This window comes from Psittacula echo, assembly GCF_963264785.1.
Source record: "Psittacula echo genome assembly, chromosome: 3".
In the NCBI taxonomy this organism is placed as follows: domain Eukaryota; kingdom Metazoa; phylum Chordata; class Aves; order Psittaciformes; family Psittacidae; genus Psittacula; species Psittacula echo.
In genome coordinates this window covers 99,944,847-100,016,935 of record NC_137736.1, presented here as the reverse complement: position 1 = coordinate 100,016,935, position 72,089 = coordinate 99,944,847, and the positions used below count along the sequence as shown (strand labels likewise).

Sequence of the window (72,089 nt, the reverse complement as noted above, 5' to 3'; positions counted from 1 at the left end):
AATTTCTGCATTACAGGCCAGCTCAAGGGACAGGGGAGGAAGGCGTTCTGAGATGTCCCAGCTGGCCCAGTAGGACAGTTTGCTCATTTGTTTGGATTCTTCATGGCTACTCAGTGTTATCACAGCTCATGAGCATCCTCTTGAAAGGAACAGCAAATGGGACCAGGTGTGGTTGGATGGCCACATCCATATGGTGAATAAACAGCCAGTGATAGGAAATGGGCTCTGAGCTTTAGGAAGGAGATGTTCAGCTCTAGCAGCCTAGAACTTCTAGCTCTTTTTTAGGTTTTATGCCTGGTTGTGTCATTTCACATAAGTGTTAAAAGAAACAGAAGCATTAATGTCTTCTGGCATCTAGTGTTAAGAGTACAGTATCTTTGAAGGATAGTCCGAGGAAGTTCTCCAAGCTGTTCCATGATCTAGAAAAAATTGCTAGGCCTCTGTCCTTGGAGGAATGTTGTCTGTGTCCAAATGACACAAAGGGAGAAGATGGGTATTTCATAGATGTGGGATTTCCCTGCTCAGTAAATGAGACATGGTATACATGTACCCAGCAAATGCACTCTTGACCCTTCTGTGATGCTCTTAAACCAGGACCTGTATGGAGGCAAGGGACTACAAATTTGAGCAGAATGGAGCTGCCTGAATGCCTTGAGATGTCCTCTCCTCAAGACAGCAGAACCACCTCCTTCCAGCCATCTCCCTCCTCCATCTTAGACCACGTCTGATCTCAAGAGGCCTGGTAATGAGTATGCTTTGATTAGGGCCACTGAGAATTATTGATTTTCCATTTAGGGAGGAGACTATGCATTGAACTGAAACAGAAAGGGAAAAAAAAATCCCTATATTCAGCAGAATGAAACAATTAATTCTGTCTGACTGAAGCATTTGAAGTGATCCCAAACAAATGCTTTCCTTCCATTACCTTGGGGCTTTAAAAAAGGCAAAGAGGCAAAGACAGTTTGAGGGGGAGGCTAGGTGTCCTAGCCAAAGCTGTTGAAAGAAATGCTATCTTTCTCCTCACTTTGTTGATGAAGGTCTTAAGCAATAACGAGGCTCATGCCTGGGATGTGTACAAATGGGCTTCAAATGTTTGGTCTGCTCAGTTCATACTAACTTGCATTGACATCTTATACAAAGGTGTGAAGATGGACATACGCTTTGGGTGTTGATGTTGTTCTACTTTCTAGAAATGGTAACTGCAGGCAAGAGGAAGTGAATGTGTGATGAGGAGAACTTGAGGCTGAAGCTGAAGGAAGTGAGATCCAGCTGCAGGCAGTGAACACCCATCTACTTGCGCCTGACACTGGGAATGACTGAAAACCACAAATGAGTCAGAACAGCTTCAACCAGGATGCTCAGGAGAACATCCTGATGGTGGGGAGATTCTGTTGTGGAGCCACAATGCAGAGCTGTCAATAAGTCAGCATGGGTATTTGAACTCAGCTCAGAAGTATTTGAACCTAATGCTTGTGTACTAGATTCTTAGGGACAGCTCCGAAAAAAACCTCTCTTTGCAAAAGGGGCCCAAGTCTCCCTGAGAAATCAGCCCCTCCAGATGCAAATGGTTTGTATCAGAAATGTCAGCACAGAGCATAAATAATGCTGGTGGTCACCCACTGTTGGCTTTTGGCAAATTAAAGGTGTGCCCAGCCCCTCATCCCTGAGCACATTCCTTTTATCAGTATTGCTACAGATACAAAATGAAGGGCAAGCATAACATGAACCTTTGAATACACAGTATGATGGCACATTTGTTACCTAGACTCACTGGCTGCTAACCGTGTCATTTACTTGGGTTGCTTGTTCTGCCAAGTCCGCATAAGTCATCAGGAGAAATGCAAACACATTTCCAATTTTTTACATGAATTAGAGTCACAGCACAGGCTTTATTATATCCTGCTTCTATGGAAAATACTTTACTTTTTTTTTTCTTTTGTTTTCTTTTATTTTGTACCTGTCAGTTTTCCTCCTACACATCATGCAGACAAATAAACAGCCCCACAATCTAGCCAGGGAGGTTAGCAGGCTTGATACTGTGCTATGTCGAACTGAGCCAGTCTTTTACATATGTTATATATTCACCTTTTCTCTGGCATCTGCATTGCACTTGGGAAAACACTCGCACGCAAAGGGATGGGCTCTGGGGAATGGAGAAACATTATCTAGCACGGGAATACTCAATTAATTTTCAGCAAGCAGCTTTTATAATACATAACATACACTTAATATAATACACTTTGGTCTTGCGCCAGAGATTCTAAATGATTAGGCTGTATCAATTTACTCTTGAAACACTGATTAAAATCTCAAAACTTTCATAGCAAATGATGCATGAACCAGAATCTGAAATGTGATGATTGAAATATTGCAATGTCACAGATTCATCACACAGCCTTTCCAAATCCACTCTCAGTTTCAGCTGGCCCCTTAAATGTTCTACTCACACGTCCTAGTGATCAGCTTTTTTCTCCCACTCCATCTCCCCCTCCCCAACCCTCTGCCTCTTGGAAAGATAATAGCCAGGCCTTAATTGAAGCAAACAGGTCATTAAAATAGTAATTTTGTAGACATACGCAATGACAGACATTCATTCACTGCCAAAGACAAGCAAAGAATCAAGGACTGGATATTCCATGCACATTAATTCTGCCATAGGCCAAATCAAAGTTAAACATCCTCCTCCCTTCGTACTGTGAGAAATTTCCATTGAGCACAGAATTTAAACAAAGAAAACCGAAAAATAACTATTCAGCTCTTGCCCTGTGAATTGTGCCTCAGCCTCGAAACAGGTCTTGACAAATCGTGTCACACCTTCTCTGAGAAGGAGGACTCTCATCTCCTGTTTCTGGGGGCACAGTCACATCTCAACATTTGTTACAGATAAGAGAGATCAAATCACTCCAATTACTTTTAAAACTTCTCTATAGGATGACTTTCGTCACAGTGCCACTAAAATGCACTTAATTCTCACTGGAATCCACAAACTCCAAGCCAAACTCCAAGCCTGTGGTGTGAAGCATGTTGTCCAAAAAAGATGCCTAACCTAGTGACCATTGTACAAGAGGGGGTTTTTAAATGATATTTTAGCAGCAAGCCATTGCTATAAATCTAGTACTGGGTCTCAAAAGTCTGTAAAGATAAGCACACTTGGTCTTCTTCAAACTGTCAGTTCCAGGTTCCTTACTTAGCTATCAAACTGCAGTGTCTCCAGGGCGAAGTGATATGTGATTCAGATAGTCTGATGGTGAGGACATCCTGGCCTGCTCCTGCCAAGGAGAGCAGTCATCGCCCTGAAGGTAGGCCTGGACGCATCCCATTTAACTTCAGGCCAAGTTGCGAGTCTTATTACATTAGGATTTTTTCTCACAATCTGTAGAGAGAGGCACCACCAGACCCTTTGTCAACACTCAAATAAAGACACATTTCTGTCTCCAGTGACTCTGGAGGAAACTGTTTCTGACAAAGTGTTCAGTTAAATGCCTAAAATGAGGTTAAGCAATCTGGACCAGGCAGGAGCCCAGTGTAGCTGCCTCCACATGAGCAGCCTATGTGCTTCATTGCCAAGTTCATTGGCAGGTGAGGATCAATATGTCTGGCCATGACTGGCGTTGCATTAGCATCTAAGGATACTAGGGGAGATGACCTCTGCTCCAAACATTTTTGGGGCTACACAAGGGAGGGAGAAGCCAGAGGAAAAAGCACATCACCATCTCAAGGTGCAGGGTAGATGCCTGGCTAGAACCAGCATCAGTCCCTGGAGGGCTCCCCTCCTCCCAGCTGGCAGTGCTCTCCACTATGCTTTCTGCATGCTTGAACCCATGTCCGTGAGCTCTCCTGGTCTGTCACACACCACCGTAAGGGGACAACTTCTGTGTTCTTTTCAGAGCTTTTACTCTGCTTCAGCTCAAGCTGTATGCATGCATGAAGGGAAAAAAAAAAAAAAACACAGCTGAATGAGATCATTTTTCTCTTCTCATCTCAGACATTCAGCCTGCTAGCCAGGGTTACTGGAATAAAGCAGGGAAGCTCTTTTTCCATAGCAAGCCATCTGGTTGACATAGACTCACACTGATGCTAATCTGTTGGTTTCTTTCTTTTTATTATTTTTTTTTTTTCCTGAGGAACACTTCATCTGCAGCTGTAAATTCAGACCTGCTCCCTCTGTGTGCAGAGCATTCATTTTGCACACATATTTATTACCGCATTATGCGCCATTGTAGGTGTCAGGAAATCATTGTTATCCTTGGTGTGTCTACGTTGTTCTAATGTCAGGGATGTACTTTCAAATGGAAATTAAGCAATTATGTTTCACATGGGGAAACCTGACAGACGCATAGATTTTTACACCACTGGCAATGTCGCTGTCACAAAAGCAGACATTGTTCTCGGTGGACTGTCAAAGAAATATAATGTATTTCAAGAGCAAAGCGGGAGGGGGAGGGGAGCAAGGAGGGGGGAACGTGGGGTAATTAACTGTGTGATTGGAGTTCATAGATCATGGAGCTGTTTAACTTCAAAATGCAGTAACGACATGACAATGAGGCTACTTAACTCATCCTTGAAAAGGAGGTTTCCAGTAGCCTTTTAAAGCACAAATAGAAGCTTTCCACCCTATCTTCACCTACAGCCTGGTTAAACCAGAATGCTACTGCGTGTTTACTGTTTCCACTGATTATTTAGGAATTGGTTTAAGTCGCCACCAGGACAAGTGCTGTAGGAGTGAAGAGCCATGCTGGTTCTCAGTTTATTCAGCATCAGCCCTCTCACCGAGATGACCAGGTGGTGCCCTTGGGTCAGGGACCTGGGGGATCCTTTGCCTGGTGAGAACCGTGTGCTGCAGGTTGGTGCCACGCATGAAATAGGGATGGGGACTTTCTGCTTAGCCCCTGTGGCTCCGTTGTTGTAATGCAGCACAGCACCGGTCTAGCGCCTCGTGCAGCACAACCCGCCTTCTCTCCTCCTTGCCTCCCCCCAGTGATTTCTGGTTTGTTATAGGCTTTATTCAGCAGCCTTTTGTGTAACTCTCCTCTGCCCTTGGTCATTAGCTTCATACTACTCCCCTGGGTGTAGTAGACCAACAGCAGTACAAAGCCGGCAGCCAGCGAGAACAGGCAAAGGGCTGTACTCGTGCCCAGTTGAAATCAACAGGAATCTGGGGCCCAAGGAAGAGAATGTCTTAAAAAATGAAATCTTTCAAAAATGTTTCAATCAAATGCTCACCAGTAAACACACACGTTTTACAGCAATGGCTGTAAAGAACTACAATGCAGTACATCAAAAACTAAGCATCCAGTTAAATGGATTTCTAGACAAGATCAAAAAGCATGCTCAGGAAGATTTATTTGTTTAATGTATATTTTAGATGGGTAAACCCTGTAGTCTTCACTATGGCAAAATTCTTCTGATTGAGATTACAGAGGGATAACTGAAGATCAGGACTCTTGTAAGCCAAGTGCTGCATGAGGAAACGGGCCTCACCTCAAGGAGCTCACATTAAAAATACAAGGCATCACAAAACCACTGACAGGAAGGCAGAAGCAGAGATTTCTATTCTTCCTCCCCTCTATGAGGCAAAAAAGGTAATATCTCACTCCAGGTCTCAGTGGAGTTTTGAAGCAAGAATTGAACCCAGATGCCAGTCTGGGCTTTTAGGGTCCTCCTCCGGTCAGTCAGGTCACCTTTATTTGTGTGAATGGGGAATAAAACCCACAGCTGTTGGTTTGGGTCCACCCGGGTGCATGTGCCCAGGGTCTGCTGCTCCACAAGATGCAGAGCAGAAACACTTGTTGGTACCAGGACACATCTGTTGAATGTGAGGAGACCCTGTCCCATCGCCACAGCCCAAGGAGCCTTGCTGGGAAACTGCCTACTGCCACCCACAGTTTTGGGAACCACTGTTGATGCTGTTGGCTCCAGAACATGAACACTTCTGTCCCTATGTTCTGCAGCTTCCCAGTCACTTTTCCTACCCACTCATCAACCCTGGTCACATGCTCCAGTTTTAAATCTTTTTCTGGTCCTCCAGGGAAGGCAACACTTGTTCATTAAGACACCCCCCTCCCGTCCTTTCTCCAGTCTCATTTATTTCATTCTCAGCCCCTTGAAGAAGATTAACCACATGAAACTTGAAAGCAGTCCTTGAGGAGATTAAAGATCACTGGACAAAAAAGTGTTGCTGTAACACCAGTAGATTATCACTTTAGTAGATTAGATGTGGCCTCTTCAATAAGAAACAAAAATAGAGGCCTCACAGGTTGGGTGGGAAAAATGAACAAACAAGCCCAATGGTAAAGATCCCTGTAAGTGCAGAAGGTGCATCAGTATCATCATCAGCTGGGTTTCTGACAAGCAAGGCTGGGATAGGGGGAGATGACCTTTTTTGGCCCTCTGCAAATACATGTTTTGCAACAACTTGGCAAAATCCACAGAATTTTTCCTAGGAGTATTTGCAGCTGGTTGGGTGCTACAGCAGAAAAACAAGTTAATGTCACTGTAAGGACAGCTAATACTGTGATGCCTAGGGATAAAGAGCACAGGCCACACCAGGAGGCAATGAATTTGAGAAAAAAGCATGGTGTGGGCCCAGTGTACTACTGATGAACCACCCACACCATGTGCAGCATTGCGCTCGAAAGGGGGAATGAGATCCTTGGATATCAAATTGCAAAATCTCAAGTAGGATCCAGATTTCAAAAAATTCAGACTTGAACCAGGAGAACAGGAAAGTAAGCCTTATAGCAAAGACTCCAATCTATTGATCTTCCCCTCAAAAAGCTGAACAGCTCAGGGTACAGAGCGTGGTTATGTTCTCCACCCCACAAAGAAGGAAGAAATCCAGTGGCTAGAATCATAGAATGATTTGGGTTGGAAGGGATCTTCAAGATCATCTAGTTCCAACCCACCTGCCATAGGCATGGACACCTCTCTTCATCTTCCCTGCCTCTTTCCAGAGCTTATATGAGTCAATAATAGCTCTTCACTTGGGCAAACTGTCCCACTATGTCTGTTATACCAATGGTGCTGCACTGTTGCATGCAGAACTCTAGTTCCTTCTGCTTGTTTTTCAGACTGACTGCATCTGTGTAATTATATTTGAGGCAAAGGTCCCTTTGCCCTGCTTTATCATTTATGAAGTCTTTCTTTTATCCAACATACTGCAGTCTCTGCTTTTGACCTTGTACACTGCTACCTCACTTAACTCATGATAGTTCATCATCACCACCTCCCTCCCTTGTTCTTCCTAGTCAGGCTCCCTTTACCAGGTTGGTCATCCTATTGGCAAAGATGCTTTTGCTTCACCTTGTCAGGCAGATCTCATCTCTTCCTATAAGGCCTCAATCCTCAGAGTGGGTCCCATGGTCATAAATGCCAAATTCCTGTTGACACCAGGTGTGCAAACAGGTATTGACTCACCAGAGCTATCTGTTCCTCCGCAAGCCCTCTCTTTCACTCATGGAGACCAGGTATTGTGAGCATAATGGCTTAGGCTCTGCCAACCTATAAACATAACTACATTAATACACACTTGATATAAACTCAATGCTTCCAAACCCCAGGACAGAATTTAGCTACACAACTCCCATTCTCCTCAATAGGATCTGTGTGATTACACTTTGGCAGAGTTAAAGATACACACACATAGAACAGAACACATGGACGTAAGTATGAGGACATTTCAGAATGTCACTGTTTGTAGTCATTCTTAAGTCCTCTGGGACAGATATCTCCTCTCTCAGTGGTCTTCAAAGCCAAGCAGGACTTTTTTGTATCCTGTAATAATAAACAGTCTTCCATACAGAACTGCTGAAAAAGGCCCTGGAAAACTCTTGACCCAGAATCTCTCTGATCCTTGCAAGTGCTTCTGACAAACTCATTTCTGTGGTGGTTTTCTCTTAAAAAGGTCCAGTAACTTTTTCTCCTTGCCATGGAGCAGTATGACTATTCTAATGAGTTACTGCTTTTTAGTAGTTGCCTGCTACCTCGTGGTTTTCACATACCACTGGCACAAGTAAAGAAGAACATTTACTGCACAACTCCTAGACAAAATGAGATGATGGAAAAGTGCTGAACCCCAGTTCTCTTTGCTCCCCTGTGCTGTCCAACCTCTCTCTCTTCTCTCTACTCCTCTTACATCTGCTCCTTTATTTCCCATCTTGAACCTTCCCTCCCCCAATTTCCTGCAAAAAATTACTCTGATTCCCGTAGAAGGTCATTTGGCCCATGCTGATGGTCACTAAGCAGTAGCCCTGGAAGGGAAATGACAGTCTCTTTGAGCCCAACATATGCACACAGGGACAACTTGCCACAGAAATAAAAGACACAGCCGACAATTTTCCCTGAAGGCCTGCTCTCTGCCAAAGCTGCACTCTAACCAACTGGCTGGGAAAAAAGGACATAACGCACTTGCTGCAGTTATGTGGCAGCACATCCATTATAGTTTTCACACAACTATAGAACACCCCAGGCTGGAAGAGACCACGAAATAGCATCTGGTCCTGCCTTTTGTGGGAAAGGGAGCCTAGATTATCTAGCACCCTGTCCAATCACATCTTGAAAACCTCCAGCAATGGGCACTCTACCACATCCCTGGAGAGGCTGTTCCAGTGAAAGATGGTTCCCACTGTAAAAAAATTCTTTCTTATGTCAAGGTAAGTGTAACTTATACCTGTTGCCCCTTGTCTTCTCCATGTGACTCCTCATGAAAAGAGAGCCTTCTTTCTCTTTGTAGCTACCCTTTAACTACTGGAACACTATGATGAGCTTCCCTCCTGAAGCTTCACAGTATCACAGTATCACAGTATGTTAGAGATTGGAAGGGACCTCAAAAGATCATCTAGTCCAATCCCCCTGCCAGAGCAGGAACACCTAGATGAGGTTACACAGGAATGTGTCCAGGCGGGTTTTGAATGTCTCCAGAGAAGGAGACTCCACAACCTCCCTGGGCAGCCTGTTCCAGTGTTCCGTCACCCTCACTGAGAAGAAGTTTCTTCTCAAGTTTAAGTGGAACCTCTTGTGTTCCAGTTTGTACCCATTACCCCTTGTCCTATCATTGTTTGCCACTGAGAAGAGCCTGGCTCCATCCTCATGACACTCCCCCTTTATATATTTATATACACTAATAAGGTCCCCCCGCAGTCTCCTCTTCTCCAAACTATAGAGACCCAGCTCCCTCAGCCTTTCCTCATAAGGGAGATGCTCCACTCCCTTAATCATCTTAGTTGCCCTGCGCTGGACTCTCTCCAGCAGGTCCCTGTCCTTCTTGAACTGAGGGGCCCAGAACTGGACACAATATTCCAGATGCGGTCTCACCAGGGCAGAGCAGAGGGGAAGGAGGACCTCTCTCGACCTACTGACCACCCCCCTTCTAATACACCCCAGGATGCCATTGGCCTTCTTGGCCACAAGGGCACAGTGTTGGCTCATGGTCATCCTGCCATCCACTAGGACCCCCAGGTCCCTCTCCCCTACACTACTCTCTAACAGGTCGTTCCCCAACCTATATTGGAACCTGGGGTTGTTCCTGCCCAGATGCAGGACTCTACACTTTCCCTTGTTATATTTGATCAAGTTACTCCCTGCCCAACTCTCCAGCCTGTCCAGGTCACGCTGGATGGCAGCACAGCCTTCTGGCGTGTCAGCCACTCCTCCCAGCTTAGTGTCATCAGCAAACTTGCTGACAGTACACTCAATTCCCTCATCTAAATCGTTGATGAATATATTAAATAATACTGGTCCCAGTACTGACCCTTGAGGCACTCCACTAGATACAGGCCTCCAACTAGACTCCGCTCCATAGACTACAACTCTCTGGCTTCTGTCCTTCAGCCAGTTTGCAGTTCACCTCACCACCTGATCATTCAGACCACACTTCCTCAATTTAGCTATGAGGATGCTGTGGGAGACTGTGTCAAATGCTTTGCTGAAGTCAAGGTAGACCACATCCACCGCTCTGCCATCATCCATCCACCGTGTTATTTCCTCATAAAAGGCTATGAGGTTGGTCAAGCATGACTTCCCCTTGGTAAAGCCATGTTGACTGCCCCTCATAACCCTCTTATCCTTGATATGCCTTACGCTTCTTTTCTCCAAGGAGGAAGACCTAACTCCTTCAGTCTTTCCTCATACAGCAGGTTCTCCAGCCTTTTGATCATTTTTGTGGCCCTCCTTTCAACCCTCTCCAGTCTGCCCACAACTTTCTTGAATTGTGGGGACCAGAACTGGACACAGTTCTCCAGGTGCATTCTAATACTAAGCAGAATGGGTCAATCATGTCTCTACCTCTGCTAGATTTCTCCACTACATGAAAATTTATTTCTTCATTTCAACCTCACTCCAGTTCTGCCACTGCTCCATTTGCTTAGAGTTGGAGCAGCACATATGCTGCTAATGCAGCACAGCATGCCCAGCACATATTGCCTGTGCTGGGTGAGGAACTCTTGTGAAGGTTAAAATCCTGTCCTGCCTGGGAGGAGTGTGCATGCGGAATCTCTCCTTGTCTTCACAGATCTTGCAAGTTGCTCAAATAACCTGCCATTCAATAAACTATTCTGAGAGCAACTATCCTGCTGAAACTCCATGAACATGTTTTTTTGTTTGGTTTTTGCTAGGTTTATGGTATAACCATACTCCAGCAAGGACAGCAATTACAATTTGTGCTTACTAAGGGCAAATCATACCCAAGCAGCTCAAAAAGTGTAGAGGCTTTTGTCTGTGGCAACAAATGGCAGCATTAAATCCTCCATAAAGCCTCTATTCTGCAAAGCCCAGCCTAAACCAACAAATCATCACCTGGATCTATAGAAAAACTTCCCTCCATGAAGATTTGGGAGCCTGGGTCAGGGCTCAGTTACTCTGCAGCAGGTTGTCTGCCTCACACAGTGTTACAAACCAAGTGGTAATCTCACATTGCTTTACCCAAAATCAGAGCAAATCAGTGTTTCTATGTAACTTTACTCTCCAGAGAGGTATTCCTGCTTGTGATAGGCATATGGGAATTCAAAGAAGTTCAGGTTGAGTTCACCGGATTCAGTTTTAAATGTATTTTTATTTAAACTGTAATCCTGTGAGCTAGTAACTGTCACAACTTACTGTGATGAGGTAGGGAGACATAATTCACAGTTTATAGATTGAAGGCTGAGGGACAGAGAGTTGAAGCATGCTTGGATATACTCTTTCAGTTGAGCCTTAACAGCTTAAACAGTTACGACCCTCTGGCTGTTGGTTGCTGTTTTAATTCACACTGAAAGGCTGACTGTGCCTCGCACAATAAGTCACAGCATCGCAGCCAAAGGGGCAGGGGGCAGTTAACAGCTGAGAAACAATAACTGGAAATTAAGGGCTAAAACTCCTTAAAATCACTCACTAGAGCACATCTGGAAAGGGGAGAAGAGGCCCAGATCAACTTACCTACCTTTATTTCTTGCAGACAGAGCAGATAGTCCTTCCCTGTGGGCTGATGGGAATCCTTCAGGCACCAGAGAGTGGGCTGCAAAATTATTACAAACAAATTTTACCCTCTCAAACACAGAACAGTCATTTGGGGTGGTAGTAATAGGGCAAAACTTCAATGACTGTTTTAGTACCTTTAGGGAAAGCAGTATGGCAACAGTGCAGAACACAATCTGTAAGGTGGAGAGGGGAGCTTTGCCCTTCCAGGAGAACAGGTTAAAAATTAAGTTTATTATGTATTTATAAAATTAGGAGGGAGAAGAGAGAGAGGAACAACACTTACTGGAAAGCTAAAGAGATCTTGAGAGCCTGAGTTATCTTGTTGAGCCTGGAGGCTAAATTCAATTCCTCAAATACAGGACTGTCTCCAATTCTTGAAGGCACAGCAGTTGTGCTGAAGACAACCATCTACTGATTTGTGGGCAGGCACACACAGTGTCTAGGCTTATCTCAATGTTTATGAGAAAACCCCCACAGCTCCAGTAGGCCATTCCGCTGGAATACAGAATCCACCTTTTCAGGATGCTCTCTATTAATAGCAGAGAAGCTATGTAGACATCTAAATTTCAGGTGGTTAAAACGAGGTGGAATGATTCGTTCATGACTTCCTTCAAGGTAGCTTCACTGCTAATCTTCATAACCATTCTGATTAATTACATCTTTTACTTTCACTCTTTTCAATTAAGTTTGAGCGGCTTATGAAGAACTCCTAGTAATGCCGGCTACACAGAGAATTCAAGAGGAATTCAAGAGGAAGCTGATGGTGGTTCCATTCACACCAGGACCAGCTTCACTCATCTGTAGGGTTGCAGAAAATTTTGATTTTGGCTATCTTCATGAGTGCAGGTGCCCATTATGAAACAGTATGCTTGCTTGGCCTGAAGTCAAGGAGAGGTAGGGCTTTACCAAGTGAGTAACTTTTGAAATACATCTTTTGAAGAGTGAAGAGACAACAGGTGAATGCAACGATGAACACAACCCCAAATTAGAATCATGGAATCATAGAATAGTTAGTCCCTGATGAATAGTCCATCCCCCGCATCCTTGTAGGCCCCCTTCAGATACTGGAAGGCTGAACAGCCTGGAGAAGGGGAAAATGGATGACCTGGGGAATTACAGACCAGTCAGTCTCACCTCTGTGCCTGGCAGAAGCTTGGAGCAGATTGTCCTGGAAGGCATGCTAAGGCACATGAAAAACAAGGAGGTGGTTGGTGACAGCCAGCATGGCTTCACTAAGGGGAAATCCTGCCTGACCAATTTGGTGGCCTTCTAGGATGGGGCTATGGAACTGATGGACAGGGACAGAGCAGTTGACGTCATCTACATGGATTTGTGCAAAGCATTCGACACTGTCCCACACGACATCCTTGTCTCTAAATTGGAGAGACATCAATTTGATGGGTGGACCACTTGGTGGGTAAAGAACTGGCTGGATGGCCACACGCAAAGAGTTGTGGTCAATGGCTCAATGTCCAGCTGGAGAACAGTAACAAGTGGTGTCCCTCAGGGATCGGTGTTGGGACCGGTCTTGTTCAACATCTTTGTCGGTGACATGGACAGTGGGATTGAGTGCGCCCTCAGCAAGTTTGCTGATAACACCAAGCTGTGTGGTTTGGTTGATACGCTGGAGGGAAGGGATGCCATCCAAAGGGACCTCGACATGCTTGTGAGGTGGGCTGATGTCAACTTTATGAAGTTTAACCATGCCAAGTGCAAGGTCCTACACCTGGGTCGGAGCAATCCCAGGCACAGCTACAGGTTGGGCAGAGAAGAGATTCAGAGCAGCCCTGCAGAGAAGGACTTGGGGGTGTTGGTTGAGGAGAAAATGAACATGAGCCGGCTTCAGTGTGCGCTCGCAGCCCAGAAAGCCAACCGTATCCTGGGCTGCATCAAGAGGAGCATGACCAGCAGGTCGAAGGAGGTGATCCTGCCCCTCTACTCTGCTCTCATGAGACCTCACTTGGAGTATTGTGTGCAGTTCTGGTGTCCTCAACATAAAAAGGACATGGAACTGTTGGAACAAGTCCAGAGGAGGGCCACGAGGATGATCAGGGGACTGGAGCACCTCCCATATGAAGATAGGCTGAGAAAGTTGGGGCTGTTCAGCCTGGAGAAGAGAAGGCTGCGTGGAGACCTCAGAGCAGCCTTCCAGTATCTGAAGGGCGCCTACAAGGATGCTGGGGATGGACTATTCATCAGGGACTGTAGTGACAGGACAAGGGGTAACGGGTTCAAACTTAAACAGGGGAAGTTTAGATTGGATCTAAGGAAGAAATTCTTTACTGAGAGGGTGGTGAGGCACTGGAATGGGTTGTCCAGGGAGGTTGTGAATGCTCCATCCCTGGCGGTGTTCAAGGCCAGGTTGGATGAGGCCTTGGGTGACATGGTTTAGTGTGGGGTGTCCCTGCCCATGGCAGGGGGGTTTGAACTAGATAATCTTAAGGTCCTTCCCAACCCTAACTATTCTATAATTGTATGTTTCTACTTACGCCAACAACTATATGTACACATAAATGAGTTGTCATTACAACATCTGTACAGTAAAGTTCTCAAGGATTAGCCTAATTGCTTCAATGAATCTGTCTTAATGAAATTTCACGTTTGTATCTGTCTCAGGATTCATTATTTCCTTCAATTCAGTCTATGAATAACTACCTTGTGCAGGCTAACAGCATTAGTAGTCTGATTGCACTCCATTTTGATTTCTATTTTTCTGAGAAATTAACAAAGTAATAATCAACAGATTATTCCAAAGGTCTTTATTTCTTTCTTGTACACAAATTAAAGATCTTACAAAAATAGAACCACTTTTTACTGAAATATCTTATACATCAAGGATTTTTTAAAATGTAAGCTAGAAAAATAGAAATTTCACCATGGACCCATATAATATTCCTACAGTACTGTCTAGACAACTGTTACATATTTTTTCCTTGAAAAGGGATAGTGCACATTGCTTAATCAGACAAGCATAAAATTAGCAAAAAGAATTCAGTGCAAATGTCTAAAATAAGCATTCAGATTATATTTCCCTTCATACATGATTTCTGAAGGGTTAACAGTTCAGGTTTTTCCTATTCTGAAACTGAGTTGATCAGAATCAGTTGAAAGAAAGCTGAATAAGCTATCGCCTCTTTGTCTTGGAATTTAGTTGTCAGCAATGCTCTTCTTGGAGCTCGTTTGACTTGAAGTTAGGCAGAAGAGTGGAAGTATTTTTTTCTTCTTATCTAGAATGCTTCAAATATATTCAAGCTTTACAGAACATTGTGACAATTTGCTGTAGGTGCCTGCAAACTGGGGTCATAGTTAAAACTTACAGAATTAAACATTCATTATGTTAAAAATCCTGCCAATTACTAGTTTTTAAAAGTATTGCAGCAAAGAGATAATATTAATGGTAGTTTGATAAACAGGTATCTAACTTAAAAGCATCAGACTGCATCTGATACAGATCACATGAGGGCTCATTAGCATAATTTTCTGTACTTCAGCTCAGGTTGACAATTTGGTTGAAATCGCTCCACAGGAAGTGTCTCTTACATGAGTAGAGAAAATAATAATTAGGTCTATTTTTGTTTTTCACCTAGAGGATTACACAGGTTTAGGCTTAGTTCTTAACACAAGACATAAACGTTATTTTACACATGGTTTTAAGGTTTCAATCTCTTAGAACAAAAGAAGTAAAATAAGAATGCAGCTTCTCCATCTGTACTTCTGAACACACATGCTGCCTCAAGCTTTGTAAGAGTCAGACTGTCCACTCAACCAGAGCTAGGTAGCATCTTTTGGATAGTAAGTCAGACTTGACCTACTGTTTGGACAAAACCATGTACATCAAGCTCAATGAAATGATTTCAAAAAATGTAAATGTCCTAAAAATTAGAGTTAACTTTTTAAGTTTTGGATGATTCTATGTCTGAACATTGGACTTCTGAATTTACTAGATTTTGGAAAAGAGAAAATTGCATACAACTGCATATTTTGCTAGGCAGCTTCTAAAACTCATGGCCACTAAAACCATATGCTCTGATAAAAGAAGAGTACGAAAAAAAAAATTCATACAAAGTCAAGTAAATATTTAAGATTTGCTCAAGGATGCTGCTATCTGACCTTGCAAAATACTTAGGCAGGTGCTTAATTTTAAGCATGTGAGTCATTGTGCCAAGAGAGGTTTTATGGTGAACACTAATGCACAAATATTAGACTGGCTCTTCCACTTCAAGATAAGTATGGATGTAAGTGCTTTGCTGGATATGGATCAGGATGCTCAGCACCTAACAGGACTTTAGGCGCTGATCCAGCAAAGCACTTATCCACAGGAACAACACTGCGGACTTTAACATCACTGCTCATGTGCTTAACATTAGGCATGCTCATAAGGGCTTTCCTGGAAGGGCCCAATAGACCAATAGTGTATAAGCTATAAAATTTGAAGCAGTGTATGTTTAACACACCGCATATTTAACAATGTTAATCTGCTGAGATTTGCTTTTTCTTGGAACAGGCTTGTCTAACTTCAAGCATTTCTTTTCAGAAAGTGCGTAAAAAATCCCTTTAAAAGCTGCTTTGAGATTATGGCAAGTTAAAATAATATTAGCGAGTCTCCTTATGCTCCTTTCATTCCTTCTTTGCATGTCTTCGCCCAGGCATCTAAAAAGGGAAGAGAAAATCTTAGTCATAAACATTAATCTATTCAAATGGGCATCCATACATTTAGTTTCCCTGTAAAAAACAAAAGGTCAGACGCAACTGAACACCAAAAACCAAGCAGCTCTTCCAGGTTTCAGATCTGAATGCAAATTCTGCCAAGTGTCCCTCTTTTTCCACTGAAAATATTAAAATCACCAATTGTCACTTCTACAAATAGAACTAAGTTTATTACTTAAGACTGAAAATGATGTGCAAGTTCAACCCTTACATATCCCTAAGTCAGTGCAGGTATTTCCATATGAAGTTTTCCATGCCCACTGGTGTCAATCCAATTGCAGTGTGAAGTCTAAAAAGTGGAAATGTAAGAGCTGCTTACTCCCAAGCCAACAATTATAAAAGCATCACAACTCATCAGATATTTACATGAACATGGAGAGATATCACGTTAATCCAGAAAAAGAAATAAAGTAAGACCACATTTCTGTAATGGTGCTGGCATATTGTTTCATACTAAGCTAACCAAGGAAGAAATGGCAAAGCACCACTTCTTAATGACCTACTGCTACTGCTGGCCAGGCACAATAACTATGTTTAAATCCTCGTGGTAGGAAATATTGTTTTATGTATTTGGCACCATATGCTCTTCATAACTTCTTACTGCTACATGTTGAGAAAGTTTCGAAGTTACTAAATATATTTCATTCTTTCTTAAAGGGAAAAGAGTTTTTGTTTTCATCTGAAAGCTCTAATGGATTTTGGAAGTGGTTTATTTTTTTTGTCATGCACAAATTTCCACTCAACCAAAAGCACAGTCACTAATAAAATTACAATTGTTGTAAGTTACAGCATAGCTGACAGCTGAAGTCGAGATGTGACACACTGAAGCATAATGCACCTATGCACAGAGGAAGAACTCTAGACTTTGTCCCTGAGTGCAGCAGCAGATGTGAAAATCATGTACAGAGAAAGAAAAAAAAGAATCTGTACCCCAGATAGAAGTCAGCACAAAGGCCTCTCATCCCTATCAGAACTGTCTTCCTGTCCTACATTCTGACCAGAGAAATGGGCATTGTTTCTTAGAAGAAAGGGTCTCAAACTGTTCAGTCAATGAAAAGATGCATTTCCAAAGTATGTTTCACAAAACATTTCAACTATTAAAACCCAAACCCCTAAAACTAGCAGATTTAAACATCCAGAAGAAGAGATTCTATCATATATCCATCCTACTCCCAGTTCCTGTTTCTAATGTAATTCTCTCCCATTCTTGGTTTTCCACTCAAACATCCATTCCATGCTTGTCTGCTTCTTCAACATCTTCTAGTGCCCAGAATGGCCTGCCATTAATAGATACATAATTCCTTTCCTCTCATTTATCAAAACGCTCCTAGGAAGCTGCTTACTACAAAAACCTTCACACAGTATGTGCCTGGTTATCTTCTTTTTCCCCTCCATAACATTATCCTGCACTTTTGAGTGGTGGTTTTCAAAAGTTGTCATCATTGGCGTACCCCTTCTCCTACTGATATGAAGTTGGGCCGTTTCTTTGACTGTCAAATAAACTGCTGGGTTAAGCTGAATGTTTTTCAAAATCTAACCCTTCCAGTTCATGACCGCAATTGCTCATTCTGGGCTCACCAAACGCTAGTTCTTTCCAATCATAGCAAAGACCCATCAGATAAACCAGTATGTGCTGCTACAGGGTGGGTCTTCACTTATAGCCTAGACCAATTCTAAAGGTGGTGCACATAGAAATTGTCAAATGCAGTGACACCTACTATTAACTTTTAAAATTGTCTGACAGTTAAAGGAGAAAAAAAAAGGAAACTTTACCAGTAGGGCTGGTGAAATTCTGCTGAAGACAGCTGAGAACAAAGCAGTGTGGGGTAGCAGGAATTTCTCTAAGGCTCCACATAGCAATTCCTGGGGGTTTTGTGTCCCCTACCTCTTCCCACGCCCTATATTGTTTCAGAAAGTTGACATTCGTGACTTTTATTTTATTAAATAAATTTTATTAAAGCACCAAATGACTTGGGAGAATGATTCTAATTGAAAAATCAATAAAGTCTCTGCATCTGAATCACACACTTCTCAACCTACATTCAAACACTAATACTACAGGCTGATTTCCAGAGGTAAGACTTACAATACTGATATCTCAAAATGCCTGAAAAGCTTTTTTTCCTAAAGAACTTCATTTTGGTGATAATCCACTTCAGACAAACACTTTTAAAACTAGGAACACTAACTGTATGCTTCTGGGAGGCCATCCACATTTGTTAGATAAATCTCTGCAATTTGAGATAATAATTCCTTAGACTTCCAAATATTTTCTTTTATCTGGAATTCCAACCATACTGACTTCTCCGTTTACAAGCTATGTCCAAAACTGAAATAGTCACTGGTCTGAAAAGCACACAAACTCCAACAATGGCAAAACTGCACAGAACACCGAGCAAGGCTTCTCATTCTTTTCTGGTTAAGAGCAAATGCCATAGTGCTCTTTAACCTAACAGACAACACTAGAAACCAATAGTTGTGAACGCAGCAAGTAATCTGAAGTGGAAAAACAGTGCAGTTACTAAAGAACTAAAGAAACTATTAGCTTCTCTGAAACTCCCCATTATCAAGGGACACAGGCAGATTCTCTACTGAGCTGATGTAGCAAAGAATGAAATAGTTTGAGTGTCTTTTTAAAACACACACTGTAGTTGACCCACAGTAATGACTCAGTGCAACAACTGGTGGATGAAATGATGAGTTTTCTGCAGAACTGGCTAGACCTATACTAACGATCCCAGTGATTCCATACTCTTAGATTCTGTGAATCAGAGAACTTGCAACTTAGCAGACAGCTATCCTTCTGAATATATAAGAATACTCTGCAATGTGGAAAGAATACACCCAAAAGTGAGTAGCGTGTTTTAATAGTCCTAGCTTGCGCAAAACTTCATAAAACTAAACTTTATCTAAGGCACTCATACTTAAGCTTTAGAATTCAGGTCCAAATAAGCTTGTTTAACAAAACAAGTTTTGCCTTTAAATAAATAAATCTTTCCTTAATCATTTTTGTAAGAACCTACTGACCTTGGAACTGAACATAAAAATACCCCCGTATTGCTATGTGTTAGGAGATTTATCATGTAAGCCCAAAGTGATGCTGTAATTCTTCTTTAAGGAAAATGCCAAAACCCCTTAATAAATGTCCTGAAACCCAATCTAAATCTTAAAATGTACATCAAATACAACAAGCACAAATTTGTTACACAAAGCACTTTATTGCATTACATGTCGACTGACATTTATTGCAATTTGTTTTTAGCATATCCAAACCAACCAGAATCCCAATACAGACACTGTTTTTGCCTCCATAAATTGCCACCAATGACAACGCTTACATCAGCACTTAGATTTGGGTCAACATAAAAATCTAATGATGATATCCTACTCTGGCGTTATACTTGGTAAAAATCTCCATAAAATTCAAAAAATAATGCTCCTTATGAATGAAAAAACTCCTTAAAAACTCAAAGGAGGACATGTTTCCAGCCTGGAATGGAGTGCAATGGACAAAACTCTGTGGTAGCTTTGACTGAGCTTGCTCTAGAACAAGCTGCAGTACAGTATACTTAAACCTTGCTTCATGGTTCACAGGACCACACTGCTAATGCAGCAAGTCCATCTTCCTGACCAAAGTTTGAATACCTGCATGGTACTGCTTTGCACAGCTGAGACATAACAGCTCTGTCCCGTGCTCACTCACAAACTCTACCATGTACACAGACATGCCTTGCACATACTATACTAACAAAAAAACGAAGGAGACATCTTTAGCTTAACATAAAAATAACCACTGTAAAAAACTCTTTCAACAAGCCGTTATTTTGATGCTTTAGGTTTGGAGCTGAAGAAAGCAGAAATTGATTTCATTCCAGTCTTATCAACTTTGGCCAAAGCCTTCTGTGCTGCAGACATCTTGCTGTTTGCCTGTTAGTGAAATGATAAACAGAAAAAGTTAAGCAGCATCTCCATACAAGAGCTATAAACCCCTAAATACAGAAGTCAAACAAGAAGTTGAATTGCTTTCTTAGTATACAGCAGTAAATACAATGTTGTGCAGGCTTTAAATTGTAAGAAAAAACCCTTACAAAACAAATCTGAGATTATTCAAACAGAAAAATACTTGTCACAAATTACTTAACCTCAGACAAAGACAGAGAATCAACTACAAGGACAAGGAGGTGAAACGTATTTTCTTTCTGCAGAATGAAGTATCCCAACTCAAACGTTTACTTTGCGATAATCCCTGAGTGTACATTAAGAGGAATAATGCATGCAATATAACAGATGCACACTGTACCCTCCGACTCAATCTCATGATTATGCTGTCAGCAGGCTGAATTACAGCCTTGCATTACCGATGATGAATAATTCACACTGATTTATTATCAAAGACTCTAAGCACAATGAAATAAAGGGAAAAGAAATGGAAGAAAAGAATGAAGCAGGTAACTAACATTTGCAAAGCACTTTGAGGCCACTGGGACAACTTCCCAGACTTTTACACCTAAAACACATTTTATGAGCACATTTTACAGAGCTGACCTCTTTTCTTTCTTGCATTTTAAAATGTTATGGTTTAAATCTCTAGCTGTTTTCCCTATTAAGAAAACTTTGCATTGACCTTTTCTTTATAATACTCCTCAGTCTGCAGTACTTCACAATTACAATATTTGGGATCAGCTAGAAGATTATGGATAGGATGGAGATATGTAACAACAGTATGATCGTCTGTGTTACTATACAAACAAAACCACTGCCAAAGTATTTTTAAAAAAGTAGTAGAATGTACAGAGTCCAAGAGCTATCTTTTCTTTCCCAGATTCTCTCATCAATGTGCTTCATTATTTCAGAAGTAAATCATATTTAATGTTACAATGAATTATCTCTCCTCAGCTTACTTCTGTCTTTATGCTTAGTTCAAAAGCTATAGGTGCATAATGGGGAAGAGGGGAAATATGCATATTTTAGACTATTTATCACCTTCACTTAGAAGGCAATCCTTCTCTTATTTCAAAACTAGCATGTGTCCTGAGTACAAAATATTCAGGGGTTGTTGGGGGGAAGGAACGAATGTATCTGTCACCAGCTGCTTCTCTTTGCAGAGGGATAAAGAGTAGTCAGCATTAGTCTGAAGGTCACAAGACCAGCACAGAGGACCTTTTTGGTTCCCAATGGATTGGAGAAGGATTCATTTTCTTTCAATATTCAGAGAAATAAGCCAGTGCAAGCCTCACAACCTTAGCACACACAGAGAGAATCTTTCTATTCACATCTCTGTTGCTCTCCTAGGAATAATACAGTGGCAGGCACCACTGGACTCAGATTTGAATTGGCCTGCAAACTTGTGCTGGAGCTGGCAATCAGCAAGCTCTGTGTCGATTTAACTTCATTATGTTGACATAAGTAAGTGCACAAGCAATATTTCTAGGTAAAAATAAAGCCTGTCTTAGCATCCCTTGGAATTTAAGTGAATGCTGCCATCTTTGTTTCTTTTTCAAATTACTGAAATTCAACAGCTGCTATCACTAAGCCACAGGATTTCTCATTTCAAGTTCTCAAAGAGCTTTGCAAACGTTAGCTGTGCACCTTAACACATGTGTCCAAGTCTGTGACGTTCACTGGCATGTACACTGATAAAGTACAGTCAAATCGTAACAGTATAAAAGAGTTCAGAAAGGGACGTGAAGACTATCAAAGTAAAATTAAACCTCAATGAAAAGTTCCAAGGAGATATAATTACAAACATCTGTGCTTTGTATTTGTTTTTCTGACATGTTTTGGAGGAGAAAAATAGGCATTCTATGCCAATGTTGGAAGTTAATCTATGCTTTAGCAAAACATGCATGAATGCAAGGCTTGCTTACCTTTTTGGTTTTCAGATTGCTGCTGTTAAACTTAGTATAGTCTTCTTCTGCTTCCACAGGGGCATCTGTTAATTTCCTTTTCTGAAATGTTAGAGTGAGGAAGTTGCTGTGTCAACCACTTTTATGATGTACACACATGGAAGTTTAAATTTTTTGGCTTTATAATGTAATCATAGCAGCAAAATAGGACTAGCAATCAACTGAAGAATCCTCAGTAACAGTGGAAGATTTCTCTTTGCAGTTGTCTTCTTTACATGTGAATATACACCAACTCTACAGTATTCAGAAGATATCATTCAATGTCATGGGAAGCATTTTCTTCTTTTTAGACTTCTGAAGAAAAGACTTCTAGAAATCACCTGAATCCCATTTTTAACTTCCATGATTGTGATTTTGGTGTCAGAATCTATTCAGACAACCTTTAGGAAGCAGCTGTTGGAAGTTCATGCCTAACAGCCAGGGAAGCTAGACTTCGGTCCCCATGGTCTGATGGAACTGTGCAGCAGCTCCAGTGTTACTGCTACCTGCCAGTACAAGGGGATCATTATCTAGTCTATTATCTGCTTGTGCACAACCTTTAGAAGTAACTAGTTTCTGCAGTTTGGCAGCAGTGAAACACTGACATAGTTCTGCTGACTGCTTCATCACTTGAATCCAACAGTATATTAAGAAGCTTGACTGCATGTGCTGGGTGCTTTCTAACTTCAAAAATATTGGAAGTGAACGGCTCTCGGCATTTCACATAATCAGGCCGTAAGAATGAATATTTCTTTCCATAAACTGTGAGCATGTGTTTAGTTTAAAGGTGAAAACTTCCTGGTATGTTTCCAAAAGGGAAAAAAGGTATATAGTATTTTACAACGCTATTTTCATTATTATTATGTATCTGATATTACTACCATGTCCTTAATATCCTGTGAAATCTAAGCAGTGGCCTTCCTAGTTCTTGTGCCAAAGAGAGTGATTTTGCAAGCAACTTGGACGGTACCACACATTTTAAGATCCTGTTTTATTCATTTTGTTTATGGTGCTTGCGATCTCTCTCCCCCACCCCCCACCCCCCCACCCTTTGGCACAGAAGCCAGGTCTGCAGCTTAGATTTCTCAGCTGTTAGAACCACATCCAACAGCAGCCTTTTTTTTTTATTTCAACAGGATCTGGATCAGCCTCTCTAGGGGGCTGTTTACTGTGCTGTGATTACGTTTTCAAATGACAATCTAATGAATAATTACTATTCTTCCCTTTTTGGAATCTGATAAACAAGTTTTTAAAACTTACAACAAAATGTTTGCATTCCAGCAAAATGCTTGCTGTTTAGTTGTAGCAGAGCCTACATACTCTTTGTAGATGTCTCTCATCATCTGCCAATGGCCAGACTCCCTGTGCTGACACTGGACAGTATGACAATTACAAAAAAAGATCAATGGCTTACAATCAATACACAGAACATGTAATTTTGGTTTACTCATTAGATCACAGAATCTAGGCTGTACCCAGTTTACTATTACCCAGTACAAGAGAATCTCTTGTAGCTTTTCTGTTAACCACTGAAGTTTCTAAATCTCTCCTCCCTTAAGAATTTATTTTAACATAATTTCTAAACATGCAATTACTTTACCATAACAGGAAAAATATGTTACACCCTTCTTTATCTACATTAATCCTATACTATGTCTATTAATACACCTTACTTTCATGAACAGAAATATCAATGCAATTGAATAAAAATGGTCTGAAGGAGACTATAGGTTCCAGTGTACAAGCCTGCCTTGCTCCTCTGAGACTCTGAAATAAATGGGAGTTTTAACCTCTGAAGATGCAAAGACTTAAACACAGAAGCATCACACACACCCTGGTCAGTGCTCTAGATATTAATCAGATCCTCAGCAAGATTTCACTGCCCAACAACTGAACAGTTCTAAGCCTCATTTCCTCTGTAACCAAGCTGCTGAAGTAAAACTATTTTTAAAAATAGATTCTCAGAACTATCCCAATGGAATAAAAGCGATTCATACATAATATGTCATGTACATCACATGTAGTTTAATATAGTTGTTGTAACATGCTTATATGGCTAATGAGTATCAGTTGGCTCCTGATGTGCGTTTAATATTTCTTACAATGCATAAAGATAATTCTTAACCGAATCAAAGGGCCAAGTAACTGTGCAGCCAGGACAACTGTTCAACCACATGGAAATAACTTATATCCATTGATACACATTGGAGAACAAATGCTATTAATAAAAGTAGGGCCCAATTATTCCTGCATGTGCTCGCTGACATACTGCTTAGCAGAACAGTCACTGAATTAGCCAGAAATGAAGTTATTTTAGACTTTGTTTCAGTAAGTAGCAGGGACATTGCAGGAAAGGTCGGTGTAGCTAAGTAATCTAGTTTCAGTAGACATAGGCTGCCTCAGTTTAAATTAAAGAGAAAGGATAATCAAAAGTGGGGTTCTTGATTCTCAAGGGGCAAACTTTGCAAACCATATGCCTTACTTCCCTAAGCCAAAGCAAAGGGACTTGATGTCCTCCTTGAGGAAGATACTTGGAATGTAAAAGAAAAAATGGAAGTGATTTTGACTCTTTTACTTCAATCCAGGTGAAAAATCTTGAAAAAGCTTCTCAGACTAAACTGTATCATAGAATACCAGGTTCGAGGGACCTCAAGGATCATCTGGTCAAACCCTTCTAGGCAAAACATGACCTAGACTAGATACCCCAGCACCCTGTCCTACTGAATCTTAGAAGTATCCAACACTGAACAATCCATCACTTCCCGGGGAGTTTATTCCAATGGCTGATTGTTCCTACTATGAAAAGCTTTCCTCTTGTGTCCAGTCAGATAAGTGACTTGTGCCCATTACCCCCCATGTTTTCCATGTGACTTCTTGTAAAAATGGAGTCTCCATCTTCTTTGTAGCCACCCTTTATACACTGGAACATGGCCTTCTATTCTCTAGACGGCTCTCAGTTCTCTCAGCCTTTCCTCATACAGCAAGCTTCCTAGTCCTTTGATCATATGAACGCCCCCCCTTGCTCATGCAGATGCACACATATACCCACTCACCCTGCCCCCCCCAAAAAAGGGATTTTAGGAGTAAGCAGAATTCTACAATGAATGAGAAAAAAGACTGCCAAAACCCAAAATTTGTTTTACGGGTCAGGTAATATTGGGATTAAGTGAGAACTGCCAAAAAGTCAAGCTGAGTTAGACCTTTGAAAGGAAATTAAAACAAATAGTAGAAGGTTGTTTAGCCACAGAGGCAAAAAGGGAAACAAAAAAGAAAAAGTGAAGCTGCTGTACAGTAAGGATTGGATAGATTTTAAAGCTAATCTATGTGTAGCCCCAAAATGGAATAAATCCTTTGCCTCAGTAAATTGTTTTCAGTAGAGATGAAGAGGTTAAACACAAGGGCAGAAAAGAGAATAGAAATCACTCTATTCAAGACAGAAGTAAAACTCAATACGCTGACACTGTTGGGAGACTGCCTCAGAAATTACAAGTCCAGAGCAAAACCTGGCAACTGTTCTATCAAGCAGGGACCATAATGTGGCAGAATAGCCAAACACCCATCTGTACGTAAGGACGAGGAAAAAGCGGTAGCAGGCCTCAGCAGAACAGAGAGAAGGAGAAAAAGAAGGAAGAATAACTGAAGATATACAGTAAATGAAAACTAAACACAGGTAATGCCTACCAACATTTTGTTTCCTTAAAGACAACATGCTTTCTGATGACAGAAACATGAAGGATTGCCAGAGGACTTGACATGGTGGCACTTAAGCAACTGAAATTACGGAAAACAAAGACTGCATAAGAATTTTAAGATAGGTAAGAAACTGGGTAAAAGGGAAACAAAGGCAAGTAATACAGAAAGAGACGGCATTGGATTGCATGGAGATTACTAGTGGAGTGTCACGAACAATATCTATTCAAAATCTTCATTAATTGTTAAAGACAACAGCATCCTTACATTTACTGAATGTACACTGTGAGTGCCTAAAGAGCTTTTAACACCGTGAAGGAAAAGCCAGAGAACCTTCAAGACTAGAAACATTAAGAACAGGTGAAATGCACAGAAGTACAAGGTCACGTACACAGCAGCTAACAGCATGATTTTCTTGTAAATCCGAATGCTGATCAACTGAAAACTGCAGGGGAGAAAAAAACCCCACCTGTGTGTCTTAACCATTCGCAGCAGGATTGTGAGCTATCTGGTACATCACACAGTAATAGAGGCAAATGGGACTCTAAGATGCAATGAGATGAAGTACTTCCAGTTAAGACAAGAAGGGAAGAATGCTATCATATTGTACCAGTAAAGGTTTTATCATGAATAATTGTGTATGATTCTGGTCACCTGCTTTGAAACAACTGATTACATCTTGGAATAGTAGTGAAGAAATGTTTCTGCAATGATGAGGGAATGAAGAACCTATCTCATACAACCAAGTTTGGCTTCGCAAAAAAACCCTGAAGAAATACATGTTTTCCTTTTACACATTGAGAAAAGGTATGTTAGCAAGGGAAAACAGCCACTTCAATTAAAAAATTAAAAGACAATGCTAGCACAAAAGTGCAAGGGAATAAACTGGGCATGAATAAATTCAAGGTGGAATTTACAGAAAGGTTTCTAAGCATCAGAGGAATAAGGTTATAGAACAGTCTTCCAAGAGAAGTAATGGAAATAAGAAAGTCCTAATGAAATTTAGACTGAAGAATGGTCAGTGTAGGAGAGATTATTCAACACGGTTTTCTGGAAATCCATGACCCAAGAGATCCCTTTCAGAGTCCTCATAAATTACATATGAACGAAAACCTATGAGGTCATATTGTCACATCAACCTTAGTAAAACTGAATAAGCAAAACATGTATGAAAAGACTGCTGACTAAAACAAAAAAGAGAGACATAAAATACGTCTCTCTCTTTCCCTCCCCTTTTTTAAACAGGAAAACCAAACAAAATATTTCTTATTAAAAAAACATTAAATACATGGTAAATTTCTCATGTTATTTCAGACCAGCTTTTTGCAAGGCCAAGCTACTTATTGTACTGTACCTAGTGCTTGGCCTAGTGTAGTTCTAATAATAATTCAGAGAAATTAGCTTACAACACAACATATCTGTCAATATCTTAATATTCTCCTACCTTCAATGGTGGCTCCGCTGCTGGGCTTTTAAGTTCTGGGAGCCTGTAGAACAAAAGATTTTAAGTTATAAATTAAGACAGCTGGACTGCACAACCTAAAGCTTATAATTCCTTCCCCATAAAGTCTGCTTTGGTTATCAGCTGCTCACATATGGCATGCATTTGCAAAAAAAGGAGCTCATGGACTCTGTATTAGATAACTAAAACAGAGCCAGGCACCATAACAGAAACATAGGTTCTTTTAAAAGTTCTTAGATCTGGCAAACAAAACAGAACTTCACCTTACTTTTGAAAACCTTGCCTATTAGTAAGATGGTATTATAAAGCACGTAATATCTCTTCAATGAAATAGCTAAGCTATGGGACTTCAAGCTGCAAATTGCACATTTTTCCATAGGCCACTATAACACAATCACTTGAACAGAGCTGAACTGAGGGACAGGTGCAGGGTCCCAGTGATGCTCCAAGCAAAGGCTGCTGCTGGCAGGGAACACCAGGGTGAGGATGCTGGCTCACCTTCCAGATTTAAATATAAACTAACATGGGTTAGATATATGAAGTCAAACCCCAGCAGCACTGAGCAAATAGGGAAAAGGAAAGAAGACTGGGGATGATGATTCTACTCTTGGCTCTCCTGCTTGTACTTGACAGTTCTGGACAAACTGCTGTAAGTCTTTGGATTTCCTTCCCACTTTGTTTAAAATGAGATATACTGCTCAGGGTTTCATGATACAACTGTAGTAACAGACATATCAGACTTTTATATCACATCTCTCTTACAGCCCATCACAGGCACAACAGAAAGGCATAATCAACATTTGAAAAAAACCCACATTTAAAGTGTGGCAAACACAAGCTCATAGTGTTATTCATTGCAACCATGATGAACAAATCCCAGTATTCAACAGTACTGACCAAAGGACATTAATGCACTGCTTACAAAACTAGCAGCTAGCTGGAACAATACTTACCCTAAGTATTTTAACAACTCTTTACTCAGCTCTTCAGGAATATATTCTGATATTAACCCATGGGCATAGCGTACATAGTCTTCAGGAACAGGGTAGGGAGTGAAAAGTGGAAGAAAAAGAACATTCACATTATACAGTCACGTTGCCTTCGCCATGTTGCATGTGCTACCATAAATCATAAGGTTGAATTAATAGTAAGAGACTTCTAATGGATACACTGTGATGGTTCTCTGTGTCGAGTAGTTTATGTTATATGACACTTGTAGGTTTATTTAAAAAGTAAAGGCTTACTACACTCACTTTGTCAGCACATGTTATTAATATCTGCTGTATGTACTTTAGAAAAGCTGTTCACTTACTGAACATACTAGATATCATGTATTTTTCCGAAGAAATTAAATTTTAAAAACCTGCAAAGTAAAAAGCTGACTCAACAGAACACACAATCATTAATTTTAAAGCATCTGGATCTTACAATTATTTGGCAAGGGCTTCAGTACTAAAGTACGTTTTCTGGCTTCAACTGAAAACAATTAGATGAGACAATGAGTCTATTTCAAAGTCTTGTACTTAATTTCAGTACTTTACAGAAAATGCCAAGGACTATCTAAACATCACTGGCAAGATGGGATAATTATCTGTGGAAATATGAACTACTAGAAGCTGTTTTCAGTACAGGGCACTCCTGCTACGAATGCTTTTTCTGAGCAACTGGAAAAAAAAAGTGACCCTTTTAAAACATAAAGTCCTAAACCAGATCTTTTCCGGTCACGTTCTATGCAAGTACTTACTGATCACAGGCTGGATCTTTTAAACTTGCTGTTGTTGGGGCTGCAAGGGAGTAACAGCACCCATGCATAGGAAGTATTTGCCAGACAGACATTCAGCCAAAAGCTCACCTCTGAATTTCATCTACAATAGGACAGCTCTATCTGTTCATATGCCTACATACTTGAAGAGTTCAGAAGCATGTGGTAAACTAGCCTCAGGGTGGTGAAGAACTCTTTCTTCTGTGCCAGACGGTTTCCTTTTTTAAAAAACCTAAAAAGCCCAATGCAAACTGGCATTGAAGCAGAAAGAATTAACAAACTGACACCAGTACATGCGTTTCAACTATACTGACATCAAAATCTTAGTACCTCCTATCTGTACTTCTACTTCCTCCACTGCTTAGATTCATCAACGATCTATCACTCCCTACACCCACTTTGGGGTCAGGAGAGAACAACAAATAATTCCAATCCAAGAGAGAATTTCACCTCAGCATTTAATATGTCCAATTTATTGCTTAAGAAAAATATTCCCATCATTTCACTCTTTACATCATGACACTGAATGGTGAGTCCAAGTCAACTGCTATTATTTTGTACTAAATAAAGAATCCATTCTCTTTACATTTCTCCCTTGAAGTAATCTTCACTGACTTCCTCTACCAATTCAGAAATACCACTGTTTGCCTTCTAGGGAGTTTGTGTTCTCACCCTAGCCTTGCTTTGTTATTAACCTCCTGTCAAACATCAGGAATACTTGTGCACCTCCCTTCTGTGTCTTCTGAATGAAATATTCAGGTCTCGTATGTTAAACTTCCCCTCCTTCCCCATTAGCATTCATTATATCCTCTGAGATTTTTGCCCTACAACGTCTGCAGATGCCAACTACATACACCTATCTATTTATAAGGTACTGAAATTTTGTAATACCCCTATGAAAGCAATTTCTACAGAAATAAATTGCACTGTCATGGCAGTGAAAAGATCAGACAAGAAAATTAGTCTGATTAAAAATAAGTGTTGAGTAAGGTCCATTTGACTTCCTGTCATTCACCTTGCTACATACAGAGGGGCTGCCCCCAAAACTTACCTACTTGAACTGCTAGTATTCACTATTTCAGTGCTGCTCTTTAGATTAAAAATCTGAAAAATGCTTTTAAAAAGACTGTTATATCCAGGTGTGGAAAAACCACTACAGATAAGGTAATTACAAATTTCAGAGATAAAGTAATTTAAGCATAGTCATAGAATCATAGAATCATAGAATAGTTAGGGTTGGAAAGGACCTTAAGATCATCTAGTTCCAACCCCCCTGCCATGGGCACGGACACCCCACACTAAACCATGCCACCAAGATAGTTGCTGTTAGGGTGATTTTCCCTTTCTTTAAAAAAATGGGGGTGGGGAAAGGATGAAAAGCTACTGTAAAGTTAAAGTCACTTACAAGTTTTGCAGCTTTGCCTCTTTTTAAAAACTATATATTACAATCTCTGTTCTATAAAACTGTCTAGTTGCCTCTTAAATCCCATTTATGTCGTTTCCTTTGATATCTTTACTTGGTAACTCATTTTCCACTTCGTCAGCAAGTTGCTTTGTTTCTACTTATTTTTCAACAGCATGCAGACTTCTAAATGTCTCTGGAATAAGAAACAACTTTCTTTTGTTCATCTTATTCTAAACTTTTCTCATTTTTCATTAACATTCAAAGAATTTACTCTTAAGTCTATTTTCAGGTTTCTCTACACTCATATCCCAGTAACATTCAGTACACTGCCCTCCCCAGGGAAAAGGTGACTAGAAGCAAATAGGATCACTACAGACTTTTGGGTACCAGGATTGTCAACATCAGGGCAATTTAATACACATATTATTAAAGGATTTGCCCTGTATAAGCACACACTTGTGTATTCTATACATTTGTCACATAAAGTAATGTTTAGAGCAGGAGCTTTTCCTCTGTGACTATGACTTCCTAAGATCCCTTCTCTTTTTGGAGAATCCTATGAAGAGTATTTGAATGCTAATAAAAATAACAATAAAAAAAGAACTCTGTTCTAATACAGAGAAACTTACGGGATAGATACACATATTATTGTAAGCATTTGTCCTACTGTTCAAGACAGTCTCGGTTTAACGAGACACTTCAGCACATTTCATTGAGCAGAAAGTCTTCTCCTTGAACTCGGAAGCTAAAAGAACTCTGGCTGAGACGTACCACTAATTACAGTGTCACCGAATGAAGACACCAAATAACTCAGAAAAGTCAAGTCACACAGTCACAACATATATGGAATTTTCTGTACAAGGAATAAATTTACTGCAAAGGCCAATTCCAATACATTTGACTAATCATGTTTTATCTCCACCTATGGGACTTCACAAAAATGGAATTCATTACAATGTTTAGTTTTCTTACCTTCTTCAGTATCTGTGATCTGTTTACTGCTGATAAATGTAGCTGCATATACCCTTTCACCTACGGTTATATTGTTGCTTTTAAGTGCTTTCACTGTTTGATTGACCTATAGGAAACCACAGAATGAAATGTCTGTATCAGTGTTGTTATGCACATGTTAATGCAGTGACAAAGCTCTTGTAATTTTGTTTCAAGCATATAAAACACTCAAGTTATGGGCTGTGGTGAAATTTAATATACATTTGTAATAACTAGCATATGAGCTCAAACAACTCAAAAAAACTAGTATGCCTTTGAAGATGTTGCCTTGGCAACACAGCACCAGTTTTGGAGCACCCTAAGATGAGCCGAGCTACTCAGAGGCAACAGCCATGACTACACAGGTGAGAAACACACCTGGTTGGAGAACAGAGAATGGCTGAGCTCAGCTGGATTGCAAAGGCAGCCCTGCATGAAATCAAAGATTAAGCACTTTACAAGGCCCTGGATCTAAGAGAGAGGTAACTGGCAGAAGACATTTTCAATACCACAAACAGGTATCTGCTTAAATGCAAATATTCAGATACTCATTGCAAAGTAAGATATCCCCATTCCTCATCATTGCAGAAAGTAGACCAGATTTTGTGCTTGCATTAACTAATTTAAGTGAGGAGATTTCCTTGTATCATGTGATGCATACAATCTTTTTTACAAAGTGGCATCATAATAGGGGCACAAGCATGTGCGTAAAAGGAGATTCACCTTCTTTCTACCAAAATACAGACCACAATCAAGCTTTGCTATAACACTAGCTTATTTTCTGCATATTTTACAGACCTCTTGGATCAGGGCAAACGCAACCATACCAGGACCATCCTGAGAGACTCTGCCACAACTTCATGAGGAAACCCATCTGTAGCACAAAACCAAGGCATTTCTTTCCAGCTTTAATGCATGGCAAAATTTAAAAGCTGCAGTAGTCAAAGCTCTCCTCTAGCTCATCTCTGAAGTGGACAAAGCAAAAGACAAAGCCCCTCACCTTATGCAAAGCCTAACGAATACAGCGATAAGCTGACTTTCAGCTGCTTCTTGTGCTTCCCTCCACTCCATGAATCCCTTTTATGCCAGCATGTCAGAAAGAGAAATGTAACAAACTTTCCATTTCTCTAGTATCTCATCACATTCACAAGTGCAACAATTTCACTGTGATGACTCTCCTTCCTGCACAGGACACAAACCTTGAACTTAGGCACACCACATGGCTCAGAAGCAAATATGGACAAGTTAATAAGCATTTTCATTTTAAACATAAAGCAATTTTTAAAGCAAAAGAGAAAACAGTATACCTTTTTCTTTAACCACTTCAGTGTCTTCTTTTGGCTGTATTTGTGGAATTTCTGGCTGCCAATCTCTGAGAAAACATAATAAGTAAGGGTAAGAAAGTCGTAACTCATTTGAATTACATTTTCAATACATTTAAAATCTTTAAAGTTGTAGATACAGCATGAAAGTTAATTTGCAGCTTGCACATGTTTGATATCACGGCAATAAGTTTCAAAAATACTGGGAATGTGGAAAAATAAACAGACTGGGCTGATATGCAAAAGTCTGAACAATTTGACAATTCTTTAATTAGGCCGCAACCAAGCCAAGCAGATGTTTTATTTATTTATGTGTAATCTTGGGCTGCCTGAATTCACTAAGACTCTTCTCATAGTTTGCCAAACCTTCACTGCCATGTGTCTCCAAACTGGTCATTTTAAGTGCACAGTTCACAATATAAAATGTTGGTTTGACAACAGCTTTAAAAAAAACAACAAAGGCCCACAAAACAAAAAACCCCACAACATATTATCTTAAATATTCACTTATTGAATTCCAGCACCTAGTAAGGGCACAAGACAGCGAGCTGGTTAGTGAAGATAAACCATTCACACTTCCAGTAAACTCTTTTCCTACCAGTTCTCCCCTCTCATTTCACAGTGTGACTAAAGCAAAAGTTTTACTTCTATTCTCCTTTTACATAGTTTAATATCATGTCAAAATACAGAATCCAAAAATAGTGAAACACACTCCTTGTGGGAGGAAGTACATGATTCATCTATGATTTATTGAGCAATATAAATTAACTCAACGATATAAGAATTTCTGAAAGTGTTTCCCCTGTGATAACTAGGGTATCATGAACACTTGCTAGTCACATGTGATCAGCTATCTGGAGATATGTGAGTTCATGATGCTGAGGCAAAGCAAAAATTACAAAGGCTCATGGAAATTTCAGTATAAAAAAAATAGTATTAATTCACAGAAAGTTACATTTTAGAAATGGAACGAAATGCCTAATAAGATTTCACAGGAAAGACTCTGTTTCTGTCTTTAACAGATATTTCAGTAAGTTTAAATCTCTTGTATACCATTCCCATAAATACCTACATCTGTTTCGTGTCATTTACTGATCCAATATCATATTCCAATGCTCAGTTCATGAAGTTTCCTTCTGCCTTTGCAAACAACAAGGTATTATTTATGATTACTTCAGCATTTCTTTCTTTGGGTTTATCCTGGCTCTTTCAAATGGCATTCAAATAGCCAACTATTATGTGCTCTTTGTGTATGCATGGTAGGGAGTACGGAGAGGTTGAGGAAAGCTGTTTACAAGATAAAGTTTAAAATTATCTCAACAGTTGTAGAAGATCACAATGCAAAAAGTCTTCAGAGCAGAAAGGAAAAGACCACCAATATACACTCTGATTCATGAAGATGATATGCTGCAGGTAGAGTAATTAGCTGTGACATTGCTGGCTGGAGCCTTTATGATTTAGAAGCTTCTAAATGGCTCCGAAAGAAGCAGAAAATGGGGGAGACACTCTGGATACCCGAACCCACTTCTCAAAGAACTAACATGGTTTGGGTCCAAGTACAGTGAGTCTGATTCATGGATTCCTCTCTTACCAAAGAAAGTTTGAAGAAGGGACATCCCTCCAGCCACCATCCCCCAAAACTCATGCTGAAAAGTAATTCCAGTCTAGATTCTCAGGCAGACTCCCCCACAACAGCATGATTCAGAGTGACTCAGTTAGGGAAAGGAAACATAGAACTGTGAAGCCATTTTCATTAAAACATGTGAAAAATAATTACACTGAACCCTTCAGAGATCACTTTGTTTGAAAATATTTTGTGTGCTTGACAGTTTTGACTATTAAACTCTAGGAACTGACAATATTTGAGACCTCTGAAGAATTAAAGTGAGTTATGAAAGTCACAAACTGCTGACAAAAGGATTCAATATTGGAACGTGGATTTAACATGTGATGCACATTTGGTATTGGTGAGAGTTAGCGACTATGTTTGATAATGTGAGTATATATTGGAAAGCCTTTTGTTCCCTAATGTGTCTGGTGCCTATAAAACTGGTCTGAGACATCTGGAAAGATTGGGTTTGAGAAATACAGATGGAATATAAGTGGTTCTACAATTAAATAATATGTTCTTGATCGGGTAATCGCTATGTAGACTTGGAAGTTTCCCTGATGTATTGTTGAGCAAACTGCCTAAAGCACATTTTAACATCCATTTTCTCAGTGTTTTCCATAATGCTGAAACTCATATGGCCCCTTTCTCCCTACCTTCGGGGAATACAAGCTTGGCAATATTACTTAGTTATTCTAATCAGGTAAGTTTTCTTGGCTCTTCATGTTAATCACATCAGACAAGATCACAGTACAGTTTTTGCCTTGCAAAATGAAACAAAGAGTAACAGTCTAGAACTGGAATTCATAACCTTTTCTTCAACCTTCTCAACTGCACTTCACACCTGATGTTCAAATTTATTAGCAACCAACCTGCCTCACCCAGATTTAGTGAGATGTAACACACCCTTTCCTCAACTACTAAACAGGTAACTAGGAATTTAATCCAGCAAAATGAATTTTCAGTGCCTTTCAACACAGAGACCAGGGAAGGTGGACTCTGCTAATTCAGTAAATGTAAACTGCAAGCGCTCTAGGGTAAGAATTTGTTAGACAGATGTTATGTGCCTTAAGATTTAATTAAAAGTGAAATAAATACATTGTTAAGTTCTGCCCAACAGCACAGAGGGGCAGAAAACTCAACACAAAAGATACTTTTTGCCCTAAAACCTTAATCCTCAAACAAGAAAGGCTACAAAGTGGATAACAGGTCCTAGAGCTAGAAAAGAGTACCTTAGTCATATTGGTACTTTTTACAGGCAATAAAAGACATAAGAATATGAAACACATAGAAGTGGATTGAACAGAAAGGTGACCAAATTTTACCTTACATTTCAAAACAAAAAACAGTAAGTGAACATAACTTCTTTAACAGTTAATATAATTTGCTGGCAAAATGACACAAACTTACAGGTGTATATAATACATTATTAAAAATACTAATGCAAAAAACAAGCAGTAAAGCATTTTTACTACTGTCTAACAGAATACTGTTTTTTCAGAGGATGCTCTGATGGATAACAACTGCAAACACAGTTTCAGAATGGATACACAGGTTAGGCCAAGATACAAGACCTTGTCTACAGCACTTATATATATATATATATATTTTTTTTTTTACTTTGCTGTTATGAAGGGAACATAAATATAGCCCAAAGGCAGCAGTGTTGTTTGGACGAAGTGCCTCTTCAGAAAAATAATCCAGACCTTGTCCTACATTCCTGTAGGATTCTTTTTAATTTGACAGACAAGAGGATCTGGCATAATTTATCACCTTCTTGGGTGCACAGAAGATTAGCACTCCTTCTCTCACCCCTAGCTCCTTAAGCAGTGTTAGACAGCAATTGCCTAAAAGCTTAATAATAGTTATTACTGGAAACACTTATCACTTCATGGGAAGGCAAAAGCGGTTTTGCAGTTCAGATGCATCTGTTTCAAGAAGTCTCCTCTAAAGTCAGACCTTAACCAAAGAAAAAGGTTCCCTGCTCCCAGTGATACTGCATGTAACTAAATGTTTTCTGAAGGTTCTTTTGGAAATACCAGAGTATCGCAATAGCACATAATTCCAACTACCACAGTACCAGCAAGAATGTAACAACAGTCTTGCCCAGATTTCTTGCTTTCTTGTTAAAGTGACCATTTTCCATGGAAACATGTCCTGCCCTAAAGTTCAAATTGATTTTCGGGGGGAGGCAACTGCCCTACATTACATTACGATATGCACCATATCGTACTGGAAATATTTAAACTTGGATCTCTAAATGTTTCAGGAAAAAACCACAGCACCCCCCTTATCGATGTTGTAGACAGCAATAAAGAGGTCTGGTGTTTTACTTCTCAGCAAGGTTTTCATCCTTCCATCACCTTTCTTGGCCACTTCCCAATTATCTGTATATTACCTAAATATTTCTTCTTATATATATATCAAGGGCAGAGTGCTTCATGAAAACAAATTCCTAATGTTCCTGGCTTCTATTCTGTGTACTTCAACTCCCTGGAGGCATTCTACATGCATAAGGGTCAGGCATCTCAGTTGTTTTGTACTTGGTGGTAAATTCCATGCTCTTAAGACTCCTGTATTTCCTTCTGTAGACCTCCCACCTGTGAGTGGGGAAACTTCCATTCCCTACTAGGAAGTCAGCAAGCATAAGGAGAATGGTCTTTAAAGGACTGAATATAAAAACTGAGGTCTTGTATCTTCCACAGGTCTGCCAAGCTGTGAAAATTATGCAGTGCTCCTTCCTCTTCCTTGAAAGCATAAATTGTCCTCAAAGAAAATAAAAGCCCCCATACCAAAGTGTATTCTGGGCAATAGTTCAGGAATCTATGCACAGAATTCATACTTTGCTGATTTTTTCCATTTAGATTTTCTCTCTCACACAAGCATCCCAATCAAGTTCTCTTTTTCATAGAATCATAGAACAGTCAGGGTTAGAAATGACCTTAAGATCATCTAGTTCCAACTCCCCCACCATGGGCACGGACACCTCACACTAAACCATGCCACCCAAGGCCTCATCCAACCTCGCCTTGAACACCGCCAAGGATGGAGCATTCACAACCTCCCTGGACAACCCATTCCAGTGCCTCACCACCCTCTCAGTAAAGAATTTCTTCCTTAGATCCAATCTAAACTTCCCCTGTGTAAGTTTGAACCCGTTACCCCTTGTCCTGTCACTACAGTCCCTGATGAAGAGTCCATCCCCAGCATCCTTGTAGGCCCCTTTCAGATACTGGAAGGCTGCTATGAGGTCTCCACGCAGCCTTCTCTTCTCCAGGCTGAACAGCCCCAACTTTCTCAGCCTGTCTTCATATGGGAGGTGCTCCAGCCTCCTGATCGTCCTCGTGGCCCTGCTCTGGACTTGTTCCAACAGTTCCATATCCTTTTTATGTTGAGGACACCAGAACTGCACACAATACTCCAAGTGAGGTCTCAGGAGAGCAGAGTAGAGGGGCAGGATCACCTCCTTTGACCTTCTGGTCATGCTCCTTTCGATGCAGCCCAGGATACGGTTGACTTTCTGGGCTGCAAACGCACACTGCCAGCTCATGTTCATTTTCTCATCGACCAACATCCCCAAGTCCTTCTCTGCAGGGCAGAGGACTAAAAAATTAAAATTATTTTAATTTTTAAAAAATTAAGTCTCCTTTCTCAGCAGCATGTTCCCTCTTTTTCAGCTTTTTCCTACTCATCATTTTAATGCCTTGCAAGAAAGGGAGAAGAAAGCTAACTGGACAATGGTTAAGTTCTTCCACACCAGACCATCCAACACTTTGTAGAGAATTGAGAGAGTTGTAAAACTTTCATCAAAAGGCAAAGAAACTTCACAACACATACAGTATGTCGAGAACTCTGATCAGTTTATCATTTTTATGACACGAACTGCAAAAGTATTGTGCAAAAAGACTGCACAAGTATTTTAGTTACATCAGATAATCTGAGATCCACACATTACTATTCACAGTACTGCAACAACAATTTCTGAGCTTAAACATCTATTCTTAAAGTATAGCTGTATTCAGCACTCTGGGTGTTTGGTAAAGCAAAACCCAGTATTTCAACCTATCTTGTAATGAAGTGACACTAAGAAATCCAGTCTTTTTTTTTTTAATTTGCCCCAGCCCCTTTTTTTCACCTTTTACTTCTGTTATATGATGTATGTATGGTTTAACATCTGCACAGTTCAGCAGCAACGGGCAGTTAGGATAGTCTGAGTCTATCACAACTTGATCGAGTGGTTGAAACTTTCCTTGTTGCTGAAAATACATCAAAAGGATTATAAGGAGTTATTATGATGTTAAGACACATATACACACTACAGTTATACAGAAATACATATGCATGCAATGGCCATGGCATTAAAAAGGATTTAAAGAAGATCATATTTTGAATGGTAACACATGACACAGTCAGAAACTGATTACAAAGCAAGCTATAAATATTTATTTCAAACCGGTAAATATCTGCAAAATGCTGAACTCTTCTATTACTGCACTTAAAGGCCAGATTTAAAACAACTCGGGGAAAAACTAATGTGAAGTACAGTGGGATTTTTTGGAAGATGACACAAGACACAGTAGTCACTGTGTGCCAATAACATTTTAGATCAAAACCCGTTGGATTACATCCACTGTCATAACTTCTATTCAAATTTTGCTTTTCCTTCCACAAAGAGAATTCTCAAAAGAGCAGGGCAGCTTCTGGAACACAGTATTAACCTTTCACCTCTGCAAAGTAAATTCCAGTTTGGCCAGAGTACGTACATAAAGTGATTTTGGCACAACTTAAATAGCCCCACACATGACAGAATCATCAAACAAATTTTGCCGTTGCCAAACAATGCATAATCATTCAGCATTGTCTGGCACAACTGGCAGCCTTCCCTTTGGAAAGATCCTTCAGCGCATCAGTAGAAAGACTCAGTGAGCTCTCCATCCTTAGAGAGTGCATGGTCTCAGGAGCCAAAGCTGAAGTCATTATACTGGTCAGCATGAAAAAAACCCACTTGGGTATACTGCTTTCACTATTAATTAATCCTCCTGCTGGACAGTCAGAGGCTTAATAAAAGTAATCATCCATTGATAAATCACAATAAAAACAAGCAAAAAACCCCAAACAAACTAACAACAACAACAAAGAACAAAAAACAAAACCAAAAACACAACAGAAAGTATTTTTCTCCTGGTAAACAAAAGGCACAATAACAATGGCAAAAAGAATATTGTAAGATGCAGAAATAAAGCTGGAACAGACTTTTTCCTATAGATAACTTACCTGCACAAACCTGCTTGTGTCCCAAAACAAGACAGCCACATTTACATTGTGCAGTAGAAGAGATATTAAGCCAAAAAAGCCCGCTGGATAGGAGATGGCTCTGCTCAAAAGACACATTAAGCAACCCTTCATCACACTATCAAAACCCAAGAATGGTGCAAAGGATGACCCTAACACACCCAGTGTGTACTCTGACACCCACTAGTTCAAGTCAAGTGACTGTGATGCATTCAAGTTGGTCCTGCATGAAGTATCTGCAACACAATCCTCAAGACTTCCCCTTACTGAAAAATAGGCTAACTTAGGCAGGGCACTGCAGGAATGCATTTGCCCTGATTTAGGACTCAGAACAGCTCTATGGCATTTATCTGGCATTGTGCCTGGCCTAGAAAACCAGAAAACCTAGAAAACAATGTACCAAGAAAGTAAAGGGCGGTACACGATGCTTCCCAGGCACAGAAACAGCGGCAGTTGTTGTTCTTTACTCAGGCTACCTCAACACTTTACCACATAGAGGACATTTACTGTTTCCCTAATTAGGGTTTGGTATAAAGCTTTAAATGGATCCTGAATTTGAAGATAGCAGAGTGCCTAGAGAATAAGCTGAACTATTCCTTGTGAAATGACTTCTTCTGATGGGCCATCCTGAAGAAGGAACAGACCACGGAAAAGCAGAATATATTTGCACATCCTATACCATAAATAATTTAAAAATAATGACAGAATAACAGGTTACGATTACAAATGCGTAGTAGGACTTTATTTCTTCATCGTATAAAAATTTTCTCCTGCATTCTCCACTTGCAGTCTAAAGCACAAAACAACAAACAACCTCATAGGAAATGCTATTAGAGCAAAAAACTCTTAGGATGCATAGACTGAATTTACTGCCTCTATGAAAAAGAAAAAAACCCAAGGATCAACATTTACATTTTATTTTATGTCCTTTTTACCACTGGCAGATTATAAGCAATAAATCAGTAACTTTGCCTATGCCTTTTGATAAACTTTAGAAATTTAAGGAGGTTTTGCCATACCCATGATAAATCCAATTAAGCCATTTATCAATTATACAACTTTCGGACATTTGAGCATCCTGTTGCTGATACAGCATCTCTACAAATACTGCTTCTGAGAAGGCAGTGTTTCCTTTTACGTTCAAACTGCCACAGAAATGTTTCTTCTCCTTCTCCATAGCATCCAAATTCTTCTTTGTTTTTCCCTTCTTTCCCAAAATGACTCATCTACTGATGCCTAAGAAAGGGCACTGGCTTGTTTTACTCTGATGACATCTCATCGGTTAAAATTCAGTTGTTCCGGGATAGGCTCTCACAAAAGCGCAAAAGAGATTCTCTGCTTCTCTTAAAAAGGAGATGATTAGAATTTGCTGATATTGGAAGCTGACTCCTCGAATATACTGACAAAAAAATCTTCATGCAAATAAAAAAAAAAATTCTAGGGTGTGTATTTCTGCTTTAAATGCAAATTAAATTTCCATTATTATGGAAACCCCTCTTCGTAAAATTAACACAACTTCTGCAGAAGATGAAGACAGAAATAATATTTTCTCCTAAGAATTCCAGTGAAAAAATAAAGCAGGCTTACCTCCTTGTCTGCCTTTATGAGGTAGTAAAGTACCAGAAATAAGGGGTCCATCGGTGTAACAAACAGCAGGCGCCCATCTGAGTGATAGATATGTAAGAGTAAGCTTAGTACCAAAAACCTTAATACATTAACTTTTTTTTTTTTTTTTTTTTTAATGTTTTTCAGGAGTGTGGACAAGAAGAGGAGATTTTGTTGGGGTTTTTTAGTCTTCCAGTATTTTAATAAATGGGCAGGAAAACAGTCTTTGTGATTTTACACTAAAAATACAGAGAGAACTCAATTCTCAACCCTGCCAAACCAAAGCACAAGCTCCACTACAGGTCTGCTGGCTTCAAGCACTCTTAGTTTGCCTTTTTCTTAACTATATTAAAACCAGCAAAATTGAAGCTGCCCTCTATTGGGAGATTTGGGTGTAACAGAAACTTGAGTTTAGATACCAGATATATATAGTATACTCCACCTCAACCACTGGGCAAGGCAACACTGTGCTGGCTGAAAAGGTAGGCAGGGCAAGAAAGAATTTCAAGAGCTAGTTAAGTTAGATATGCCTCTCATCTGTATGGGGGAAATCTGTTCCTAATAGAACAAAATAAACTTAAATAAATCAGAAAATATGGCTCAGTATGTTGAAGTTACACACAAAGGAAGAAGTTGGTTTCCCACTGAAACTGACACCTCGGCCCATCTAGACCTCATTGTAGGACAATGGCTTAGCCAGGCTTTTTGTATAATTGCAGATAATTGGAAACAACGTAACATCAAGGAAATTCACTAATAAGGCCAAATAATTGATGATAATTTGACATTAATTAGCAAACCAAAAGCAAGTAAATGTAGTTTTTCTTTTGTTTTAAATCACATGGTTAAGACAATTAAAGAAATTCTCTTGCAATAGCCCTAAAACTAACAAAAGATGGGGTAGGAAGAACATGGTCTGGACAAAGCTAACACCTGCATTGCTAACATGGTGCATTGCACGAGGCAAAGCAATCATTAGGCAAAGTAAGCATCAGGACTACTTGCAGAAACACCAGTCACTTTCTCAAAGCTTTCATTTAAATGCTTTTCACTGTACCTTAGGAAGAGACATTTTTATTTGTTCTAAAGAGTTCGGACTCACTATAGGTGTACAAAGACCTCTGGCCTTCTCTGCATGCAAGACAATTTGCAAACACTCAGTTTTTTTGGGTAGTTCTTCTCCTGACTGTTTCACGGATGCAGCAGCCTGACATTCATGAACAATTTCCCCCTTCCTGTATCTTTTAAAGAAAACTGTGGTGATGATTCCTTAAGGCAACTGTTTCCCAAGGGCCAAAACAGAGGTTAGAAAGGGAGGGGGAGAATACAATGTGGACATAATTGGGAGCAGGGAGCGGATCCAGTCTTCTGGCTCACACCCAGATGGAGCAAGGAAAAGCTCACAGTCATATCGCTTGCATAGCTATATGTGCCTGCAGAGGATGTTTAAAACTTAACACGTGCTTTGGGATATTACGGTTAAAGAAGGCGTATGTCTGGTGGGGTTGCTTTTATTTATTACTAAAAATGGTTCTAGTTAAAAAGGATAAAATAAATATACTTTCATCTCCTGAATTAATATTTATTCCTTGGTCTATGGACATGCCATCAGGGAAACACTACTGCAATGACATCCTTACTGATAAAGGATTGTTAAAGCTGTTACAAACAGTTATACAAGTTTCCTCTCCATTTTCAGAAAGGCAAGGTAGGATCAGAGAATGACTAGGATGTTATAAAAGAGCTCACTTCAGACCAAACACCGAAATGGCACCTTTAAACAGCAAACCTATCTTGAGATACCAGCACTCACACACGGGACTACAGAGGTAACTGAAAGAAAGCAAGACCATACATTCCAATGCTTGGAGCTCTAACACACCACTCAGAGCTAAGGCCCTCCAGCCCTTTTTTCCCCCTGTAGGATAACACATATTTTACTTACAGAAAGGACTTTCTGGTGTGATTGATAAGGCAAGCTAAGTATTTTATGGCACTTCAGTTTAAATATAATTGAATGACCTCCCCTCCGCCCCAAAGACAAATGAACATCTGTCTAATTGAGGCTGCCAAAGGCAGCCTTTTAAAGAGAGACCACAAAGCTCCCAGCCCTGGTTAAATCCAGATGGCAGATGAGTGTGTCAGAAGGTGGGGATGTGATGCAGCATGCCCCAAACAACAAGGAAAAACACCTGTAAATTTACTAGAAGAGAGAGGAAAGGCTTTTGTATGAACATTAGTTACAGTTGGGAGAAGGATACATTATATTTCTCACCTTGTTGCACAGTCTGACCTATAAACCAGGAACGATTTTCCTCATGAAAAGCTTTTACTTCAAACAGCTGCTGTGCACCACTATTGAATAAGTAAAGAGTTGCTTCCCCTGTTGAAAAGAAATCTGGTTTGTGTTTGTAAGCTTTCACAAAAATCAAAAGAATACCCAGTATGTCTGAAGAATGTGCCTTATATACATACAGACACACAAACATACACACATTCTATATAAACTCACTACAAAGAAAGCTCAGACAAAGAAAACTATTATATACAGATGTTCATTTACCAGCTTTATAAACCAAACTGAATTTGAATCAATAAATAAGATGTGTGAATAGTTCATATTACAACACAAGGCCTTTGATCCAAACCCAAATCAAAATCACTCAAGAAATCAGCTTTTGTCTCTGTACTGAAGGAGAAAGGTGGAAAACAAGAAAATACTCGCTCCTTCCATTATGTTTGTCTTCAAGATAACAGGCTCTGGGTTAGGGGAACAAAAGCCTCAAACATTAAAGTGGCAACTTTAAATCTATTTTTTGTGTGCATCAAAATGGATTGCAAATGGCTCAGTATGGGTAGACAAATAAGGTGAACAAGGAAGCTAAAAAGTTGCTTCGAAATGCCCATCAGAATCTTTATACTTTGGAAAGCAAAGCTTTATTTTAGGCCAGCCTATAGCACAGCTCTGCCATTTCACATTAGGTCTGGGTTATAATAAAAAGGGTGACAAATATGTTGTGAACAGGATTGTATTTTCCATATTTAAACCAGAAAGCTGCCAGAACTACAGAAGGGGCCACTGAAATTGGTCAGCTGAGTCTGTGGCTGGACTGGTCCTGCCTTGGTTGCCAATCCAACTTCAAGAACAACTACAACATGGCAGTCCTGCTCAAAACACATAAATTGCAAAGCTGCACTGACTTGCTGACTGTAAAATGTCTCAGTGTAAGCCCCTGCAAGCTGACGCCAGCACTGCTGTTCTCAGTCTGCAGAGATCCCTAAGGCTGGAGGGATGTCAGCTGAATTGGGCAAACACATATCCTCCCCAAAATGACTGATAATGCTTTTTTCCCCCATTTATCCAAAAGACTGACCAGATGTTTAATCTCACCTAAGGAGATAATTTTAGTTCTCTTTTTCTTTTCATTCCCTCTTTCTTTTAGTTCTAATTTTTCTTTTGGGGAGGAGAAAAGTGAAAACTAGGTAAGAGGAGGAGCACAGATTTCAATCATTACCACATGCTTCTCAGCAATGGTCTATACCATAGTTAGATCAGTACCAGACATCAAACTACTCACAGAAGTACTCACTGAACAACTTAAGACTCTTACCAGTGAGCACGCTAGCCAAATGCAGTGATGAGCTACAAAATTTTACGAAAGGGACTAAATATTGCGTAACTCCAGCTTCTTAATTTACTTTCTTTTGTTAAAAGGACAGTCACCACAGGTTCCCAGCAATGTCATTAGACAGAAACTCCAGGGGATGGAGAGAGAACCCAGGCAGCTTTGCTCAGAACTTTACCACTTCAGTGAGTTGCCTAAGTTTTGTGGTATTGTTATTTCCTTTCTTTTAGTTCAGCACTTTTAAAAATGCATCTTGTGGTACTTCTGAACTGCAAGCTAAACCCTAGTTTATAGTCTTTGTAAGGGACAAAAATTTTGTCCTTTTTACCTGTCTAAAAAAAGGACCATGCACACTTCTATTTAATAAAGTGGTTCACATGAATTCTACTGAGCCGAGTCCTTCAGTGCACATTTATACAATATCTGGCATCAACAACTCATCTGTTAGACCCAAATGTAAGGAAAATACATTAATAGGGTGTTCTCAGTCCTTCCATTTTCAGACCCTATACTTATAATGGTCTACATAACTGAAAGTTTTTGCAGGTCTATAAATAAGCTCCTGTAAATTCTAAAGGAACACACCCAGACAATTATACTTTAGGTTTTCCCCAGAAACCTTTCCCAAGATCTCTGATTTCACAAGGTAAATAGATCTCTTTGTCCACAGAGAAAAGCAAATTAATACCCATGCTTTTAAAAACACAACATATTAGAAAGCCAATATAACACAGCAGGTGGAAAATACCTGTGGCTATATATTCCCATTGCAAATCTAAGCATTCAAAAAGCAGGTATCATGAATAAGTGAGTTCACACTTTTTATCTACGGTTTTTAATTCTTTTCCTCTTTCAAGAACAAGTAGCAGTTACTATACTGACACATTAAAATGTACCTGAAGACTTTAGTTAAACATATATAAATAGAAGCAGTTAATTTCAAAACAAAACCATACAACTTAAGTCTACAGAAAACACATGAGCTTATGATACAGAAAAAAAAAAAATCGAACAACATGAAATGTGGTTTTCAAACAAAATATTTTAACCCTAACACAGGCTTACTACAAGTTTCTGTTGCAATGCCTCGTACTCCAATTATTACATTACTCAGTAGTAACGAATCCTTGACAAAAAGAACAATTTGTCTAGCAGAAAATAGCTGAGGGATGGTAGTGTCATTATATTGTCTGCATTTGCTGGTCTTTCCAATGTATTTTGAATTCAAAGTGTCTCATCATCTATTAACAAGAAAAGAGACACCACCACTTGGACCAGGGCAAGAAGAAAATTTGATTTTAAAATGAAAAGACTCAAAAAGCTTGGTAAGTATAATTGAATCAGATCTTGTAACTCTATTTATTTTATAGCATAGGATGAATGCTATGAAGCCTAAATTTGCATTAAAAAAAGGCCCGGGCTTAACACCCAACACTGTAAGCTCCCCAAAACTAATGCACTTAAAAACAGAACTTACATTACACCTCTTTCTTTGTGCTGCCAATATTTCTGATGAATAAACAGTTCAATCAATTGAAATTATAAAAGAAATCCTAAATGTTTGCACAGCATTAACTATCTGGCATCGCCAGCAGTGTTTTTGGCGCGTAAGACTTCTACTATCATCATTATTTCAGCTTGCAAAATATGAACCTTTTGGTGGTGGAGGGAATCAACCAGAACATTAATAGGTTCATGTCACAATTGCAAAACTTGCCTGTGTTTGGATTGCGCAGCTTTGTAAACAAAGGTTCGCTGTCAGGTGTCTCAGGAAAGTCAGTAGCAGCCTCTGTAGGGGGAGAGGAAAAAGTTATGGCCTCATAAATGAAGAAGTATTTCACGTTCTGCCATGCTTCTCCAAGGCATTCAGAATCAACTGGACTGACACTTTTTGAAAACTCATGTATTTTCTGCCTGAAAGTTATAAGCTTCATCCCAAATTCATCCTACCTGATCAAGACATCTAAATTATGATTCCAGACTTCCTGGCACTCTCTATCTGCCACAGGAAAGATATGCACCTGGGGATGATTTAGATTTTGAAAACCATTTCCCCCTAGAGAGCCTCAGGCAAGAGAGGCCCTAAGTTTGACATCTCAGTTAAGTGAGATGAACTGATATGTTGCCCTGTATAGTCACAAAGACAATGGGAATGCTTTGGTAAGTTAGGCCAAGCACAGCATGGACACTAAAAAGTTAAAAATGCAAAAGGTAAAATATTCATGGGAAGAAACAGTGGTCCTCTAAAGCTTTCAAGAAGCCCAATTATGCAGGAATACAGGTCAGGAATTGTCTTGAGTGGTTGTTACTACATATGCACACTTGTTTATCTGTTATATATAATCTTGAAAAATAAAGAGTGCATTTAATTCCCTCCAGAGGAAAAAGAAGCTGAGGGAAAACAGCACCTCTGGCTTAAGCCTCTGACAGTTGTTCTCCTTTCTGTGTCTTTAAGAAAAAAAAACAAAACCAAAAACAAACCAACAAAAAACAGAACCATGAAGTACTATTTCCCTGTGAAAATAAAAAAAATAAATAAAAACCAGAAAGGAAACAGTTCCCACAAGGATGCTGAGTCAAGTCTGAGAAAACATCTATAAGGATCCCCAGTTAATTATATTCTGTCCAAGTTCTCTTTTAGGGGAATTCTAACTTACATTTATGAAAACAACTTCCCACATCTGAATGAAGAGCAACATGACAGCATCATCCTTCTTAGCTTGCACGCCGCAAGTTCTGTCCCTGTTCCTTTCATATAGGCATTCATCAGAGCAAGAAAAATTACTAAAGCATTTCACATACATAACTAGTATCCAGACCCCACAGAATGGACTGACAGAGATCAGACTGATATTTGCTGCTGAGGAAAGCAGAGAGGGGTGGCTGAGGCGAGCTGCACAGCTATGCACAAGGGAGGCCGCTGGAAGGAACAGAAGTGCCACATCGTAGTCCTTCACCTTTCAATAGCATCCAGGAGGTTTGTGGAGAGGGAAATATCACAGTTCTTGTCTATGGAAAACAGGGAAGTAGGAACTTCAAGTACACCAAAAATAGGTGTCCTCCACTCTGGCTGAAAGCCTTTCCCCAACACACCTGGAAAGGGCAGGTGGACTTCTCACAGGCTGTTCACTGGCACCTCAGTGGCAAGAAAAATTAAAGCCCTAAATAACCCTCATCTTTCACATCCACTCCTGGTTATTCAGTTCTGCCACAAACAGAAATCACCCAGATAAAGACATAAGCAAGGCTTAAAAAGCAAGCGTGCTTTGTGATAAAGTGTTGGGAGGATAATAGTTCTCAGAGAGATTTGGAGAATTTACAGTCATTTTCTTCCCCTGAATTTTTAGCAGAGTCTTCAGGTGGCCTGAAAAAGTGCTTTAAAAAGTTTCAATATAAGTTGAGGGTTTTTAATGGAAGAAGTCCGTATTTGCTAACCAAACTTGCTTCATATACTGATACATAAACACACATGGTTGTCAAGCTACATTTGCCCTGGCAAAGGTGAACTTCAAATTTCTAGAGCTGTATATATTTCAATTCTTGACCACAGTTTAACATTAGTTTATTTTTTGTTACGTTTTAAAACACTACAGTGATTAATGACAGTGAAAGAAACACACTGCATGTGCTTACTTTGATGTGTTTCACATGAACATGTTAAAATATACACACTAAATGTGAGTTTCAAAATTTAAAACAAAATGCAAAACAAAAAAACCCCAAAGGAACTTTTAGCGCTCACTTGCTCTGCTTTCTTCATGCACAGATTTATGAACACTGGGAATGAGTCCAGCTGAGCCCTAAGTTGCATCTTGTATAATGTGAACAATTAAGTAGACAATCCTTCCTAATGCAGCTGTTTTTAATAAAGTTCACATCTTTATTTAGCTGATCTGTTCTTTTCCTAACTTTCTAGTAACACACTGGATTCATCCATCCCCGCTAAGCCTGGGAGACACCTGCAAACAGGGGGCACTCAGTGTAACAAACCCAAGGGATACAGTGTCCCACCTCTTCCTCATCAATCCTGTCTTCCCAGCCCAGATAACTGCCCTCCAGCACCAAGGCCTGCCCCATACTAGCCCAGTCTCAGTATCCTCTGCTCTGCCCCTTTGTACACGCAGCCTGGCCCTGCAGCTGCCTTGGCTCAGCCAGTAGCAATTCCCCACATGAAGAAGAGCACAGCTCTGCCCACGTAGTTCTCTGGTCCTCCCCAAGCTCCATGGGGTTCACCACTGCACAGCGGACAGCAGTGACCATACCTTAATGAAAAGTCTGAGTTGCAGCCTTCAGTCCCAGTATCTCCTGCTGTCAGGATCATAGTATATGTCACATTCTCCACACAGCCACCACAAAACGTGGTTTACCAGAAGGGGCACACACACAAGAAGTGGACAAAGGCAAAAGTGGTCTCTGAGTTTCTTTCACCTTCACTTTCCTCAAAATGTAGGCAATACCTCACTACATTTCCAGGAGCATCTGAAGTATATTTTTATTACAGATTGGCTGTACTAAATGTCAAGCTGGCAGACAGGGGTAACTGGGAGAATACCTGCTTGGAAAACTTCATGCAATATTTAACATGGCCTTAAGGGCAAAGAAGGCCCTAATTATCTGAATTTAAACACTTCATGACTAGGAAAAAGCTGCACAAGGGATTTTTTAAGTTAGGTGTCCAAACCTAACTTGTGTGTGCTCCGGCCTTTAGCCAGGAAAGGTAACTGGATTTCTTTAATATTACATTTATCAGTCCCTGTATTTGGGCAAGGATCTCTCCTAGCTAAGTAAATACAGACTTCTTAAAAAGCAGTACTGTAGCAGTTTTCTAGCAAAACTAAGAGTTAAACTACCAAATGTCTTGCAGCTTACAGCTGCAGGTTACATACAGCGAGTACAGGTCAGCTTACTAAAAGACGTGCCAGTATGATATGCTATTATCCTAGGAAAACATTCACTACAAGGGTACAAAAACTGACACAGGGGTAGAGAGAGGCTCAATTCTGTCCCAAGGAGGCATCTCAATTTGCAAGCCACCCTCTAAACTGCCAGAGAAGACAGCTGACAGGTACTTCCAGGGGGCACCCCAACTCACCTAAATCCTAAGCCCACCTGTATCATCCCCTGCAAGTACATGCCTCTATCTCCACTGAAATTACACACACCTCCAGCAAGACAGAATGAATCCAGATGTAGTACCACTGCGGTTGTACCAGAAGAGGAAGTTCTGAGGACAATTAAATGCCAACACTGGCCTGATAAGTATGTCTACTTGCTGAAGTCTACTGTTCATTTACTGTTTGCCAAATCATACAAAGCCCATCTAAAAATGTAGATGATACATCCATCAGTTGCATTGTACTCTATAGACAGAACCTCAGAATCCTAAAGCTGAGCGAGACTATAAAAGCTTAAACAGAGCTTTCCAATACAGAAAAGGAGAAAAGCCTATCGTATTTCGTGGAGGTCAGATATACAATCAGGCAAATTCTATAAAGTATATAAACAGAACAAAGTGAAAATGAACCAACTGTCAAACGATATCTGGCAATAATTACTTCCACAAAGAATAGATACAAGGCACTAATGAATCTGGCTATTTTAAAAAAAATGTTAGCTGGTACAGCAATATGAATAAATTGGAAAAGAACATAAAACTCCCACTAAGATCTATGAAACGGTTACGGACGATGCAAAGACTATTCATGTGTTTTGGTGGGTTTTTTTTGGGGGGGTTGGATTGGGGTTTTTTTAATTGCTTATAGAATACTATATATAACAGACTAATATCAAGTTATATGGAATTCCCATGCAAAGAGCTGCCAGCCATGCAAGCAAAAAGGCTGTAAATATCTGTCAATTGCGTAAGAGGAAAAAACCCTCTGAGAGCAAAAATTTCCCTACCACCATCGCTCTGCAAAAAACAGGATTATTTAAAAGTCTGGAAATATAAAGTTAAGATTTCATTTAAAAACAGATATTAAACCATACGTCACCTACACAAGTCTTTTCCATTCCCTTCTTAACTTCCAACCATGCACGAAAGATGTGTCAGACAGAGACATTACGATGGAGCCCACTAAACGGACATTTTATGGAAGACTTAAACTCCGTAGCCTAAGGGTAAGATATGCTAAATCAAATAATCATTTTATTTAGGTTCTTTTTAGAATCAGTCAACCCTGAAGTAAATCGTTTTAACTCAGTGCCTGTGTGCTCAGTCCTGCAGCATGCCCTAAAAAAAGTTCAATGAAAATTAATAAATCCAGTACTTTGTAGCACCCAAACTTTTGAAAACTTTTGTAAGCTAAAAGGTTATTAACTGTAAGTATAATGAATGAATTCAGGTATGCACAGACTGAGGGTACTGTTTCATGAATGGCTTCAAACGACCAAAGATCACAGGTCATTGAAAAGCTCAGTCTGGAGGTCCCAACCTCTGTTCACTCCCCTGTTGTATATCCCTGCTCCTTTCTTTGCATTAAAACTAGCAATCTCATGGCCACACAGCAAGTCAGCTCAGTTCACTGATCCAGCTGAGAAACAACCAGTCACAAAAAAAAAGTATTAATTTTCACCCAGATCAGTAAGCTCTTCTCACTCACCATAGAGTTACACGATCATTGGAACAAAGCAACAGAATCCATGGCAGAAGCAGATGGCATAGAATGTAACCTACTCTGTAAGTGATGCTGGGGTCTTTGACCAGTATAAGCTAATTAGAAAACTAGACTGTATGTGACTTCACAGAGGTAAGAAATCAAGAGATGAACCACAAGACTATATTGTTACTTCCTTGGCTCACATTACTCTCGGGGGGGGAGGGGGGTACTCTCAGGCACACAGCTCCATTTACCTCTGCAAACAGCCTCTTTTGCAGATGCTTATAAGTAAGATACAGCTTTGCACTTGCACACACTTGATTTTTGGAAATATCTTCTTAGTTGTTACTCAGTTATGCTAACTTGATGTTACCTAACCACCTTCTCCTCTCCTTGACTATACATATTACTAGCTTCTGTAAGAGGACTTGCCACGCCTGCTGTAAAAAATAGACTGGTTATCAGACAGACTGGCAATCCCAGCATTTAGTATCCGGTACCCTAAGGAAGTAACATGTAATGTGACATACTTTATACCCCTTAAAGTCTTTCTGGCTCCCATTTCACCTGAAAATCCTATAATAAAACATAATGATATGTTAGTGCTGAAAACGACACTGTTTTCTATCTTGAGCAAAACTTCAACCTGGAAATGCTACTAAATGGTTTAAAAGGTCCTTTGCTCCAGTAACTGCTATAAAATACAGCTAAATATTAAGGATTCTGCCTGAGAGTGTATTTTGGCTTCTACTTACACTGGCATCGTCCACTCCTTAGGCCAAAAAAACATGTTCATGGACTCACTGGCAGCAATGGACCATATTAATTCATCTGTTACTTAAATCTCAATGCTAGGCAGAACATGTAGAACTTTGAGCTTAATAGAGGAGAGATCAATCTTGAGAAGTTCAAGTACAGGTTATCACTTGAAAGGATAAAAACTTCAGACTTCCCTTCTCAATATTTATAGGGTCAACACTGGTGCAGATGTATTACTCCCTGAATCAGCTCTATTCCCATGTGCAGAGAGGCCTAAGTTGGCATAAGTTGGTCTCTTCCAAGCCAGATGGCAGAAAGCAGAAGTAGGAGATGGTGTTACACATTAAAACATCTCTTTTCAGTTATTTTATTTGCTATGCTTCCTTCTGGCTCCTTAGTTTGCCAGTCATATCTGCTTTATACACAGCTGAGCTCAGTATGCCTTTTAAGAGATGACATACAAGAAATGGTGCAAATTACCTGCAGGCAAAAGGCTTTGTTCAGGAAATGCAAATGCCAATTTAGGGGGAGGTTAAACAAAATATGCCCACGGAGTTCTAACTTCTGAAAGAAGCATATTCACATTCACCTTATTAAAAAGATATAAAAACATGGGCACATATTTTATATAGTATTTCTAATATTTTAAGTCAGCTATTAAAAAACATACGCATTTGTTTATTGTAAACATTATTTCCAAGTTCCTTATCTAATTTATTCTGGAAGTATTAATGTTCAAGCATCCTGCTCAATTTTGACATTCTTACAACTATGAATCAAACTCCCTAACAGTCCAGCAGTGTGGTCTCTTTTGTAGCAGATAAACTGAACTGGCTTTTAAATGCTAAATAAAAGCATGCATCAAAGCTTTAAGGGCAAGGTATGAGAATGGAAAGAAAATAAATACAAAACCTGCCTAATTTTAAAGCAAAACACTTTCAAGCATTAGGTATTCCACTACTTCTTTTGCTATGACATCTTCTCTCAATATGACCCAAAATTTTCAAGTCAAATGCTTCCTCTGCTGTTCCACAGACAAAAGTTCCTTAATCTCATCTGAAAGAACAAAGGATTAATTTAATGTGTGCTGATGCCCTATGGTTTGGCATCACAGTCCATCTATTTCTGCCTCCATCTGACTTTTGGCACACATGAGATTTGTTCAAACAACTTGCCAAGTCTAATGTGAAACTGCTCCTTTTATTTTTAAATAAGTAATTCCTAAAAATAATAGGATTGTTAATTTCCTTCCCCCCTTACAATCCTTCCAGTGGTATTCATATGGCAGTTCCCAGAAAACAATAAAAAAGCCAATCAATTTACTGTTGAAGAAAATAGCAGACTGAAAATATGTAGTAAACTAAACTTGCCTAGTTCACAAAAATAAAAGTTGAAAATAATTTTCAGCTTGCAGCTAACCTCTACTTCTTTTCCTAACGAAGACAAACTCTGAACAAATTAAATACAGCAGTATTAACTTTAGGTGTAGAGTGGAACACCAGGCTTAGAAAAGTGCCTTCAATTCCTGACCTGTTTGCTAAAACCAGTGAAGGATATAAATAATTTCAGTTCTGACTTAACACCTATCCCTCAGAAAGTGTACTGAAAAGAGACTGCCCTTCACACCCATCCTGTTAAGCAGCTAGTGTCATTTTGGTTGCTATTCACAAGACCAGTTTGAAGCCACTACGTAAGAATGTGTATTGGATATACAGATCCCAGCTAAGATCTAAGTCACACAAAGCAACTTTATCTAGGTATCTGAGGGTCTTTCAGAGCCCTGCCTTTAGAACCCTACAATTAAGTGGGGTATTTCTGTCTAGAAAATAATGTCTAGTGCTTGTGATTTTCAGAGAAAATATTAAAAATGGTAGTTCTATGGGCTCAGCTCACAAAGAAACTAGACATTTCCTATACGCACGTAAAAAAAAAATAAACTTCATTGGTTCAGGTTGTAGGATTTAAAAAAAAATGTACATGAATACTCCAGAAACACAGACAGAATCTCCTCTAGTCAAGCACAAAGAACACCATCAGCATCTTTCTAGCTGTGAGATGGCCAGGTTTTAATCCTCAGGAGCTACCTTGCTTCCCTTGTACCTGTTCAGTGGCCAGACCAATACAACAGGAAGCCTGTATAGGAAGCTCTACATCCTCAAGGATAAAGGAGGCTTGGATACATGGGTAATATAACATTCCTGATGATACAACTACTGCAAGAAATGCAGAAAAGCACAATCTGGAAAATCAGTCGTCCATCAATGAAGTCAATGTGGGTCCTTCAGGACTTGTTAGCACTTCAGTGTCTCTGTACCATGATTCCTCCAGAACTCCAGATTCGGGAGGTCTTCTTAACCATCGACGTCAACTAATCTGCACAAAGCAAGTTCAGATCCAGGTTCCCAGCCAAGCTAATAAAATCCCCTGGAATGTGAAGCACAGCACAGAAACACCCAAGTGGGTCTGCACAGAGCCAGCTTGGGTCCATCAGGACTTATTAGTTCAGACACTGCCTGAAAGCAGCTGCACTGCAAAGCTGGTCCTGGAAATAGCAGAGATGTGTTAACATGGCACAGCGCTTGAACTAATAAACTGTTAGTGCTGAGCAGAGTCTGCTCTAGGCCAAATCTGGTGCCTGTATATCCACAGCATAGTTAATCTGCAACTGGAGAAACTGCCCAAAGAATTGACTGTTTTGAGCCCGGCACGCACAGCTCTACTCCTACCCATACATCCAAGTTTTCAGTTCTCATCACCTCCCTCCATATGACCAATCGCTCCATCTACCCTCTTGCTGTTTGTTCATCATTTTCTCTTTTGATTACTCACATTCATTTCTCAGCCTTCCTCTAAATGTCCATGATAAGGCTGCACAATCCTGCCTCCACGGAAAAAAATAAGCAACAGCAGAAACACCATCACAAGAGCTCTCAGCAGGACAAGGGCAGGCTATTATTCCTACAGATAAAAAATGCTACCTCACCTAGACGCTGGTTACCATCCAGCCCAGATATGACTGAGGCTCTCCTTTCCTCTTCCTACTCAGACTTCCCTTGTGTGACTCTCGCATGCCAAATAACCTGAGTGCTTCAGTGTGGTGAAGGGCTGGGAGAGCAATGACTGTCACCGGGCTGCTGGTAAGAATGGTGAATGAGGAAACAATGTCACAGGAGAGAATGCAAGAACTGATGAAAATGAAGCACAGGGTGACTGGCCTGCTGACTGAACATCAACTCTGCTCCTCAGCTCAGGTAACTCTGCTCACCCTTCCCACCTTCACCCACCTCTATAATCCACGAAAAATACCAATGGATCCGTGTTGTGTGTAGCTCTGTCCTATGATGTGTAGGCATGAGATGGACACTAACAAAGTTTTTACAATACCAGAAATGTAATGATAGAGTTAATCACTTGCAACAGAAAATGACAGTCTGAATCTCCAGAACAGTTCAAGAGGGCTGAGATAACATATATCATTCATAAAACAACCACTCCAGCTGCATTACTCCTCTAGCCATAATCATGTCTTCCACAAAGAACAAGGCATTCTACCTGATTGAGATTCCTTGTTTCTAAGCTGTTTCCAGAACACTAAAATAAATATAAGAATTACAAAATCAAACAAAATTGAAATTTAACTCCTCTGTCATCACGTGCTCTAAACAGCAAGCAGCAATTTACTGACTATGCAATATAACAAAGTGTATAAATGTATACTGAAACAAGGAAATCAGTAATAATTTTATAACCTTCAATACTAAATCAGACAAGCATACTCTGCTCACTTTCTATGGCAATTAGAAAATTAAATCTGGCTGCTTACTTTTAGCTGCTGTGTTTCAGACATCAATGTCAGTTGCTGATGTCCAAAAAATAAAGAATCTCATCCTTCTCTTGCATGTGCTTTTTATAGTTCTGTTTCTATGTCCACATAACCAAGAAAACCACAGTCAGAGACTTATGCAAAATCAGCAAAAACCAACATAACAACTAAGGAATCAGAGCAACACATGCATCACAGTTCAGAAGACCAGCCATGATTCTGCCTTGTTCTAGGAAACTACTGTTAAACCTCTAACACTCCTAATGATTGAAAACTACTGATACTTCAGAAAGCAAGTTGTGGTTCTCATTGTTTTACTTCTATACTTGTAACAGATAGCATTCTTTTTCAGACTAAGACACTGAGCCTCTTTGTATAAGTAGTCACCTATAAGGGCATGTAGTGACATGACAAGGGGGAATGGTTTTAAAATGCAAGAGGGTAAATTATAGATTAGATATCAGGAAAAAATTCTTCACTATGAGGGTGGTGAGATACTGGAACTGGTTGCCCAAAGAAGTTGTGGATGCTCCATCCCTGAAAGTGCTCAAGGCCAGGCTGAATTGGGCTTTGAGCAACCTGGTCTAGCGGATGGTGTTCCTGCCCATTCTATGATCTCCTCCTATACAGAAACTTTTAAGATATCACATGCAACGAGAGATGAATGGCATATATCCAAGTGGAGATGCTATTAGATTGTGCAGAATGGTACCAATTATTAACCTTAAAAGCTGTTCTAGGAGGCAGACTACCCACGTGAGTACTTAAAACAAACCTAAGCTCTTGAAACCAAGACCTTAAAACATGTCTTTACTACAAGAAAGGTTTTGGAGCTTCTTGCATACCATTAAATCACACCTTGTTCCTTCTTCCCACTATGCACAGGATAATGGCCACAGGTACCAGAAGATAAATAGGCCATTGACACCTAGAAAGTGTTGGTAAACTTATTAACAAATGGTATTAAACTCGCATCCAGAACCAGATCTTGCAATTATTTACACCAGATATTTTTATGTATGTATGTGGCATAATGCTATGCAGTTTTATGAATATATGGATTGCCATATAAATAAAATTTAACATAGTCAAAGAGCATTTTTTATTATAAATCCAACTGCATTCATCTTCATTCACAAAAGTAATCCGATCTTCCTACCACAAATTCTGTTAAATGGCCAATGCAGAACTTCTGTGATCCATTCAACAAAGCCGAGAAATGCAAAATTCTGAAAAGAGTCAGACGTGAACTTTTAAAATAATCTCTTTTCTGGAAAAAGTTAAACCCAAACAAAAAATCATTAAATCTATTTCACTTCAGCAGTCCTATTTATACAACTGGCAAGTTTAATCAGCCTTGGGAGTTCTGAAATTATCAGCCACAGAATTTTTTTAAAATCACTACGTGCTCGGAGGTTCTACTAAGGCTTAATAAACTTTGTTACAGGTCTGGAGTACTATATAAATTTCGTGAGAGCTGTCCTGGCATAATTTGTAATACAAACTGTCTGGCTTCATGAAAGTTACAAGCTCTGGCTCCAATCCTTCAAACACTTACTGAAGAATTCAACTTACTGCACAGAACTGACTACTCATGCATAAGTTAAGCGTATTTGTAAATATTTGTACAGTATGGACATCTGTTGGCACAGCCATTCATCTGATACAAGATTCGCCTTTAAATCCTAGTCTGCAGAGAGTCAATATTAAAAAAAGGAATCCCTCATGTATAAAATCCTTCTTTAGGCATTAAGCATATCAGACTCCAAAGGGTGGATTGAAAAGTTAAAACCACAGGAAGGGTGGAATCAGTGAAACATAACAATTGGTTCTGTTTATCATGTAACTAGAGAACCCTGGTTTCTTATGGATACGTGTCTCAAGACTGAGCTCTTGCCTTGTTTTCAAACAAGCTTTCGCTCTACCTTTCCTTGAGAGGTGCCATTTATAACACTTCTCACATCATCACAGCCATTTTCACAAAACTCATAAAATTACTTCAAAGAGCTCCTCCTGCTTATCAGGTTTGGTTGAAATTAAGACTCAAACATTTTGGGTGGGGTAAGAAACAGGCACAATACAAAGATGACCCACAGATAATTGGAAGTTGCACTTCCTTCAGAAACGAAACTAAAAAATGTACTTATGCCTCCTAGCGCCTTGGAGCTTGAGCACATCCTGTTTCACTCATCCTCTTTAACACAAAAAAATTTGTGATCTGTGAATTTAAATTTTCAACGTGAAAAAAGGCACACATAAAAGGGAAAAGGCATCTTCCTAGTTATTCAGCACAAAGTGAGGGAAAGTAAGCCTACATCGTGTTTAAGGCCTTGTGTATACTGCATCTGCAGAACTGCCATGTGGAAGTCTCCTTCTTTAGACTATAGAGAGGAAGAGCTGAGGAGAGCCCACTCTGGCTTAGGACTTACAGTTTCCAAGGAATCTGTTTTAAAGCGGAGGCTTAGGGCATTAAACCATTTCCTCCCTCAAAAAAAGTAGGAACGGGCAAAGGGGACTACCACAGCAGAGAGATGATGGTGAGGCGACCAGCGATCTCAGTGACGAGACCTCTCCTCTCCCCGAGGTTCACACCACCGTTTGCGAAACAGGAGCGAGCTGCCCTGTGGAAGAAAACTAATGACACACAAAAATAAACCGCAGAGATGCACTGAGGGGAGCAGGGTCCATAGAGAGGGCAAGGCAGGTATACTCTGTAGGGCCTTGTGTAAAGGCTGTGTCTCGAAACGTCCTTATCACTGTAGGGCTGGGACTGGCTGTACGCAGCAGCTCAAGAGACCTGTCCCATCCCTCGGAGAGACGCATCCGTCTCCTCGCCGAGAGACTGCCCGGCCCCGCCGCGATGCGATACAGACGAGCACCGCCAGGGCCGGTCAGCGGGACGCTGCGGCAGAGCCTGTCCCGCCTCGAGGCCGCGCTGACGTTACCTGGTGCAATGAGCACCCACTGGCCAGGGTGCGCGCCCGCGGGACGCTGCTTCGCGCCGTGCATGCTCCGTACGCCCCAGCCGCCACCCGGGACCGCGCCACCGCTCTCGCCGCTCGCGCCACAACATGGCGGCCGAGGCGGGGCCGCATGGGGCGTGAGGGGAGGGGAGAGGAGGGGAGGGGATAGGAGAGAAGAGAAGAGGCACCACGCACTACCGCCTACCCAGCGGCTGGGCTTCCCGCAGCCTCTTGCGTGGTGGCGGATGGCACCACGCCGCGGGCGGGAGAGAGGTGCGGGCAGCAGCAGGGCACTGAGATGCGGACGATTCACTATCTCGTCCCCTATCGTGCCCCCCTCCCAAGTGGAGAGAATGGTACAAGCCATCGCGGGCGGTACAGAGGGCGGTAAAGCTTCTCTTCATCCTCGGGGCTGTTGGTCGAGCGGAGCAGGAGACGGAGGCGTTGTGGGCGGGTGCCGGCGCGGAGCCGTTTTCCGTCCCTCTCGGCCTAGGAGCGTACAGGCAGTGAGGCTACTTTCCCATACACGTCTTCCCCCTCATCTGAGGGCTGGCAGGCAAAGGCTTTCTTTTAACCCTGACCCCTCACAGGCTTGGGGGTGACCGTTTGGCAGTGGTGTGTGGCAGACATCCGGTGGCCATAGCTTGAGCTGTGCCTGCCGCTGCTCCACCGCTGCTAACCCCTGGCAGGGGGCAGCATCTCTGCCGAAAGCTTTGTGTAGACGGGGTGTAGCTTCGACTAGGTGTGATGAGTTTGGACGTAAGGGCTGAAATGCAGGGTCACGGATTTGGTTAACGGATTCTAACATCAAATGTGAGGGAGGACCGAAAGCTGGAGCTGTCCAGCCTGCAGAAGACTTGGGGGATCTTAATCCATGTACATAAATATCTCGTAGGGGGCCTAAAGAGGATGGAGCCAGGCTCATGGTGGTTGTCCTGAATGATCAGAGTCTCCATCAGTGGAGATGTTAAAAAGCTTACAGGACAACACCCTGAGCTCGCACTGCAGCTGGCACAGCCCTGAGCAGGGCCCTGGACTACACTCTCTCCAAGGGTGCCTGCCAGCCTCTGCCATTCTGTGGAACTTCATCCTCCAAGGCCAGGCATGGGCAGTCCTCTCATGACACTCATCCTCTCCAATATATATAACCTGATCCTGCTATAGTCGGGTCCTGCATCTTCAGATTGCACCATGGAGCCATAGTCAAAATAGGATCCACACTCACGTATTTTCGTACACATGTACATACACTTCGTTTTATCAGCGGAAGAATGGGTTGATGGCACTGTCCCGGAGATTTAGGAGACAAACATTATATGTTATCAAAAGTATTAAAGTATATCTATCAATTGTAAATCTCAGAGATATGAAACAAATATTAAAAACATGCTAACATCTATGCCCCAAACCAGAGCAGAACTAACCAAGGCCAACATATGCAAAACAGCTGAGTTGATCTAAGGCTGAAAGAAATAATTTCCTGAAGTTTGAGCATATACATTCATAACTGAGATTACATTAATCTAAATTTGTTTTATTTTAATTTTCCTGATTTTTTCCCCTGCTTGAAGTAGGGCAATACCCAAGTGCCAAAGACCACACCACACCATGTGTTTTGAAGAAGTCCATGCTGAAATCACTTGCTTTCACAGTGGTTGCAGTTTCCATACCATATGCCTGGGTTGCAACATTCACTGATGAGTCTTGTAAAACCCTTCTTAGTACTTTTGTTAGCAAAGAGAGAAGGGGGCTCCCAACTGTTCCACTGTAATCGTACAAGAGCACTGGAGGAGCAGAATAGAGCTGGTTGCTGTTGAAACCTTCTTAGAAGTAAAGCCTTCCACGTGGATAAAAGGTTCTCCATAAATAACAACATTGATTTGGCCTCCAGTTCTGAAAATGACTATGAGGTGCAGGCTGTTGTACACCACTGAGCTTAACAAAACTCCGGAAAAGCTGGGAATCCAACTGTGCAAACCTCCAGGTACAGTGTGTGTCAGGGTCAAGTCTAGAGGCAAAATCTGCAGTTGTTCCAGACATCCATTTCCTACCTAACTGTGGTGAGTGATGGAAATGTTGTAGCAAACATTGCTGTACATATACAAAACTGACTTACTGAGCTCACATTTTTCAAAGCACCAATCCGTCCTTATTTAAGCATCTGTTAAACAAGCTAATTTTCAGAAGTACCAAGTACTCCTGACACCAGTTGAACTGAATGGACATTCCAGGTGTTCTTTTTTAATTTATGAGCATCTCCCACAATCTCTAGATGCATATTGGTCCTGGGATCTATAATGTCCCTTTCCAGGGACATTCCCAAACAGAAATTCTCGAATGGGCCTGAATAAGGATTTAGAATGACATCAGTTTTGGAATAAAAATAATGCAGTAATTTATACATATTAAATATTTAAAGCTTTCTGTTGTTACTCATGCACATTTGAGATATACTGTCTGTCTTTATAAACAGAGGATATACTATATCATTATAAACAGAAGATATACTAGTTAGGGATTTCTGTCAGGAGCTGATGATACTAAAATCTTATTCACTTAAGAAATAAATAGTTTCCCTCCAGGCTTGCCAACACTTTTGAAACTTAGTGATATCTCCCAGAAGGAAAATGCTGATGTTTAAAACACTAGACTGATCTGAACTGCTGTGGTGATATCATTGTAAATACTCAAATCTTAATTTTACACACTATGGGTATTGTCATTTGGGTACGTATGACTCATCCAGAAAGCTAAATGCATGCAATATGGGACTGCATCCTATCTGAGGACAATCAGTTTACACATTTCGGAGCCATGTGATGTGCATTCTGACTTCACCTGCATGCTATTCTTTCATTCATTTCTTCTGGGGCTGCTTCTCATAATCCAAATGGCTGTGCAAATGCAAGCATCCCTTTTTGCCAAGCAAAAATTACTGGCTTTCTGCTGCCAAAGAAGCACTACCTTTGTCTACCTTCTGCTGTGGAATTTACCCTTTCCTCTTCCCCAGCACAAGTGGGGATGCACTTAAATGCAGAAGTTGCATTTAGGTGAAGTAACTCTTAAATATTGCTTGGAGCAAGAAATGGAACAATGTTTAGAAAGAAGTGTGGTTCATTGTTAAGTCAAGGTTGTCATTTGAAAGACAAAAATGCTTCCACTTACGATTATGTTTCATTTTACACTGTTTCAACAAACAAATTATATTTATGGGCCAAGTTTATCTATTTTACGCTTCAGTGGTTCAAACATTTACATGCATAACTTTAAATCCATTGATCTGCACATTTAAGGGTCAGCTGTATGTGTGCAAGTGTTAAATTTCATCCGAGGCTTATTGATACATGTAACTTTAGCTGATGTTCAAGGATAATTATGATTCATTTAAAGTGATTTAGCTTCAAATACTGCTCTCTGTTCATCACAAGTCAAGTTATTGTTTTGTTTGGTTTTATTCAAAATAAAGGATGTATGGCATTGGAACAAATTGAAAATATTTTCTTTAGTCTTTTTTTCTCCTTATTTTTCTTCTCATTAGACAAGAATCACATCCTTATGATTAATGGTGGATACACAGAAATAAAGAAAAATAAGATAAACATGAAAACTGGAAAGCCTAATAAAAATGTATAAGGAAACATGAATCATGCTTCATCATACATTAAAATAAGCTCATTTAAATGACAAATAGTATATTCTTAGCATACTTTAACCTAACATAAACCCATGATGAAGTATCTATACTCTATATATAGCTCTCTCTATATATATACTCTATCTATACTATATATATACTATATATATATACTATATATATATATATATACACACTATATATAGCATTTGACACAGTCTCCCACAGCATCCTCATAGCTAAATTGAGGAAGTGTGGCCTGGATGATCAGGTAGTGAGGTGGACTGCGAACTGGCTGAAGGACAGAAGCCAGAGAGTTGTAGTCTATGGGGCGGAGCCTAGTTGGAGGCCTGTATCTAGTGGAGTGCCTCAAGGGTCAGTATTGGGACCAGTATTATTTAATATATTCATCAATGATTTAGATGAGGGAATTGAGTGTACTGTCAGCAAGTTTGCTGATGACACTAAGCTGGGAGGAGTGGCTGACACGCCAGAAGGCTGTGCTGCCATCCAGCGTGACCTGGATAGACTGGAGAGTTGGGCAGGGAGAAACTTGATGAAATATAACAAGGGAAAGTGTAGAGTCCTGCATCTGGGCAGGAACAACCCCAGGTTCCAATATAGGTTGGGGAACGACCTGTTAGAGAGTAGTGTAGGGGAGAGGGACCTGGGGGTCCTAGTGGACGGCAGGATGACCATGAGCCAACACTGTGCCCTTGTGGCCAAGAAGGCCAATGGCATCCTGGGGTGTATTAGAAGGGGAGTGGTCAGTAGGTCGAGAGAGGTCCTCCTTCCCCTCTGCTCTGCCCTGGTGAGACCGCATCTGGAATATTGTGTCCAGTTCTGGGCCCCTCAGTTCAAGAAGGACAGGGACCTGCTGGAGAGAGTCCAGCGCAGGGCAACTAAGATGATTAAGGGAGTGCAGCATCTCCCTTATGAGGAAAGGCTGAGGGAGCTGGGTCTCTATAGTTTGGAGAAGAGGAGACTGCGGGGGGACCTTATTAGTGTATATAAATATATAAAGGGGGAGTGTCATGAGGATGGAGCCAGGCTCTTCTCAGTGGCAAACAATGATAGGACAAGGGGTAATGGGTATAAACTGGAACACAAGAGGTTCCACTTAAACTTGAGAAGAAACTTCTTGTCAGTGAGGGTGATGGAACACTGGAACAGGCTGCCCAGGGAGGTTGTGGAGTCTCCTTCTCTGGAGACATTCAAAACCCGCCTGGACACATTCCTGTGTAACCTTATCTAGGTATTCCTGCTCCGGCAGGGGGATTGGACTAGATGATCTTTTGAGGTCCCTTCCAATCTCTAACATACTGTGATACTGTGATACTGTGACCCACTGAAGCAAATCACAGTTCTTCTTCATTGTGTGACCAGAAATACTCCATGAATGAATTGCAACATCACTTCAAGTAACTGGATCATCTTGTCACACAAGCCTTGGTACTGTCTTATTCTATGGCAGGAAAGATTCCATTTCGTCACATGAAACACACACGTGCTGGCACATAAGAGGGAATAGGTCCACATGAGCAGCCATCTTGTTCTCCAGAACAGGTTTGCTTGCCTCACAAAGTGGTTTCCCAATGTCATTTTTTTTTTAAATTCACAAATACCTAACAGCTGGTTAATCCCTATATTTAAATCGTAGTGACCTTAGAAGTTCTGCTGTGACTCAAAAGAACATACGGAGGCCTAATACAGAGATGGCATTGACCAGAAAGAACACATACAGGCAAACGTACAAACCCACATACAAACCTATAAAACAAATCTCAAAACCATGTTTGAATTTCTAACTGGAATTCCAAGTCAATTTTTCAAGCAGAAAAATAATTTATAAGAAATAGTTCTTCATTGCAGTATTCCATTTTAAGGAAAATAACAGTATTCATTTAAAAACATTGAAGCAACGATGAAAAAGATTCTGAACAGAAATCACTTTGTCCTTTGAACTCTAACAAAGTTATGTCACACCTATTGGTAACAATTATCAGGTTTTGCCTTAACAGAAATAACGTACTGGGTTCCGAAGTTTGCCTGTGTGTCAGGTCAAATAGGAGTAAGACAGAGAAAAGGAAAGAAACCAGAATTAGATGGGGAAATGTGGGTACACCCACAGAAACCAAGGGATTCATACTGTGTATTTTTGTATTGTATCTAGCTTCAAGCTGATTGTTTAGGGTCAGTGGAGAGAAACAGAGTAATATTTGTCTGACCTGCTTTGTAAGTTTATCTCAAGAGTTAGCCCATCTATCTAGAGGTAGATAGCCAAACTGCAGATACCTTTTTTCTGTGCAGGGGCAGGCCTAAGTTTTCATACAGCTGTTATCATTATCTCTTACTTTTTCACCCCATCTTTCATGCATCCATTACACCCAAAGCATAGATGAAGACTTTATTATGGGGTTAGCACAAGCGGGTATTTATTGACTGGATCTCCCACTTTTCTTTCAGAGCACCTAAAAACTATTATTTTTCCTCTGTTTAATCGAAAATTTGCCAGAAAATTTGCTATTTGGAGGTGTGTTGCTATAGCAAGCAGAACTTGGTCTGTTTATAGAAGCTGCTGAGAATGATGTATACTGTTTGGAGAAAAGTTGAATGAGTATACAGATTGCGAGCTGGCTTGAAGTGAACAGTAGCAACGCTTGTTTAATGTGCATGATACATTCATCCACAGCTATAAGTTACTGCAAAATATCCTCCAGATTATGACTCAGAAACTGTAAAAAAAAAAAAAAAAAAAAAAATTAGCATATTAAAAACCCCCCCCCACCAAACATATGGAGACTTTTTTGAACATTTTCAGATTAGAAGTTGTTGCATCAGATGTATTATAGTCACCATATTAACCCTGCCTGCCTGTGCTTTGGATTTCAATGAACTTCTCAGCCCTATCAGGACATTCTCAGAAAGTAAGTATTCACTTGAAAAGCAGAGCATGGAAAAAAAATCTCTGCAAACAAAATGTCCAGGTTGGTGAGAATCATAGAATCAACTAGGTTAGAAAAGACCTTTAAGATCATGAAGTTCACCCTTTACCCTAGTTCTGCCAAATCCACCACTAAACTATGTCACTGAGGGCCTCATCTACACAGTTTATGAACACTTCCAGGGATGGTGATTCCACCACTTCCCTGGACAGCCTGTTCCAATGCCTGACCACCCTCTCAGTGAAGAAATTTTTCCTAATATACAGTCTAAACCTTCTCTGAAGCAGCTTGAGGCTGTTACCTCTGGTCCTATCACTTGTTACTTGGGAAAAGAGATCAGCCACCTCCTCTCTCCATTCTCCTTTCAGATATTTGTAAAGAGTGTAAGGTTTGAACATTACAATGAACCTCATAAGTGCCATGTGATGGTATTATTACTATTATAATCCAATAGTACTTTGGCAGTCTTGATGCTGCACTTTCCTTCCACAGTATCAATAGTTAGAAATGTAGTATCCATATGATAAAAAACCAATAAACAATACCCTTTTACCACAGTTAATACACATGGATACATATACATAAATATCTGTGTACACAGACACAACTCTTCAAAGTATATATAGAAATTTTCCTTATAAAATATGTACATGTCTGATTCTGTGTATCCTTGTCTGTTTGTGTATATGTATAGGTATATGTATATGTATATATGTATACGTATATGTATATGTATGTATGTGTATATGTATATATCTAGGTATTGTTCTGTGCACCCAAATGTTACAGAATGTGTCAGTTTATTGTATCTGAGGCTTTGTCCCTATGATATTGGGGAATCGAAACCTAAATTTCTCAAACAAATCAGTACTATTTATCCTAGAATGCTATCTAGATGGTTGAGAAAATGTCTCTTCTTCTTCTCCCCATTCATCTTTAAACAGCTATAATTCCCTTTGATGTTCTATGTTCCCATTTTTCCTCTTTCAGGAATTCTGTCTGAAAAACCACTATGTGTTTAATGGTTTCATTTTTGCCTATTTTTTTTCACCCTGCTTTTTACTAACAGCAGTCTGTTACTAAAGCAACATGTGCATAATTTGAATATCCAGCAATAACTAGGACGATGTTTCATGCACAAAAATAATTACAAAAGTCCATCATGGTTAATTATGAAACTTAAAAAGTCAACATCTGCTTTCAGTCATACAAGTGTAAACAACAGACTTATCCTCTTGCAGAAAACCCTCCAGGTGGGATCTCAAAGAACAGAATTGTTTATAGTGCTGTCTTCAGAGAGATCCCTCCATTTGGGCTCAGTTTCTTTCATAGCAAATACTGCGTGCCAAGCTGCCAAGCATAATTGTCGCCAAAGATGGTCATTCATATGCTTCACACTCAGACTTGGTCCTTACCAGACCCATTGAATTTCTGCCACTGGGGGTGGCATAACAGTCCTTTAAATCAGGTAGAATGTCCTCTACCATGGATAGAATAAGATAGGGAACTAACAGCAACATAAAAATAATTATGAGTTCTGAGTGGTGTTTACAGACCAATCTCCTGAGGAAATAGGGCTTAGGGGAGCATATTGTGTGGGTGTATGCATGTCTGTGTCCTCCCTCAATAAAAGGCCACTGACTTCAGCCACCTTTGATGCAAATTCATGTTTTTGCCCAACAACTCTCTAAAATCCATGGCATTTATTGACTGCAGGCTTGGTTTTGTGGCAGTGAGAGCACCTGACCACCCACTTCTGGTCCAGCAGGGCACTGGTCTCCTGTACATTTTTTGTCATACCCTCTAGCCCCATATGCATGTGTCAGACATCTTAAGGTATCTTAGATGGCATTAGTGACCTTTCTGGGGGAGAAGAGGATTGTGAGATGAAGAAATATAAATTCTAAATGACTTAGCCATGAGTATTTTGATGCTCAGGCCCCAAAAGGCAGTGGAATATCAACATTATAACCAAGATTTCTGTCACTTAAGAATTCTATCAAACTGGGTGTGAATATTCCTGAAAGCTTCCCTGCTATGAATGATATCATTCATAAAATGGCTAGTATCTGCATGGATTAGCTCTAATTATGGATTAGGTCTAATAAGATGTGACTGTTCCCAGTATGAACAGGGCCACCCTGTTTTCGGGAAAGAGTACAGTGTCAGCATCATGCTTCTTTCCTAGGCACCATGAAAGGCAGCCTGGTCTGATTTATCTACTGGTATAGACACAACCATGCTCCGGTGTATCTCACAGTGTGGCAAGTGAGAATTTCTGCCGAATAGGTCTACTGCAAGCAAACACAAGAAGTCAATATTTAAATAAATCTTATAATGCATTCTTATTTCTAGGAGTTGTGGGTAAAGATTGCACAGAGATGACCAGTTCAGACACTGTGAGCCTGACATTTCTGGAAGTACATAGCTTATTGCACATGCAGAAAACAAACTGTACTGTATGTCTGCATCTGTAATGTGTGCAAATAGACTAACAACTGCAGGCAAGTGCAGGTACAGATTAATGCATGATGGCCATGTGACCAGAACTGACAGCCCAGGCAGAACAATTGCCATAGCTCTAAACAGACAGCCAGACATGCAGAAATCCTTGACAATTAACCATGTTTATCTTTTTCTGACAACACAAAATTTTGAGGTGGGAAAAGAAGCCTTTTCTGTGGAAATATGCAGATATATGCAGATATACCTAATTCTTTTTATACCTAGGACTTTTTTACACCTAAGACTAAGATTCTCAATTGCTTCTGAGTTAATGGTTTCAGCTCTTATACCATATAAAACTTTTAATTTCACAACGGTTTTTTATCTATCTTTTAAAAGTCTTCGAAATTCATGTGCAAAATGGATCTTGCTGGGGATTAAGTATTTGGTGAATTCTTAGCTTGTTGCACATCTTAATCATGTTGAAACTAGATGTATTCTATGGTTACTTTTAAATCAGACTGAAAATCAGGATTCTCAGCTGAATTGTATATTGGCTTATGAAGTGTTGTGTCTTCACTAATGCAAGTAACTCTATTATTCTGTGAGCACTGAAAGAAGATTATATTGTTAATGTACATAAAAATTTATTTCAGCCAAGCATGTTCTCAAGGGAAATTCTAGAAGGCGCAGGGTCCTTGTTATTTGGAACATCATTAGCAGTATTTTGTGACCTTCAAAGCAGATTATTAGAAAAATTACTTGTTAAGGTATATGTACCATTCATAGCTTTATTGAAACAAAGGGCCTATGTGAGATGCTATATCAAAGATTCTGTATAGATCAAGAGGTGTTATCTTTGACATAACACTTATAAGGAACATCATACCAGAAATGAAGAATTGGCAATAAAATATCTCCTGTACTGGATTTGGGAAGCAACCAAACTGATTACAAAGAAAAATTGTAAATTGATTTAAAATGTGAAAGGGTAGCATTAAACTTAAAGACTGCTGTACTTGTTCCATATCTTTAGAAGTGACTGGCTGAAGAATTACTTGCCTGTAGTCTGAAACAGACTTTTTATCATCTGTCTGCTAGATGGAACAATACAGGCATGTTTCATTTATTTAGAAAATGGCCAGAGGCCAAAGAAAGATTAAAAATGTAAGCAAGAGTCAGTGCAATGGTTGTTGCTATAATAGTTAAGCATTTGGACTGCAATATCAGCAAATCCTGCCACAAAAGATATATTCCTACAACACAGGATTTGCATTTGATGTCCTTGAAAAGCAGTCGGTATGTTAAGGACAGGCTTACTCGTTACTCCAGCAGTTCAATTTGGAATGCATTTGGCATTTACAAGAGTAAACAAAAGCAATTGACATACTTGAATAAGTTGTTTTGTGAGCAGCAGAACTAATGAATGCAAACAAATTCTGAAAGGAACAAACTGTTTCTTATTGATTTCTATCTTTGTTCTTCAGCCTCCCCCATCATAACCCCAGCTCCCCTGCCCAGGTCCTCTGCACCATTTCAACCAGCTGAGATTCATTGTATACTGCAGCATATCTAGAGCTGTGGTTTTACTGGTTGGGCTCCTGGCCGCAGCCAGCCAGACCATGCAATTAGCTGAGCTCCATGTGTCTCTGTCTCAGGGAGGAAAAATTGTCTGAGGACCTTTATCCTCCAGAAGATCTTCATTGATGTATACATGCCTAAGATGGGATCAAGCCTGCCTAAGCGAGGGACCTAACTTGATCGTAAATTCAAGAAAACTACAGAGCCAGGCTTTTCCCAGTGTTTCTGCCCCTACCACAAGCAACAGAAGATCATCACTGCCTTTCTGAGACTAGGCATCTGAATTTCACAGACAAGATCTGCCTTCAGAGACATCCAAAGGCATTTACCTGTCTCCACTGACTGTAGAGGGAAACTTTGCTCTAGGAGGGCTTCTTCTCCAGTTCCCTGAAACGTTTGTTCAAGTTAAGAACCTTAGACAAGATTCCAGTCTGAGCCCTACTCTTTCTAATCTGATTGAAACTGGCCATGGAGATTAGAAGAGGAGGACAGACAGGTTTCCCCATTGCAGGAATTATGGGAAGCCAGGCTAAAAGCAATAGCAATTAGGAAACGTGTATTTAATATAGTGATTTATCTGTTTTAATATTGCTGTAGATAATGTAGTAAAATACAGCAAAGAATACAACTTTTCATTTAGTACCATTAAAATGTTTTACGAATAGGTGAACACCAGTCCAAAACTTGTGTATACCTGGAACAATTTAATTCAAGAAACATAGGAGAGTTCAGTCTAGGATTTAATTTCGGATAAGGGAACTGATTCTGCTGTGTACATCATAAATGAGTTGAATGGAAGACTAAAACCTTTTGAACACAAACTTATGTAGAAAAGCCGTATCTTTACCAGTCAAACTCAGGTTTATTAATATTTCTGAGTCTTCTGAATGTACCCAGACTCGTGTGTAATGTGATTCCTTAACCTTATGTTTTAAATTTTTCCTTGACATGCAGGTTCAGCAGAGATCCATTGTTTTGTGATTTAACTTCACTCAACTGTTTTGGAACACAAAGCCTATTGCACAAAGAGAGAAGGAGGACAGCTAGTTCAAAAGGACAGTAACAGAACTTGAAATAAGTCAGTTTGAATAAAATAAGAAACAGGCTGAGCCTGTGTCCAAAAATCTGACTGATTTCAAGCTGAAATCTTTTTCATATTTGGGTAACAAAGAATACACTATGAAATTTAGTTTTGTGCCTTCTTGCTCTGTTGGGGTGATGCTGGAATAAGGATGCACTCTGATAGCACTTCCACTGGTGTGTTAATCTGATGATCAAAAAGCAGTGAATGTGACTGGGCAGTGGATGAAGTCTCACAGGATGCCCACTTGAGAACAGTTACAGAGGCAGAAGTGAGCTGTTTGAGAGTGAGTGTACCTAGTTTTCTTCTGTGAATGTCTGAAGACTTTACTATATGACCCAGAAATTCACAGTATGGACTGCTTGTCTGTTTGTCCACCCTTGGTCATGTTTGTTTGTTTGTTTGTTTGTTTTGGTTTGTTTTTGACAGGATATGCATTTGTGAAAAGTGCTAATGAAATCTCTAATCACCTAGGCTGGCTTTGTCTCCATGACAGCATCTGAAGCAGTGATGAATCCTCTTCTATGAGTAGTGACATGGCACAACGAATAGCAGCTCTCCCTGCTACAAATAACCAACCTCCTTTCAGATGGCAAGTTGGGGATTTCCTTTGCAAAATCACAGAATCATTAGGGTTGGAAGTGACCTCTAGAGATCATCTACTGCAACCTCCCTGCCAATGCAGGGCCACCTAGGGCAGGTGACACAGGAACACATCCAGGCAGGTTTCGAATGTCTCGAAAGAGGGAGACTCCACAATCCCCCTGGGCAGCTCTGCTACTCTCAATGTAAAGAAGTTCTTCCTCATGTTCCTGCCGTTCCTTCAGCTTCTTCCATTCACATGCAGTGAGACTTTGCTTCTTCTCTTCTTTAACGTGGAAATACGCTCAGAGTCTGCCATGATCTGGCTGTAGACCCATCTTCAGTCACATTTCTCTTCACAGAGATGAAATAAGACTTTCCAAGTCAGTTTAGCTTAAGCAGCAGAATGCTTAGGGAACTATCCTGCGCTCAGAGAGAGGTATTTCCACAGAGATAGTAGAGATACTGAAGTACTAAAACCATTACCTGAATGTTCCTGAAAAGGAAGAAAACCTAAGTAATATGGAAAACATCTTTGGTTTATTTGTGCAATGTATCATTTGTGAATTATATAGAACACATCAACAGCAGTATCAATCCTAAGGAGGATGTCTTAGTTCTGCCTCACAGGATTTTCACATTCAGTGCACCTAGCAGTGGAGTGGTAAACAAAAACTAACACCTTTTTCCTTGTTAAACTAAGACTTGTATGCTCTACTTTTAAGTGATTTAATGTGGAAATCCTGAGGGGCGCAGTTCAAAAGAAGGAAAAAGCAACTGGAAATAAAGCCACAAGAAGCAAGGGGGACATAGGCAAAGTAGGCTAAAAAGATATAGAAAGAAAAAGAGAAGTGAAATATGTCTAGTGAGG

At 40.2% G+C, this 72,089-nt stretch overlaps 1 protein-coding gene across 2 annotated transcripts; it reads right to left on the bottom strand.

Annotated features, from left to right (window-relative positions):
- Positions 1-19,414: 19,414 nt before the first annotated feature.
- Positions 19,415-59,052, bottom strand: RNASEH2B (ribonuclease H2 subunit B). Of its 2 annotated transcripts, XM_080613795.1 has the most exons (11): positions 58,933-59,052; positions 46,524-46,595; positions 43,456-43,563; positions 41,163-41,239; positions 38,419-38,539; positions 32,660-32,724; positions 31,335-31,440; positions 28,149-28,227; positions 27,178-27,220; positions 22,026-22,106; positions 19,415-20,085 (listed from the first exon to the last, which is right to left on the bottom strand). In XM_080613795.1, the coding sequence occupies exons 1-11, from the start codon at positions 58,994-58,996 to the stop codon at positions 19,978-19,980; spliced, it is 924 nt and encodes a 307-aa protein (XP_080469921.1). In that variant the 5' UTR covers positions 58,997-59,052; the 3' UTR covers positions 19,415-19,977. The 2 variants fall into 2 exon arrangements, with proteins under 2 accessions (XP_080469921.1, XP_080469920.1); XM_080613794.1 differs by lacking the exon at positions 58,933-59,052 and having other exon boundaries at positions 46,524-47,981.
- Between the last annotated feature and the right edge of the window lie 13,037 nt (positions 59,053-72,089).

Bases quoted from the DNA above. Each gene is read 5' to 3' on its own strand.
- RNASEH2B (XM_080613794.1), bottom strand. From the start codon at position 46,740: ATGAAGCTTATAACTTTCAGGCAGAAAATACATGAGTTTTCAAAAAGT. The intron at 28,228-31,334 runs GTAAGAAAACTA...CTGTTCCTGAAG, and splicing joins GATCACAGATACTGAAGAAG to ACTATGTACGCTATGCCCAT. The intron at 20,086-22,025 runs GTAAGCAAGCCT...TTTCACTAACAG, and splicing joins GCAATCTGAAAACCAAAAAG to GCAAACAGCAAGATGTCTGC.